The sequence below is a fragment of the Telmatherina bonti genome, assembly GCF_933228915.1.
Source record: "Telmatherina bonti genome assembly, chromosome: 16".
NCBI classification, from domain to species: Eukaryota; Metazoa; Chordata; class Actinopteri; order Atheriniformes; family Telmatherinidae; genus Telmatherina; species Telmatherina bonti.
In genome coordinates this window covers 19100036-19172124 of record NC_136614.1, presented here as the reverse complement: position 1 = coordinate 19172124, position 72089 = coordinate 19100036, and the positions used below count along the sequence as shown (strand labels likewise).

The 72089-nt window shown below is 39.8% G+C and overlaps 2 protein-coding genes across 3 annotated transcripts; both read left to right on the top strand.

The window, feature by feature from the left end:
• The first annotated feature begins 33907 nt into the window (after positions 1–33907).
• Positions 33908–36489, top strand: LOC306767805 (enhancer of rudimentary homolog). Its single transcript, XM_079255930.1, has 4 exons — positions 33908–34037; positions 34507–34594; positions 35604–35724; positions 35803–36489. Exons 1-4 carry the CDS (start codon positions 34035–34037, stop codon positions 35903–35905), a joined length of 315 nt encoding a protein of 104 aa, XP_079112056.1. The 5' UTR covers positions 33908–34034; the 3' UTR covers positions 35906–36489.
• A 527-nt stretch (positions 36490–37016) lies between these two features.
• Positions 37017–51159, top strand: smek1 (SMEK homolog 1, suppressor of mek1 (Dictyostelium)). 2 transcript variants are annotated; one of them, XM_079256034.1, is made up of 15 exons: positions 37017–38118; positions 38302–38357; positions 38450–38548; positions 38679–39296; positions 40243–40320; positions 40426–40542; positions 43550–43666; positions 43751–43882; positions 44273–44375; positions 44507–44665; positions 45188–45357; positions 46292–46431; positions 48792–48982; positions 49166–49377; positions 49983–51159. In XM_079256034.1, the coding sequence occupies exons 1-15, from the start codon at positions 37977–37979 to the stop codon at positions 50106–50108; spliced, it is 2460 nt and encodes an 819-aa protein (XP_079112160.1). In that variant the 5' UTR covers positions 37017–37976; the 3' UTR covers positions 50109–51159. The 2 variants fall into 2 exon arrangements, with proteins under 2 accessions (XP_079112160.1, XP_079112159.1); XM_079256033.1 differs by having other exon boundaries at positions 46289–46431.
• The last annotated feature ends 20930 nt before the right edge of the window (positions 51160–72089 follow it).

The window sequence follows — 72089 nt, the reverse complement described above, 5'->3', positions numbered from 1 at the left end:
AGACCTCTGACCTTTTGGCCTCAAGTTTATTCAACTTATACCAAAACAGTGGGCAGGAAAGAGCTTTAGTAAAGCTTCTGCAACATCAGTACTTCGTTCCCAGACTGCAGGTTTACTTGTGGTTCCTAGAGTCTCAAAGAGCCGAGCAGGCCCCTCTCTTATGGTATAAGCTCCCAGTTAGTGTTAGGGAAGCAGACACTCTCCCCACCTTTAAGACAAGGCTGAAGACTTATCTTTTTGATAAGTCCTATAGTTAGAGATTGTTAGCATCCCTTAGTTATGCTGCTATAGGTTTATCTCTCTCTCTCTCTTACTCCTTAAGCTAAATTTGATAATCAATGTCTAATAAACTGGTAGGCTTATCGGGATAAATAAAATGCTTACCATTTACAACATGCCCATTTTTTAAAACACTAAGAGAAAAATACATCAGTGCTGTTGTAACATTACAAAAATTAATTGTATTTTCCCTAGGACAGCCTTTTCTTGTTAGCATTAGCAAATTCCAAAAAACTGCAGCCAAGAATTACGCTAACTAATGTGGATAATACTCAGTCATCAACTCAACTTGTGGACAAATCAGAGAGATCTGAATTAATGATTGTACAAAGCAAAATGTCAGCACAAATTACAAAAGTGACAATGACAAACAATGTTATAATGGTTAGTGTTAAGGATTTACTCAATGGACACCACACAAAGCCTAATTGTGGACCAAGCAGTGAATATTTGAAAACAATAGAGGATCACAATAACAGGCTAGCATTGTCGTCTTGGCCTGAAAGGAACATTATGATTCAAGACAAACCCAGACAACATTAAGATATTTACTCAAGCATTGTTCCATCCTAATAAAATAACATAACAATCATGTAGTAAGCAAGATCTGCAAGTCTTATGCATTACTGAAAATCTCTTCAGCTACAGTTCAGCTATGTTATCAAAACTATCCTGAGGCAGCATGTTATAAAGTTTTAACATTCACACACTTTGTCAGACATCGAGCCAGACTCTCTTTGTGTCAAAGCATGTAATTAGATAAAACACGTTTTCACAGCCAACCTCTTAAAGATCAAGATTCAAGTAGACACATGCACATAATAGGCTGTGACATACAGTCCATTAGTTAAAATAAACCCACACATGCTTCACTTAAAATCTGAAGAAGGTACATTAAATGTGCTTGGGTGGTATGTATAAAGGGTGTGCCAGGTATATTCTACTTTAAGTTCAAGTCTAGAGTGGTATTAAAGTCAGTCTCTCAGATCCTCTTTACGCCAGACACACATGCTATAATCTTATAAAAAAAAAAAAAACTGGTGATATGTATCATGGTTTTACAGTAAATGACACTGAATATAAATGTTAAGATACTGTATATGCATGTATCATCAAATTACCTAGATGTGGACTGATTTACGAGGGACTGACCTGAAGTGTATTTTAGGGACAGCTGAAGTGGCATTTCCTCTGTAAATGTGTTGTTGCTGTCTCAAACTATCAAAAGCCCAAATGGTGCGTTAAAGCATGGTACAGGATGCAAACAAAGAATCTTTTTAAAAGAGAATAACCCAAACAGGATGAGAACTGTGGAAGAACTAAAATTGGGCTGAATATACAGAATAGGAAGAAACTGATGACAAAAAAATAGCATGTCTAAAGATGTTCTGCTAATAGTCCAAACACTAAAATAATCCAATGCTACTCAAAGGCAATTTAGGAATGGGATGGCTGACTTCTTTTCTAAATGGTAATTTTAGGATACTTCATTTTGATTGTGTGTTTTCCTGATGTGTGCATATTCAAATGTCCACCTGCTGCAGACTTGAGTCAAGGTTTTTTCATGTGTTATCTCTGTCTGTATTTGACTCTTTGGTAAGGAAGCCAGGTTCTATTTAATATTTACAACAATTCCTGACCCGCAATGGTCTTTATTTACCAATTTATTCATTTATTATTTCATCCGTTATGCCAGAATCTTTCATACGCTAATCTGAAGTGTGCAGGGAACCATTTTACCTCTAGATGTTGAATGCATGCACCGGGTCGTTTTGTCACAGCCACAGTGCATAACTATAAACATAATACTTTCCCACTGTATCATTAGAAAAGGCAGAAATCTGATGCTAGACAGGCAATCAAGCTACTGAGACCTACAGATAAATAAGATATAGGATTATAAATGTGTGTGTGTGTGTGTGTGTGTGTTTAAAATAGGCAATTCTATTAGCAGCTTGTCCAACAGTAACACAGTCAGCACAAAGCAGGTCCCTGCATGTCCAACTGTTGCTCCAGTCTGGAAACATGGGCTGGATGTGAAGATACAAGAGCAAGCACAAACGTGCATGTACACACACCTGAACCCAACAGGAAACACATGGTGATATCCATCAGACTTTTGTGTTTCGATATGCTTGCACAAAGACACACACACACATACAATGATGGACAATTTGAAAACTATAACAGGAAGCAGCAGTCAGAGCAGAACAAGCTTATCCATGAAAGCAACAGGGCAGAACTTCTTTTTTTCTTTAAAGAAGAATCCGCAGACATAATCAGAACCTACCCAAGCAAAATGACCACATTTGACCACAATCGCATGTGTATGTGTCTGAAACCTTTTTCACTTTGTGCTACAGGATAACAATATGAACCAGCATGATGCTAAAACACAGTGTGACCTTTTCTACACACTGACATTTCTATCCGAGTCAGCACACAGCGCGACTGCCACCCAGCTTTGCATGTGAAAGGGCATGCTTTGCATGCTGGTCTAGACCAGCAGCATTGTTTGCATCTTCACTCACGATAGGTAGAGCGAAAATTACAGGTATTATGTTCTCTCAATGAGACAGTGGTACCCATCATTAAATACTTTTGGATGAGAAGGTGGTGCTAAAACTTCACACGTTTATCTAGAGGCCAATTAAGTTTCCTGTAAAGTCTGAGCACAATGAGACAGTTTTGTGCAGAAGTGTGCGATGTGTTCGTATCTACAAAGAAGCTAAATTTAAAGCTTCTTGTTAGCACAGCTTACTTCCTTTTCCCCTCTGACAAAAAAAGGAAGGTCACTCAGCTGTGGAGCTGAAGCCCCTGCTCTCTAATAGAAACAGATGTACATGCCGATGGAAGCAGGAAGCCCCTCATGGCATTGCTACTTTTCGAGCCAGCATTTATATTTTTATACACTTTACTCCTTTAACGCTCCCTCAGCATAAAGCTACACATCAAATCTTCAATCTTTGCACCAAAAAAATTAAAAGTCCTCAAAGTGTTGAGTAAGTGAAGTTGATCTGTTCCACCTTCTCTTTTTCCCACCCCCTCTCTTCCCATCCTTCTATGCTTCCCTCTTGTCTTGTCGATTCCTCCACGCTTCAGCTCTTGCATGTGACCTCCCAGCAGGAGAAGCTGCCAGCAGCAGGTGAAAGATCATGACCCTCCTACAACACAAAGACCCTGTACCCTCCTCCTCAGCTTAGGCTTAAAGTAGACATAAAAAATGCAACTCGCAGCTCTTACGACAGCAGAAAATACTTATATATGTTAGCAAAGACACTGTAGGTTGAAAACAAGAGTCTCATACGGATACAATAATTATTTGTAAATGATGCATTTATCACCTTTAAAATAAACTTTGGTTACTTTACTTTAGTATTAGTACCCCCGCTCAAAAAACAAAAAGAAAAAAAAAAAAACTTCCATAACAACTCTTCTCTTCCAAAGCACTCCACATATGTGCCAACCCTCCTATGGAAGCACAGTTGGGTCTCTTCCGCCTGCAATGCGCTTGAACTCCACATGCTATCTGGAACTCCTTCAGCCAGAACAGAGATAAAAGTGTTGGTGGACACCAGGAAGGTGGGTACTGTGCATTATTATTATCATAACCATGCACACACATCCAAACTTAACCATTCTTCCTACAAACAGTTGCCAGAAAGCACACTGCTACCAATCATTTACACACACCACCTGGACCCGCAGTAAAAATATGGCAGGTTGTGATTTAAGTATCTTCAAGAGAAAGAAACCTGATCCAGCAAGGAACTAAATGCATCCCGTGGAGCCTTTCAGTCTGAAAGTTGTTCAGCAAAAACATCCATCCGCAAACACAGAGGAGGCTATGTGACAGGTGCGGCTTAACAGAAATTTGACAATCACAAATTTGGCTTTGTTTCTGTGCGACAAAGATGAGTACAGTCTATCTACAAAACGAGGCACAATCTCCTATCTATAGTTAAAGCCTTTAGAATATTTACAGACTGAAATAAAGGTTTAGAATAAAACCAGGTATGGCTAAGATGTGTTTATGAAAGAGCCGGTACAATGTTTCTGTCCATCCCCATTTCTTCTTCTTATTTAGTGAAATTGCAAAATATAACAAAAATCCATTCAGCAGGTGTTACAATTTGATTTTTCAACATGACCAATGTTCCATACTTGGGAGCTGTGCTTTAAAAAAAGTCCCTACACCCACATGCTGTTTAATTCCTGGGGCATAATGTCATCAAAAACCAAGCGGAAGACAGTAAATCACCAAATCCAAACTACTGACAGGACATGGGAGGAGTGGGTCTGTTCTGGGTTCATCATTACACAGTGGCACTCAGAAGGCCGAAGGTGGTAAGGTCATCTAATCTCATGTTACATTCTCACAGGATTTAGAATAAAACAGCACCTGCCATCCCCATTCTTGATTATGATGAACATTTACAGCTCAGTTTAATGTTCAAGCATGACTCAATTATTTCTTCAAGTCCATATTAACTTCATTACACACATTTTTCCATGTAAATTAACTGCAGAAAACTGGATGAAATGCAACTTCATCACTGGCTTTTTGGTCAGCTTTGAGGTAAAAGGTAAGCCTGAGCAGTGTTTCATATTGCACTGATAGGTTAAATGTGGCTTAAAAAAAGACCTGATGTCAAACAGTTCATGCTTTATGCCATGAATATGTTGCAATATGAAATATATGTCACAGAACTTACACACACACACTTATCTTAAAAAACCAACAAAAAAAAAACCATAATTATGATTTCAGCATGCATTATGTAAATAGCACACAAAACTGCACTACAGTAAATAGTGAGGTTCAGAAATAAAATGTAGCTTTTACTAATAAACCTGGGCATAAAAACATTTTCTGAAGATTTTTTTCAGCAATATTCAGTGTGGTAATGTTGTTTTTCGTACACTTTGTAATATCAGCTAAATCTAGTGCTCCCAGTCGGTAACGTCAATTGCACGGAAAGGAGTGTAAAGGAAGCAGTGCTATTCAAGTTGTACTTACTGTATAGAATTTGCAGATTTTTTTTAACAGTTGAAAAACAAAGCCTTGCGGGAACCTTGTTAAGAGGTGGTATCAGCTTTTCTAATCTTGTATGAATCTAAGATGAACCAGCAGACTAACTGGAAGGACTTAGAGTCCAGACCTCTGGCAAGCCATAATTTTATTATTATTTTTTGGCAGTGACTGTGTGCATTATTGTTAAATTAGTAACATTTACTGTAAAATAATCCAACAGTAAAGAATCCGTTCAGAAATTCCTGGATCCAGGTGGTGATCTGGAGAACCCCAAACCCCATCACTTGTTCTTTATTCTATTTCTGAAATTTATCCATAAAATTTTGATTTATGTTGCTAACAAACAAACCAATCAACACAGCCAAATCCATAAATAATCGTTTCCTCTTTTTTAAAAAAAAAGTATTAGACATTCTTCACTCAGGCCAAAGATGAAAACAGCTGTCTAGACTGTTATCAGCCTCTACAATCTGGCATGCAATGGGACTGTCTTTGACAAAAATCAATTTAGACCATCATGACAGCAGTATTATTGTAGAAAAGTTTACTGAAATGTAGCAATCAGACTTTGGTGCTACATATGCCAGATGTCTTCTTATCCACTTCTTAGCAAATATCCACCCACCCTTTAATTAAGTACCTAACAGCAGCAGCATGGCAAGAGGTCTTTGTCAATCACACATGCACAATTTTACATGTGACTTTAGGTGACATTCAGCTGTAATCATCACTAGGAAATATTAAGTTATGCAGTGTGAAAGTCATCTCTATGTGCCAAAAACACTGCGGTTCTACTTCCAGCATCAATGTGCTGTTATCTCATAATTAAGATGAAGTCCATCCAGATTTTTTTAAACAAAGAACACTGAAGTACTTATGTGACAACACTTTCACTTTCTCTGTGGAAGCTTATGGCCTCTTTGTATGATTTACTTATATGATTTTATATGATAGTGACTTATGATTTTTTTTAAAGGGTCACAATTAATGATGTCTCGTCAACGGTCCACATCACAGTAGGACTTATATGTCCTCTCTGTCCATCATTTAACACTACACCATCTCATAATCAGCAAAAAGATCACTGCCCCATTGGCCCCCATTCAGTCTGCCCCACCATCAATCTCTCCATTATCTTTGAACAGCAAGCGTCTGTCAGCTGTTATCCCGGACTCTACCTGCCTGCACACCTGTTTTGGGGGATCAGATAACAGGACCTGTGTGTTACTACTTTGCCTTTCGGCAACTTTATAACCCACTCCACTCGGAAGACTCCTGCTAAATAAGTGCAATTTAACCCTTTTCACTCACAGCTTTTCTTTGAGGGCGTCTTTGCAAAGAGCACATGGCCGCATCTTCGGCTCCTTGCAGCCGCTACAGTTACGTCGCCCTTCATGAAAAGCGGCCAAAAGTCCTCCTTTAGCTGAACTTCACCGGGACTGCTGCGGCTCAGCTGGGAGCTCTGACAACTCCGCGACCTCCTTCCCGCGGCACGACACCGGTAAATTGACGTGACGCTCTTTTGCATGACGTCACGTCATAGCTCACCTGGTTGGACGTTGCGCACTTTGCTTCACAAGGTGCTGTGATTGCTGGTAAAGACGAAAATGAAACTTTTAAATGAGTGTTTGCGCAGGTATATGCGGCTTGAGCACTTCGCAAACTTCTGGCCAGCATTAGGCCCATTTGTATTGGTTAACAGTACAATAAGACTTTAATAAAAGCTTTAAAGTAAACTGTTTGTCTCTGTTAAGACGCGAGCGTCTGTTGTCAGGGGCAACAACAACACGAGCAGTTAAGAATGTATGTATGAATGTCCCTGAAAAATATTGGTATAAAACAGGTACGAAACCACAAAGTAACACAAGTTTGTGTGATTAAATCTAGTAAATATGCTTGAGTAAAATATAATTTGCATTTTCGTTCCCAGCACGTCCACAAACACACCTAAAGATATTAAGACGTCATTCTATGAACAGAATGGGATTCCTCTGCCAAAAATACTCTTAGTCAATAAAGAATCTTAAAATGAGTGTTGTGCAGCTGTGTGGTGTGTTCAGGTCTACATTTTGAACCTACACTATGCTGGTTTGCCTTGACAGACTTATATATATATATAAAATCTCTGTTATACAGCCAAACTGCAGTTAGCTGTGGTTGAAAAACTTGTTTGAAATTTACCAGCTACTTGCAGGATTTACAGACAACAGAGTGAAGTCCCACTAAGTTTGACCTCATGTGTTGGAATGGGATTCTAGAGCAAGTGTTTGTCTCATATCTCCAGAATGTAGGGTTCAACTCCATCCTCCAGGATGCCTACGTTTTCCCCTGCAAAGCAGGATCATCACAGACTAACTTCAGAATTTGGGAGTAGAGGATGGAATGACCTGTGAGTCCAGACCTCAACCTCACTCAACACTTGAGGGATCAAGTTGTGTGTTGTATGGGATAGGAACAACACAACAACACTAGTTGACCACAAACAAGTTGTGGTTGAGGAACAGGATGCAATCCTGCAGCAATATGTGCCCACAGGCTGATGACTAACTTACAGGCGAGATGCCAAGCTGTTGTGTCTGTGAGTGGATCTCCCACAAGTTCAATATAACGGTGAGTAATCAGACTTTCCAGTGACTTACAATCAATACTAATTCTGTATCAGAGTAAACGAATAAAGATGTTTATCTTAAAGTTGTACATATGAAAGCTGAAAGTGACCTAGAAAAAAAAATCACACAGCAAAGTGACTTAGATTACAAATATATCAGCTATAGCCTTCAAAACACAGATAATTTGAAATGAAACTATTTAATGATCCATGTAATGGTTGTTTTTATTAAGCAGAAATACCATTCATCTCACATTTAGCTTGTTTTATTAAGTCACTGTTAATATATTTTTATTTTGGATAATGGGGAAGACAACACAGCATATCATTTTACTCTCAAGAGCACTTCTTGCAGAGTAAATTTTGTGCTATCTCAGTTTCTGTAGCAGAGTTGCCATTGCTTCAAATGCCTCAAATGCCTTTCTTGACACTTTTTTGCTTGATGTTTATGCCAGTCCTGTAAGGTCCTACTGAATAAAGAGGAAACCAAAAAAAAAAACAAGCTCTATTCTTCCCTTTGTAGTTTATTATTTAGGCAAGGCAGGGCAGGTTTATTTGTAGCTATAGCACGTTTTATAAAAAACAATGTGCTTCACATAAGATATTGTAAACATTAAAGCTAGCTGCAGAGGGGATTAAAATAAATGTTTCCAAGAAAATTTAAGAAATTAAATGAAGAGAGAGAAAAACATGTATCGAATAAATGTTACCGTTTGAGGAGGAAAGAGTTATTTTGATATAAAGCGGAAAATAAAAAAGTTTTTAACCTTGATTTACAGAGTTAAGAGCCTGGGTGTGTTTCTACAGAAGCTGAAATGATACTGGGTCATGGTGAGGGAGCATGTGAGTGGATATACCTCAATTCAGATGTTCCCACACTCTTCTAATCATATGGATCATATTTTTACTGAAAAACAATCAAATAAAATGAATGTTAGTTAGAGCTTGCAGCTTGTACTAATTGGTAAATCAGGAATCAGGAATAAAATCAAATTTATTCATCAGGATCACTTTATTAAGAAAACATTTTTCTCTGTTTTTTCTAAGTCTTAAACTTCCTATCATCTGTTGAGTAACAGCTTCCGTGCTGATGAGCTCATAGCCTGAATGATTATCCCACAGGGGATGGGCTCAGCTTTAGAGCCCATCCCCTCCATATATTATCGTCTTTCTCACAGCGAGATGACTTCATTGTCAACCGAAACCACTCAAATCCTGAGAGTGATAAGGATATCCCCTCAGGTAGCTGCTGACAAGGCAAACAACAGCAACACTGTTTAATAACGTTGCTGTTCTCTTAACCTGTCAACACGCATTTTTAAGAAAGAAGTTATAGTTAGCTAATCGCTGCTTTTCTTTACTCATGTAGAGACATGCCCGGCCATTTTCTCTTAAATGGAAGACCCATAGTGCAGTTGTAAGCTCTTATACGTGGTCATAAACTCTAGTTTCAGGCAACCTGGAAACTATTTGGTGTCAGGTAAAACATGATCCCTCAGTATATTTGGTGCGATTCAGTGAACCCTGACACCTCTCTTGAGCACCTTGGTTTAATTAAATCTACTATTGTGGCATCTCTGTAAAGAACTTCTGATGAAATGAGTTAGTTTTTGTCAGCGAGCGCAGATGTATCATGTTACAAAGCAACACAAGGAAACGATATGCTGCTCTAAACAGACATTTATCTCAAAATTACTTAAACTGTGGGACACACAAAATGACTTCCTGCCTTCCAGATAAAGATTTCCTGCATTTAACAATGTCTGATTGCGTGCATGCATGAGTCGCTGCGTCCTTTTTCTGCTTTTACATCATTTCCAACACCCGGTCCTCCATTCGGGGGCCTACTTTCTGCTTTTTTAGGAGTTTGCTGAACATCGTGCTGCTTGTTGATTGCAAAATGGCTTTACATCGCAGTAGTTTTGCATGATCGTAGCTGACAGACTGACAGTTATCACATACGCTCTTGCTCTCATCTCAGCAGAGGAAGTAGTTAAAAGTAGTTTGGACATGTAATCTTATATAATTGTAAATGTGTTGCTAATATGACATATGATGTTACAGCTATGTTGCCTACATCCCCCGCCAGATCATCATGACTGTGTTGGACTGCTGCTAAGGAGTGAATGTTTATGTCTCACACAGGAAACAAAAGGGACATAAATAAATCCATACTGTTCATACTGCTGTTTTTCCTAGTTGCACAATTTTATAGTTTCAGCTAGTGTGGGACTTGACTGGCTTGTGCAACACTGCATGTGGCGATGTGGTGGAGGGAAAACGTATCTGTGGTAGACTGTGGAGGAGACGTGGTGGGGACTGCTGCTGATCTGAGTCATGCTATTGGAGATAAATGATGTCTGGCGTTCATAGTGTCAAAGGGCAATATGACAGATGAGATGCCAAAAATAGGCTCAGGGATTCTTCTCTACCACAAACAAAGGCTGTAATTGAAAGAAAGATGAGGGTAGCCACAGCATTTTAGTTTGAACTGAGTCTGTCCCTCCTAGTTAAGATTCTGATGACACATGTGTACAATATAGAATCTGAAAAAACCTTTCATCAAGACATGCAGACACAATAATACAAGAAAAGGGGAACTGTGCCTCCGAATGGATGTGCTGAGCTCATGATTGTCTATCTTAAATATACTTCCTGTTTGACAAGCTCTTACAAACATTTTTGACAACATTTTAGGATAGATTATTAGTTTTACAATTCCTAGAGAGTTTGTCCCCAGGGCTAAGCTATACATGCTGTTTTGCCTCCCATGCTTGCATGTGCAAGCCATAGCTGCATGCAGACATTCACACGAGGGAAAGCTTATCTCCACCATCAGCTGGGAAATTTTAGTTGCCTCACTTCACTACTTTGAGTTCAGAGCATTGACTAGGAGACAGAGAAAGAGCCTTTGTGATGTGTGAGCCAGAGAAAGCCACAGAGTTTGTCAGTATTAATGGATATATGCTCAAGAAGAAAGCAGGAAATGCTGCAGGAAATGCCTGAGAGGGTGTGTAATGCCATCTCAGATCACTACTCCTGTGGCACCCACATTAGAGATGCTAATGTAGTGGTGAAGTAGGTGAAGCTAATGTGCTTTTAGCATTTGAAGGGGATATTAAATGTAGACAGAAATGTGAGATGCTTTAGAAAAAAAAAAGATTTCTTCTATGTTATATCATCATTTTGTTCAAGATTTTCAGACAGTGAATTGTTGCTGGTAGAGAAGGAAAAACTGCATCATATTCAGCAATAAACAAAGTCTTCAATAGCAGAAGATTTATTTTTTTCAATGTATTAATTGGTGTAACATCTAAAACATATTTGTGAATGCAATTGTAAGGGTCTAATTGAATAATCCTTTAACAGCCTATACTGTTTCATAGAGCAAAGTTGTGAATAAAAGTGACTAGTCTTTTTATTGAAAATCAGTAGATGTAAAGCTGCCTGAGTCATCTCTACCCCATGGTTTAGTAATCTAATGTCAAAAGTAAATATTTATCTCATTACTTCTTAAACCTTTTCACTTAAAACAACATTGATTCTTGTTTTTGTCCAATAACAACAACAACAACAACAACAAAAAGGAAAGATAAGATGAAACTAAATATATTTTTTTTTAACTTTTTTCTCAGTGGAACTTTTAAGGAGATAAGTAAATACAGGCGGTGATTTAATTTGGGATGTTTTTCCGATGCAAAAATGATATTCTTTTCTTATACTTCCTTCTAATTGTCTCCACTGAATTTCTGTTAAAAGAAAACCATGGATGGTTTAATTGGAACTTGAAAATTTATTCAAGATTAATAACAAAAGACAACAATGTAAACAGTCTGCAGTAAATAACATTTTGATTTTATCAGCTGAGATCAAATCTTGACAGTATCTGTGCGTTACCATTGACAACACAGTATTAATATTTCATATCTGGTTTTGTACTTATATTAAGACACTGATATTTTCCCCCTTCATTTAAAATTAAAGTAAGAGGAAATGATGCAATATCAAAAGAGGCATTTAAGGGGTAAACACCCACACACTGTATACTCTAAGATGGCGATTGTATAAGAGTTACTGATGTATCAAGAGATTTCTGTATCTCCCAGATGTCTGGACACAGCCTTGTGTATTCACACTCAATGAAGCAGAGAAAGCAAGAGACAGATTATCTAATCAGCACAGGAAAAACACTGCTGTGGGTCTGTCATCACCACCTTCAGCTTTTATAAAATTTTAAACACTCAGTCAACACATTTGTTTTCATTTCAGTTTACCAACTAACAGCTCTTTCTAACACATTAATTGTGAAAGCCTCTGAACAGTGAGACTGGGTGTCCCAGAAAGTCGTTGAGAGATGCCAGCATATCAAATTCACTTCATGATAAAAAAAAAAAATGGGTGTCACAGTGTTATCAGATAATGCTCACAACACTTTTAGATATGTCTACAGCCAGTTTCCCTCCCCCTGTGAGCCTGTAGTTTCCATTACATTAGAGATTAGAAAGGCGTTCCACACAGGTGTTGTGTAATCTGCACTGGAACATGAGCGGTGAAAAGACTCCTGATTTTTGGTGTTATGCAAAATGTTGTTAGATTAGGAGGTACACAGACACACAATCTGTTCGTTTCTGACCTTTAGAAGAGAACTTCACAAATTGCTGTTGGTTCACAGGAGGAAACTAGATCATGTGCACACAGTGTTCCTCCTTTTCTTCTATTTTTAACAGTTTTGGTTTCATCATTACCTGGTGTCAAGTTGTCCAGAGATGATGAAGTCATCTGGATACAGTGACCAGTTGCACAGAAAGGAGGATCTTGGAAGCTTGATAACTATCAATATAGAAAGAGAATCCTCCTTCATCTGTCCTACTTACTACATGTAATGTGGTTTTGTGTTTTATCAAATGTCCTTTATTTGTTTGCTTTTTGGAATTTACCCTTTTTTTTTTTTTTTAAACTGCAAGCTTATTTTCTGTTTGGACACCTATTTTTGTCCTACATCATGTCTTCCTTGGAAAAGCATGTCATTTATCACCTGATATTGACATTCTTCAAACCAGGAACAATTCTCAGATGTGTTTTTATGATAGCTAAAAAAGTCAAAAGTCTTAATGTTCTCTTTTTCCCACAGATTCCACCTTCATATGGCCTTCATCTTTCTTCATCTTTTGCTCTCCTGCTGTCTTTCCAATGCTGGCTGTGTTGCACATAAGTCAGAGGAGATCACCTCTATCCACCCACTTAACCTCAAAGCATAAACACACACACACACACACACACACACACACACACACACACACACACACACACACACACACACACACATACACATACCAAAATCTTCTGAGCAGCAGGAAGAAGAATGTCAGGTGGAGGGGAGGGTATGTCTGTTTTCTCCATCAGCCTCAACCTTTGGAGAGCGATCCTGGAAAGTGGAGGTCAACAAACCTCCCCAGTCTTTGGCTCACTTCAGACAAAGTTTGGTATCAGCTGCCACAAAGAGAGCAGTGTTTATCCCATCGTTACAGAGGGAAAATGAGCGTAGACTTGAAAGCTTTTCATGTGAAGATTTGGTGATTGAGTGAAGTTCTTTTTGGACTCAGTGTACAAACTTTGGAGGGACAAAATGCTGTGAACCTACAGTGTTTGATAGAAATGCCACTGACGATTTGAGAACTGTAACAAAGCTAAAGCAGGAAAAGATTTTAGGATCAATTCATCACAATAACAGAATTCCTTTCTGACATCGGAGAAGTCTCAATGGTTAAAACTGTATTTGTTTTACTTCTGCTTGATTTTAGACTCTTGGATTTAAGATATTTACTTCCACCCTGTTAAAACTGAAAAGAGTAAAAAAGAAGGCATGTAACTCTGGCAGTATTTGAAACATTTAGTCACATCCATTCTATAATAAGTTATCCTGCAGAAATTAATGTCCTGATAGCCACCAGTGTAACACATGCAAATAAATATTTTCAAAATAAGTATTTTTAAACATGTAAATAAAAAAATCCAAAACATGTACATCTCTATTTTGTAAATACTATGTTGCAGGCTGATAACCCAGCAGAAAAGTTCTGGTACCCTGGTGCTGCCAGGAGATATATGCATTATTAATAGCAAGGCATTTGGGTCAAAACGTCCTTGTTTCATATGTCTACTAATGACATCATCGTTAGATGTATGCAATGAAATCTCCGTTAACTTTGTTTTGTTGAAGCAATTCAGACTGTATATAAACAAATTTAAGAAATAAAACAAGTACAGTTGTTACAATGCCTTGTAACCTGTCTATAGAGATAGCATTAAAAACTACTGTATTCACCCTCATTACAAAGTAGAAACACATTTATGATCTTGATGTGAGCAAAAGATCCTGACAAAACAAGATTTTCCCCAATTTAGCAATCTAACTCTCACTTATATTGATGGTTTTACCTGATTTATGAAGCTTTGCAACCTAATTCATCAACTTAAATGTATAAACTACATCTTAAAAACAATAAAATTAGAAGACTACATATTATTTTATTAAAGATGTATTTTAGCATACAATCTTTCAGAAGATTTACTGCTTAGTGTATAATCCAAGACACAACTTGGAAACTTGATCTTTAGTTTCAGTAAACCAGTTCCACAGTTGTGAATCATGGCAAAAACTCCCACTCCCCTTTTACTGCATTTGGAGTGGACCTGCTTACAGGCTCCCTAGATAACAATTCTTGCTGGAAAATAGTAAAAGAAGCATGGATGTCACCAGTAGGCTTCAGTCCATCTGCCTCCCTGCTTTAAACATAGCGGACAGATGGAACTAGGCTTTGCTAAAGTTAGCAGCACAATTAGTTCACACACTAATTAGCTGTGAGGAGCAGAGGCACACCAGATTTCCCCAGCGTCTGAAACCATTTCCCAGCCCCAAATGAGTAAATGAGGCCCGGTAGAGACAGCAGAATATAATGTATCTTAAAAATTACATATATAGAAAAATGCAGCTCTTGTTCAACTGAAGCATTTATTAGAATAAACCATCGGATGTGGTTTAGTTATGAAAAAGTGAATGGAATTATGCAAGTAACCAGTAGGGGAATAGTAGGGGCCAAACCGACTGGAGGTCAGGTCACAGGATCAGCAGCAGTAAAAATGATGGAAAACTTTGAAGATTATGCAATGTGCTTGGTTTAGGGGCCTTAAATAACAATTTTGATACTGTTGCTGTCATTTTTTTTTTTCTGCCATGGTGTCAAAGTTTGTCTGAAAACAAGCATCGTGCACATGCAAGCATCTTAAAAATAAGCTCAGAATGGAGCTGGTTGGCTCCATTCTGAGCTTATGTCCCATGGATGCAAAAGTAAAAGGCAAGAATATTCTTGACCTGAAGACTCATTCCCTCAGACAGTGATGACAGCAAGTCATACTGGATTGTACCTCAAAAGTACTGCCGTCTGGCACCATAATTTAGCAATAATGGTCTTTATAAGGTACAAACTGCAAGGGTACAAAATATTATCCACTGCTGAGGGTACAAGAGCAGTAGCTTTGAAGATACCACCCAGCGACAATCCTTTGTTCCCCTTAAGTTACAATTAGGCGCTTTATTTTCTGAGTGTGTGGAGAGCAACCGGCGGAAAAGTGAGGAGGAGTACATCCCTAAATCAGGTTTGAGACACAGTTAAGAAATGAAGGCTCATGCAAATGTCAGTCAGTCCAAGAATGGGTGTTCCTTTATGCATACGTAATTGGATGAAGAGGGTTACAACACATGTTCAAAACTGTGCTTCCTGTTTCCTTTTTAATGGTAAATGTCCAAATGATGATGAAGAGACTGTTCAATTCATGTTTGATTGGTTGGAACCATTCCTGGGTTATCTTTATCCAAATAAACTTGTTTTCTAATCCATATATGTTGGTTTGACTTATATGCAACCTGTCAAAATCAGGTTGCATATTAGTGGGGGGTGGGGGGCTCAAGATGAGTTATCTCCAACAAAATATAGTGGAATAGTTTTTTTTTAAAAATTTTTATGTATCTTAGCAAAAAGTCTTTCCAGGATGGGATAACTTTTGACTGTGGTAGGAAATAATACACACCTGATAAAAACTCAGAACATTTATCAATTAGCAAATACAATATATAGTGCTTACAGTATTATACAGACATATGATCTATTTTTCCAATTCACAGAAATGTGATTCAGGTATCCTGTTGCCCTCTTTCTGTAACTCTGCTGGGATTAAATGTGGTTTTACTTTTTGGGCCACCAGATCCTGAGAAAGCCACATTCCCATATGTTTGTGTGTGCTTATACTCTAACCCAAATGGAGCACTTTACTGGAAAGAATGATGTCCGATGAGTGCTCTTACAGTATGTGGCTGTATGTGTGAGCACATGTGAGTGAGTATATACTGAGGTGAAACTGCAAGCCCAAGAATGCCGAGGGAATATCAAACAATTAAAGCTGTGTTAAGGGAGTGCAGATCTGGCAAGAGGCTCAACTCAGGTGCAGCAGAGACCCAACAATGGAGCGCTCTGGGCCGGCTGAGAGCAGATCAGTGTCAGATGTATCACTTATCACGAACATACCCAAACACTTCACTCGACAAACACTCTGGACACATTAGGCATACATAATGGGCACGAGTCATGAGAAGGTCAATGTGATGCATTCCACCCTGCAGTTGGACTGGGATACTCCTGCATATCTTCCAAGGTCTTCGATCAGGATCATCACTCCTTGCTCTGATTTCCTCTAATGTGGTCCACTGATCGGGTCACACAGTGAGAAACAGATTGCATTGTAATACGTCCCACTGACACAACCAACACCATACTACTGAAATGAGTCACTTTAGTTTCTTTCAGCAGCTGCCAAGTAGAACATACTATAAATCACAGATTTTCCACAATCTGGATTTTTGCTGGTGGCAAATATTTAAAGTTTCTTGACTCTGACAATTTGTAAGAATCTGGTTTCAGATGAAAACAGAAAAGAATTCAGATTGTTATTTCTCTTTCAGCAGTGAGGAAATGATCTGGCATCAAATGAAAGCAGGGGAGGTCTGATCGGAACATTCACTGTACAAGCACTTGTACTCCCCTGGAGGGATGGGATTGGGAATCCCACCCATTTACCAGAAAAGGCAACGTCTCAAAGAAACTGATCCAGATAGGAAAGAACCAGGTGGAGCTCCACACTATTTTTCTTGCACTTTTGTTTAAAAAAAGAACACATTAATACAATGGGCCAATCTTAAAAGGCATTACATCTTTCTAAACAAGGGATTTATGCCGTTAATGCAAAAACATTTGGTTCCTCACATGAAAAAGAAAACGATGTGAAATGTAAAAAATGACTGTTTTTATCAAAAGGAGATGTTTTGTACTGAACCACTGAATTACAGCTGGTCAGTCTAAACATAATGAGCTTTTCAGGATGGATCTTAAAGATGCAGCATGTATAAATACATATGAATATATATGTAATCATATGTCAGTCGTTTTGGATAAAAGCGTCTGCTAAATGACTGTAGAATAGAATGTAAAGTCCAGGATTAATTACAGATTAATTTGATACGTCATCAAAAACTTTTTCTGTTGGTATCTAATTATCATTCATTCATTCATTTTCCGAACCGCTTATTCCAATTCAGGGTCGTGGGGAAGCTGGAGCCTATCCCAGCTGGCTTTGGGCGACAGGCAGGGTACACCCTGGACAGCTCGCCAGTCCATCGCAGGGCCACACACAGAGAGACGAACAACCACACTCACGCTCACACTCACTCCTAGGGGCAATTTAGAGTGACCAAGTAACCTATCATGCATGTCTTTGGATGGTGGGAGGAAGCCAGAGTACCCAGAGAGAACCCACGCATACACGGGGAGAACATGCAAACTCCACACAGAAAGGCCACTGACCAAACCAGCCAAGGATCAAACCAGCGACCTTCTTGCTGTGAGGCCACAGTGCTAACCACTGCGCCACCATGCAGCCGGTATCTAATTACTTAACTAAAATAACTTTTGCTTTTATTTCCTTAGAATGACCCATTTATGTCTGTTTGCTGTGGGTCCACATACATCCAGCTGCCATATTTGTGCCACCACAGCGTATATGAATGGACAAACAATCTGCACATGAACAGAAAACCCTTTCAGCTTTCAAGCTGCAGTGCAGGCTTTGTTTGATAGCTGCTAGATCACTGTATGGGATAAGTGATGCTTTTAAAGGCAAATAGAAGAGTACAAGACACATGTCGACAACTGAGAAGTAATTACCTGTAGTGTCATCACTGGATCCACTTGCATAAACATCTTTGAAATTTTGCCTCTTTCCAGACTTTTCTCACTCCCTTTCCTGAACCTCATGACTTGTTCCATTAAGGTCAGGGAAGAGTTTTGGCAAAGATGATACGAGGTCATTTTGTTTATTGTGTGATCATGCCCAGAAAAAAACACTAACATCACCTTTCATCATTACTCTACTCTGCTATGTGTTTACAATGAAAATAGTTGTTTGCAATCTTAGGGTTTACAATAATGTGTAGTGGTGACAGAAGCTATTATGTAAAGTATTCGACAGAAGGTGACAGGTAAGTAAAATATACTAATAATATAAATGAGTAAAATATACAATTCAAGTGGACATTGTTAAATTTATATGGCAAAATTCTGTGCATCTGAAAGGAATATTAAATACATAAAGTGCATCATTCTGGATAAGAATTTCTTGTATTTCGATGTTTGAACAACTGACGGCTTCAGCCACCTCGCAAATCCATAAACACACACATTATTATGCAAACTGTCAATCTTAAGCGCATATCCCTATGAAATTGACCCCTTTCAACCGCATGCCAGCCCAAGTTATTCCACCCACAACCATCACAACCCACAGACTCTATCCATAACTTCATGTGTCAAGTATCAACAACAACCCCCCCCCCAACAACTCCAAATGGAGAACTATAAATCTCTGGCTCATATACGCCCAGGAGAGTCCAGAAATAGTTCTGTGGGTAAAAACACAGCAGCAAGTCCCTGGTCTCCAAAGACCGTTCTTTAACTCTCCCATTTTTTTATTTTTTTTTCATGGTTGTATTTCAAGCTTAAATCATAGAAGAAAAACACTGTCATGTCTTTTTTTCCTGGGAAAGATCAGTGATGGTTATCTTAAAACATTTTTACAAAACCAACCACATGTCTTAGACAAAACTGCCTGCAACAAAGAAAGCAAGTGATAAGGATAAGGGCAAGGGAGGTTGGGACAAAAGTTATTTTCATATGGCTAAAGGGATTGCTTTTATGCGCCTGCATGATGTACAAGATAACTGAGTCACTAAGAGTGAGGGAGCATGTTCCACAGGTCAGATGCCTGATCTCTGTACTGTCCCAGCTTGGCAAGCCTTGAGCATTTGATGCTGAAGTAAACAAAACCGGCCTCTAGGAGTTAGCGAGTTATCATATGACTATTATAATCCACACCACACTAAAAACACCATTCATGCATATCTCTGATCTGTTCATCTCAAGCACTTTCCTGCCAATCACTTCTCTGTGGCACTAATCAGGTACGTCTAGCATGAACCACATACTAATTCCAAACCATGCAGATTAATTCATTTATTCTCTATATCATAAAAGGGATTCAAGTGCAGCCATAAAGTTGAAAGGGTCAGGCAGTTGTTGCAAGTGTGTTTCAGTTAAGCCCCCGTGAGTGAATTTATTTTCCAAGATCTCAACAATACCCCCTTTCTCCTTTCTCCCTTCTCCCTCACGCTTGATTGGCTGCTCTGAATGAGACCCACCGTGAAATGATCCATAGGCCTGAAGTCCCATGCAGCATTCATATACCTATATATAGAACCACACTTGCATCCACTTCATGGGACTTTAAGGTTTACACATGCTGAAGGTGATGAAACATATGAGCAACCTCAAATAGTTCAAATGGTTATAAATGATGTATGCACATTCACTCAGATAAGCAAATAAAGCATGCATACGCAGAACGACAGAGTATATGACATTTTATCCAAAGCTGAGAACTCTTCCACAAGAGTTTGACAGCGAAGAAGAGTTAAGAGTCGTTAGGCTGCCCTCATGTGGAATTATTGAAGAAATGCAAAAGCTTCCTCCTGAAACTGGGCTTCACACATGGAAATTTCGTTTTCAGACTAGTAGTATGATTCTGAATTCAATTTAAGTTTTACATTGCAACATATCATGTAAAGTGTCTCTCAGTTTAAACAAAAAGTAATATACATCCTTATCTTAAAGAGCAACTCTTAAGGGTTGTAGAGAAAGCTGGAGTCTACCCCAGCAATCATCTGGTTAGAGGTAGGGTACAACCTGGACATGTTGCCAGTCCACCACAGGGCCAAAATAAGCAACTCCTCTCCAGTATTTATTCCTAAACTAAAATTTATTGTAGGCCATGTATGCTCTGTATTTTGTTTGATTTAATGATGGAAGTGTGTCCTGGAAGGAAGGGCCAGTTTATTGAAATTGCTTCAACTAGTAACAGTCTTAAGAATTGAATTTGTCCAAAAGAAAACTGCAACACAAAATACTACAGAAAATATTAATGTAAAAATGACTTCATGCTTGTGGTGCACACTGTATATCTGCAGCTCACAGTTATGAATTATCGCTCAGTATCTTTTAAAGTTTACTTTTTTTTTTTTTGATTCAAATGATTTGAGTAAAATATCATTTTTCCATCTGAATGAACTAAATTAATTTCCTTGTTACCCATCAAAGCAATCAGGTTAGATCAGCTTAGTGTATGAATTTTAGCATACCTCGTCTTTTTGTACATAACAATGCAAAACAAAAAGTGTCCCAAAACTGTATAAATAGCACCAAACATATGACTTACTCTTAATGTGTGGTAGCCAACACAAAGGACAAGTGTTTGTAGTTTAGAAAACATGAAGTTCAAACAAGATAACAGAAATTTCCATCCCCGAAGTTGGATATCAATAAATATTTTGTATATTTATATTAAAACAAACAGATGATTCGAAGTCTTTTGCCATTAATCAGTATATCATGTATGAATGTAAGAAAACACTGAGGTTGTCTGTACTGGATGGCAAGTGGAGAGGATAAAACCTTTGCAGTAGCTGAAGCTGCTTTAATTGCTGATAAGCAGAATTTAGGGTTCAGTCTAAATGAGCAACAACCACAAAGACAGAGAGGGTAAATTTAGCTGCAGTGAAGTGGGCTGACCCACTGTGGTGTGGAAGGGGTCCATGCCTCACACACATTTGAGATTATCTTCACTCTCTGAGTTGAAACATCCTGGATGCTCACAGTAAACAACATCAGTAACAAGTAAGCTTTTATGGATTCATTTTGGGTTTAAGTATTTAATTATAGCAATGCTAAACAGCTAATGTCTTTACCTGTATGATAAAACATTTATAAATATGCATTAAAATCATTGCTACTGTCTTTTTTCTTGCTACAACCACTTCTACTACAATACTATTAAATTCCACACTTCATTTTAACTTAATGTTTTTCCCATAGTTTCAGCGTTCTGGTATAGTATAATAGGTGTTTGCCTTATTGTACCACATCACTGCTATCAAAATCCAATCATTTTTCCAGTATTTTCTTCGCATTCACAATGTTTTTGTTATAGTTGTACACTTGCAACAAATGCTAGATAACAAACCAAAATATCAACTTTCTTTTCACTATTGTAGAATGAAAAAAAAAATCTATTCAGTTGCTTGTTTTTCTGCTTTTTTGTTGTCTTATAAAATTATATAGAAGGGTGAGGTTTACATTTTTAGGATATGTTGTGCATCATGCTCTTTTCTTTGAGATTGTGTTTTGTGTTTTAGACTGAATGTGTCACAAATAAATTATTTCTTACTGTTCTTCTGATACAACTAATGTTTACAGATCTGAATTTTGCAGCACTCAGAGAAAGGAGAGCCCTCCCTTGACGTTGGCCTCTTCAGAGCAAGTTGTCTGGTTTTGATAAGAGATTTTAGGGTGGTGAGGTCACCATGTAGTTTCCTTATCTTTACAGCCATTTAAAGGGTAGTCTACTTTGCTGGATCTTTGCTTGAACACACGTGGGTTTTTATCACTTCTGTGTGTTCTTTTTTTTTTTTTTTTTTTTTTTTTTCAATTTTGCAGATTCATTTTAAAATGGGGAAACAGGGGGAAATGAATGGATTCAATTTCTTTTAAGGAGCAGATGAGACAGAAGATCATCATTATAGAGCAGGTTACATGAAATACATAATGTGTAGATCTAAACTTATAAGCTTACATTCCTGTGAGAATGAAAGCACTTTAAATTGAAAAAAGTATTACTACGAGCAGGTTCATTTTTATTAAACTGCTTTAACTAAACCTTCATTTTGTGATCCTGTGTTTCATGCATTTCTTCCAGGTCATGATTAATTACAGAGCAAAAATAGCTCTTATCATGATTTCAGCCATCTTTCTTACTTTAAAATGTTTTTTTTCACACATTTACATAGATTAAATGCAGCACTGACTTAGTTTGGTGATATATTCTTTAATAGTATCACCATCAGAGGTTGGCAGTTCATAATTATCTCTAAAGAAATGGCTTCATGGCATTGTACACAGTCATTTGAAATGTTCATAAAATTTCCTGATGCAGAACAGCAGAAATTTAAATGCATTATTACATTTTATGCTGTTTTTCTCCAAAGCGCTCTAAACATCTTAGAACAGTCGGTCTGGCTGTAATTCCCTCACAGTTCACGCAGGTTCAGCACACGCAGGTTACAGTAGGCCTATATTTTGCGTGTGAGTGTCAAAGCCACTCACAGATGACAAGGACAGGGTTAATCTGTCTACTCAGACAGCCGAAGCAGAGAACGGGTTCAGGAGGAGGGAAGAGCCGCGTAATCTGATGTCCCGCCTGCTGCTCATCTGAGTATGGTCTGCAGTAGAGGGAGTGTGGCCTGGGATAGATGCCCAAACTGGATTACAGGACAGCACATGTTAGTAAAAGGGCACCTGAACACGAGTACAAATACACACACACACACACACACACACACACACACACACACACACATACACACCTATGTAGATACACTGCACACGCAGGTGCACAGGCCAAGAAGATTAGTCAGAAGTGCATCTTCACCCCATGCAGAGAGATTAAACTCCTCACTTGCAAAGGAAGACAAAAGGAGTTGGAGCAAAGCAGCAACTTTGACTTTTTTTTCTCCATTTCTTGTATCTAAAAATCGATTCCTTAAAACTCCCAGTTAAATGACTCCCTATACTTTCAGATATCTGTTATACTGACGTGGGACTACAGTATCTGGTGGTTGGAATTCCCTACATCAGGAAGATGGAGACAGATTCACAGCCAGAACCAGACAATGATGCCCAGTCACCAGACAACGACATGGGTTTGGACGCGTCAGGATTTGAGGTGACTGCAGACCGTCTGGAACAGCTGATGAAAAGCATGGAGGTGTTGCTGTCAGACGTGGAGCAGCTCCGGAGCCACTGCAGCCACCAGGCCAGCGAGCTGATGCGTGCGGCGGTGGACCTGAGGCAGCAGCAGGAGGAGCTGAAAGAGAGTTACGCTGAGCTGTCCAGAGAAATGCAGGAGATAGTGGATTCAGTGGAGGACCTGTTCAGCACCAAGAGCGCCTTTGAAGCCAAAGAGAAGCAAGCACAGAAACTGAACCGGCAGCTCTGAGAGACAGAAAAGGACGGGGAGACTTTGTTTATAATTGTGGAGGAAAAAACACTGTGTGGGGTGGCGGTTTTGGCTTTGGGTGTGTGAGATACAATTTGGATGGGATGGGATTTTGGAGATGTTGTGGTTTGAAGCTTTAGTGAGATCTGTGAATGGTATTTGTTTTGAAGATTGCTATTTTTAGGCTTGTGTCTGACAGCCACTTTTACTGGGAAAAAAAGCATTGTACCTTTGATTGTGTATCACTAAATATGACAATAAATTCAGTTGGGGAAAAAAACAAAAAATTGTGAATTTAAGCAACTAACAGATCAGTGTGCTGCTGTGTTGTCATGTCTTTTGTCTTGCTTAGTCACCATCATGTGATTACTAAACAAAAATCCTGCTGGGTCCTTGCCATTACTTTGTCTGCCACGCAGGCATGTGCATTAAAACTAACGTATCATAACCTCTGTCATTAACCTGAGTCCTTGGAAATACCTAAATTCTGGCACACGTTGCATGCTCTTCTTTCATACTCTGCTTGCATCCAGGCATGCTTCACCGTGGTTTCTATCTAAAATTAAACTGACAAGAGCGTAAAGGTAGTGTTTACCTCCCACCAGTTCCACTGCTGTGACTTATTGGTCTGTATTTAGTGGTTACGGGATGTGCTAAACGAACAATCAATGGTCTGTAGACTGTAAAAAGGACAAAAAAATGAAAGAAAAACAAGCAATGAGATGCTTAAGACTTTTATGTCTCATTTAAGCAAATCTCCTAAATGCTTGCTATTATTTCCAAATTGCAATTAGTTGTTCAGGGTTAGGGTTGAGGGTTTAAATATGAAATCATTTTGCTTAGATATGAAGTCTATCTCTTCATCCACATTCACGTGAACACATGAATAAATTATATATAGAGAGAGAGATAGAGAGAAAGAGAGAGAGAGTGAGAGAGACATAAGTATAACTTTAAAAAAAAGGCAACACAAACTCTCTACTTGTGGTTGAAATCTGACACTTGATGGGCTGTGGTTTTGGTGAGTGGAGAGGGCGAGAAGATAGAAAGCTGGGTGTCAGTGCCTACCTTCTCCTCGGAGGTGCACATCCCTCTGTGCTACTGATCTACCGGTTGGAAATTCTCTGGGAGAAGGTAGGTCAACAAGATGAGTTTGTTTAATTGTTGTGACGATCGCATGTTTTCTTTCACTTCTTCTTGCATATTTATTGCATTTGTTAAACTTTAGGAAAGAAATCACTGTACTACTTACATTTATATTCTAACTATATGTAATATTTATGTATGTGTTTACTAGAAGTTTTTGCACTGAAAGTCAAGATATTGAGTAGCTTTCAGCATTGGTTGTTCCACGGTGGCTTTAACATGAACATCCTGCAAGTCCTGAGCCTCCTACACCTGCTGGCTGTTCCTGCTTTTACAGTGAGTAAAATATTCATACTGACTTTAGTATTGATAAAGACTTTGCACTAATTTAATGTCTGCCAGTTTAGATGGGAACTGCAAAGACGTGCACTGCAAAACCTTCCAACATTGATTTTGAACAATTTAGAAACAACTTTCTTTGACTCAAATTGTACTACATTATTTATAACAGGTCTGCAGCTCCTTGCTCTATTCTTTTTAATTATAATAAAATACTGTCTATTTTCTTAGCAGGATTGTAATTCCATCAGGGGTTGTTTACATAATGTGTAAGCATTATAATTTTTTTTTTTCCAAATGAGGAGAACGTGCATGCACCAAGGATATCTGCTGTTTTTGCAGCTGCAACAGATACTTTAAGTAAAACTTCCTGAACTTGATCAAACTGACCAGTTCTTACCCTAGTGACCAAAAAAAAAAATTGGAGGGAAAGCATATGTGGTCACAGCTGTCATTGAGAGTTTACCAGGATGTTTTCCAACCATGATCTATTTGTAGTAGCAGATCACCCAAAATTTAATGTTGCAGGTTGTTCTTCAATCAACTTGTGTTCTTTTGTTTGTTTGTTTGTTAATGTGTTCTTGGTTTTTCTTTTTATGAGGCACGAAGAACAGAAAGAAAAAAACAATTACCATACACCCAACTGTGAAAATTATCATTCACGCCTGTAATTATAGTTAGAATAACACAAATGTCTGTAGATTGTAAAAAAAAAAAAAAAGGAAACACACACACACACAGAGGCTTTGAGATAACATGCAACCTAAAAACCTCAACTCAACAGCCGGTACAGACTTGTTGATCTAACAAAGCAAACCAAATTCCAAACTCAACAAGACAAAAATAAAATCAATAAAAAAAGAAAAGAAAAGAGATACAAGCTGCAGCAAAATCATAAACAGTTCTGATGGAGTCTGAGTATATTCTCAAATGGCCAAAATGCTGAGTTGTTTAGTCTACAATCAGATGCTATAAACTCTTTTTGCATCCCAAAGTTAGTTGTAGTTTACAAATATATATGACATACGGGATCATTTTATTTGCTAATTTACTCAAACGATTTACAGTGTCCCTGCTCCCACTGATGCTGTTCATATGTCAGAGTCAGTAAATAAACATGTTATGCAACATAAAGAGGTTTGTGGCCATAAGTTCCAGCTTCAATTTTAAAGTGCCTCGCATGCTCTCAGTGTGTCGCAGGATTTGGTGGTGGTGGTAAGATGTGGTGCATGACAGCACTTTGTGTCCCAGCGGAGGAGTTTCACTTTTTGTATAGTGCTTTTTTCTTTTACCCTTTTCTTTTCTTTTAGCTAACACAGCCAGTCAATGACTACTGGGGAGAGTTTGGGGCCTTTGGGCCCTGCAGCCGCTCTTGTGGTACAGGAGTGGCAATGAGAACCAGAACATGCATTACTTCAAGGTAGGTCATAAAAAAATATAGAATGAGAATAACATCTTCTATGAAAGTCTTAACATGATAAACTCTATAATGTTTTTAATTTCTGAATCTTTTTTTTCTGCAGGACGGATGGAGGACACAACTGTATAGGATCCTCCAAGTCCTTCCGCACCTGCAATACACATGTAAACATCCTCCATCATTCATATAGTTATATCCACACAACAACAATGTGTCATATATTGGTTATACAGTATGTTGCTTTTTCTGATACGTCAGGCATGCCCAGTTGGATCGAAGGACTTTAGGGAGGAGCAGTGCTCCGAATTTGACAGAATGGACTTTCAAGGAAAACGCCACACATGGGTGCCGTACTATGGAGGTACAAGAGACTTTTTTTTTTTTTTTTTTTTTTTTTTACCGAATTTCTTGATGCATTCAGAAGTATCAGGGCTTTTCTAACTTTAACAAGTTATCAGTCTTGTAAATGTTCTGTTATGAAGGGATGTGGTTTTCTTTTTTTTCTTTGCTTCACCATGCGCACTGCACGGACTGTTAACGACAATGCCATGCCCTTTTTACATGTGACAAGCTATGGAAATGATGAAAAAAATCTGATCTAGGTTTGCAATTGCTATATCTTCAATACTGTAGCATCCAACACATGTGAGCTGAACTGTGTACCAAGGGGACAAAACTTTTTCTACCGACACAGACCAGCAGTGACGGATGGGACTCCATGCTACGTGGGACGCACTGATATCTGTGTGGATGGTCTTTGCAGGGTGAGACTGGAAATTTAGATCCTGCCTAACTGCCTGACAACAGAACATATATCTATGTATTTATATTTATATTTATATGCATATATATATATATATATATATATATATATATATATATATATATATATATATATATATATATATATATATATATATGTCAGTGCCTCCATGGCTGTAGATGTTTAAGACTTTTAATGATACCAATGTTGTTTTTTTTATGATTTTATAGCATATTTATTCATCTCTTTTCAGCTTTTGACCCATGCAGAGTTTATGGGCCTAGATAATGACACAAACGTTGCTCACTCCGCTGGTTCTGTAGCTGTTGCCCCTCATCCGAGAGAGACATTCACATACATCTACAGGGCTGGTGTCTTCAGCGAGTGCTCTGCCACCTGCAATGGAGGCATGCAGTTTCGCACTGTGGAGTGTTTGGTTCAGGATCCAACCAGCCCTCATGTGGTGGATGAGTCTCACTGCATCACCCAGCGACTGCAGAGGCCACCGAGTCAGCAGGCGTGCAACATGCATCCATGTACTCCAAAGTACAGTGTCTCCAGCTTCAGTGTGGTTCGTATCCTACAGAGACTGTTAAAAAACAAATTAGGAAAATGGAATTCAGCTATGCTTCTTTTCTTTCTAAGTACTGTTAAATCAAAGCCAAGACATTTAAAACATTGTACCATTTGCTGTAGCTTTGATATATCAAAACCATGAGGATGAAATATCACTGGATTGTTGTTACATTTGATTGTCAGTGTTCTGTGACCTGTGGGGAAGGACAGCAGACAAGAGAGGTGGTTTGTATTGGACCAACTGGGGAACATCTTCCTGACCGGGCATGTAGAGGACTGGCACGGCCTCCTTCTGTCCAGGCCTGCCGCAGACCTGCATGTCACACTCAGATTTCCTGGCATGTGACAGAGTACGGACTGGTGAGGAACTGGTGTCTTTTGGCCTACAATAACACTGCTTAGCTTTCTAGTATCTCTACATTTCTGTTCCGTTTGTGTCCTTAGTGCTCTAGAAGCTGTGGTGGTGGTGTGAGGGAGAGGATGGTCAGTTGTTTTGATACAGATCTGAACCCGTATCCTGATGATCGGTGTGGATTAGCTATCAAACCTACTTCTGTGGAAACATGCAACATACAACCCTGCCATAGAGCACAAAGTGAGTTAAACTGGTGATCATCTCTGTTGGGATTTATTACTGCTTTTTTTTTTCTTCTCTTCTTTACTTTAACTTCCTTTCTTATCAGTGGTTCCAAGTGTTCAGGACCCAGGAGCAGGTGGAAGCCCCATAAGAGGATTTGTACCTCATGGTCCAGGAGAAACCTTAGGTATGTTATCTAAGAACGGTTTGTGAAAATGATATTTTCCTTATTTTTGCTTTGTTGTACTTATGCTTGAGCGTGCAGTGATTATGTGTTCAGTCAATACAAATATGTACGGTAAAGAAAAACATGCAAAAAATGTAAATAATTAATGTGTAGTCAGTTAATTGTAGACAATCACCACCTATATTATTCAACATGTAATCTGCTGCATTGAGGACCAAATAACTGCTGGCGTTGTTATAGTTGTTGTCACTCACAAATGGTTTTTGGATTAATTTATTTTCAAGGCATACAGAAAATTCTCCAGCACAGTATGCATAATTGCTGCTGTCTAGACCATAATTGCACCATGTTTTCATTCCGTTCATGTTTTTATCTCACAAACACAAAGCCAGTATTACATCTTTACTATGTTGTTGCTAAAGTTCCTATATTGGAGAAGATACCATGAAAAAAAAACTAAAACACTAAAGAATTATATTAATACTAAAAAACAGGACCACATATACACATCTACAGTTGATGGTAAAAGTTTCCATTTTTATCTTGTTCTGGTCAACATTGAGACAAGTCTACAACATGTGCAGAAATCATATCTATTAATTTTTTCCTGCTTAAGCTTCAAGGCCAGACCCAAACAGCGTACATAGCCTGTACCCTCCAGAGATGAGCCCACGATGTGTGCAGTCAACTCACGGCTGCTGTCCTGATGGCCAAACCCCTGCAACTGGACCTGGAAACCGGGGCTGCTTACCTCATGACTGTGTTCGCAGCAGGTTACACACTTCCTGGATCCATAAAACTAAAATATAACATGAAATAAACTGCTGACATTAAAATATTTTACACTGTAAAAGATACCTCTTCTTCCTAGGTATGGCTGCTGTTTGGACGGTGTTACACTTGCTCAAGGATTTGGAAGAGCGGGATGTCCAGAGTACCAAACAACTGGGGTAGCAATCTTACTAGCTTCGTTGTCTCAAGCTTTGTAAAATATCAATTTAACAGTGCAACAGAAACCTCATGTACAAATCTGGACTTATTCAACTTGAAAATGTGGGCATTCCCCAGAAGAGTGGATCATTTTTGCCGTTAAACTTAAGCTATGTAGCTTCCTGCTTTACCTTTGTTATCAAATTAAATGACAGGACATTTTATTCTGAGTTGGGCCCCTTTTCAACATTATTGCAAGAATCAGTTTTTCTATAAAAAAAAATCTAGAATGTTGTATACATGTATTCAGAGTATTTTATCATGAAAACACAAATTACTCTACAAATACTACCCTAAGGTTAGGGTTAGGGGTTACAGTGCATACACTGTTAATACATATTTAAATGACTAGATAGAAGTGAGTTTACTTTCCCTTTGTCTCACATGGCAGTTCTCCTTAAACCTCTGATTTCTACCAGCTGGTGATAAGTTTGTACAGCAGAGCATTAAGGAACTTTAAAAGACAGGACTTAATCATTGCAGAAATGTTCAAATATAACTTCTCTGTTCGGGATGTTTAGGACTTGCACAATTCATATGCAAACATTAAATTCACTGTGTTTTCGTGATCAAACCTCACCCAGTTCTATAATTTGTCTTTTTCAGGTAACAGCCCACAGAGGGTTTATTGGTGTGGATAATGACAGCAACTCTGTTCACTCTGTTGCACCCCTTGCACCTCCTCCAAGAGAGACATACATCTACAGGACTGGTGTCTTCAGCGAGTGTTCTGCCACCTGCAATGGAGGCATGCAGTATCGTACTGTGGAGTGCTTTGCTCGGGGTCCGACAAACCCCCGTGTGGTGGATGAGTCTCACTGCATTGCTCAGCGCCTGCAGAGGCCACCAAGTCAGCAGACCTGCAATACACATCCATGTACTCGAGAGTACAGTGTCTCCAGCTTCAGTGTGGTTTGTATCTTCTAGCTGGAAACTTCTATGCTTTAGCTATGAATCGTAAAAGTATTTGGAGAGCACAGATCCCCACCAAGCAGTTCATTTCCACCCTTAGTGTGAAGAATCCTTTGAAATATTCCTGTTTCCACAATCCTTCTCGGTCAGGGGTGTCCAAAGTTGGTCCTTGAGGGCTGCTGTCCCACAGGTTCTCCGTGTATCCCTGTTCCAGCACACCTGGCTTCCATTAAATGGATCCAACAACCAATGAAGTTCTGCACAATGAGTAATTAGTTAGAGTCAGATGTGTTGGAACAGGGATATTTGGAAAACCTGTAACATTGTGGCCCTTGAGGACTGGCGCTTGGCGTGCCTGTTATAGGTCAATCTCAAAATTTAACAGAATCTAAGACCTATCTATCTATCTATCTATCTATCTATTTATCTATCATCTTTTTTTCCTTTAAAGCCTTCGGATTTCAATAGGATATCCTAATCAATGTTCAACAACATCAAATTGTTTTTGCATTTGATTGTCAGTGTTCTGTGACCTGTGGGGAAGGACAGCAGACAAGAGAGGTGGTTTGTATTGGACCAACTGGGGAACATCTTCCTGACCGGGCATGTAGAGGACTGGCACGGCCTCCTTCTGTCCAGGCCTGCCGCAGACCTGCATGTCACACTCAGATTTCCTGGCATGTGACAGAGTACGGACTGGTGAGGAACTGGTGTCTTTTGGCCTACAATAACACTGCTTAGCTTTCTAGTATCTCTACATTTCTGTTCCGTTTGTCTCCTTAGTGCTCTAGAAGCTGTGGTGGTGGTGTGAGGGAGAGGATGGTCAGTTGTTTTGATACAGATCTGAACCCGTATCCTGATGATCGGTGTGGATTAGCTATCAAACCCACTTCCGTGGAGACATGCAACATACAACCCTGCCATAGAGCACAAAGTGAGTTGAATTGGTGACTATCACTGTTGGTGTTATTAATGTTGTTGCTCATTTTCCCCTTTACATTAAATTTCTCTTTTATTAGTGGTTCCGAGTGTTCCGGACCCAGGAGCAGGTGGAAGCCCCATAAGAGGATTTGTACCTCATGCTCCAGGTGGAACCCCGGGTATCTTTAGAGAGAATAGTTTCTGGAAGTGATGTTTTGCTACTTTTTGCATTGTCATTCATAATATTACTGTAATAAAGTCCTCCAGAGTGTCCCACTCTATCACAATTACCATGTAACCGTTTCATATGCAGAAGCAAAAGAAAAAAAAATGTCTCTAAAAATATTAAATAACAAGTCTAAAAGGATGTTGTCGTCACTGTCTAGACCCTGATTTCACTGTATTCTCATTAATTTTCTAGATAGTAGCCATGACCTCTACCCTCCTGTAGTGGGTCCTCGCTGTGCACAGTCTCGATTTGGGTGCTGTCCTGATGGTCATAGCCTTGCAACAGGACCGAGGAACCATGGCTGCTCACAAGATGACTGTGTTCGCAGCAGGTGGTAGTCTTCGTGGATCCCATTGTTTAAATCTATAGATGGCAATAATCAAGATAATAAGAGGTTCATTGTCTGATTGGTTTCTAATACCAAAAATGTTCTTAGGTTTGGCTGCTGTTTGGATGGAGTGACACCAGCTCAGGGAGCTGGAAGGGCTGGATGTCCTGAGTATCAGACAACAGAAGTAAGAAGCAAATCTGCTTTTCACCTGAATTCACTGAACTAATTGAAGTAACTGAATATCTCATATTAATGGCTGATTGTACACATTAATGGTAAGCTACTTAATGACATGCATCTCAGCCAGTTTCATGATCCTAATAGAGGTGTGAAAAACAGAAAAAAATGACTTAATGGTGCACCATAGCACCTTCTGTGTCATCCTTGCCTCAGTTCTAAAGGTGTAAAAGTTAAAGCTACGTTTAAAAAAAGTGTATCAAAACTCTCAGGCTAAGCTGCACAATTTATTTTTTACTTCAATTTGTTCCTTGCAAATTGTTTGACATAGCCTTTTTGTCTACTTGATATTGTGAATCTTTCTACTTTTACTAAACTTACATGAACATTTACTTGTCCACTTTTTTCTCTTTAAAGCAGCAACACCCATTGCTCCCTACAGATCAATCCACCGGCAATGTGTGCTCCCTGCCTCGCGAAGAGGGTCCTTGTGATACTTGGACGGTGCGATTCACTTATGACTCTCGCAACAGCAAATGCACAGAGTTCTGGTATGGAGGCTGTCATGGCAATGCCAATAACTTTATGACCTTGGAAGCTTGTCAAAGAGAGTGTGGGGATGTGAGGAGGAACCCTACATCCACATCTCGTGGGGTGAACCAAAGGAGAAGTTCACTCGGAAGCAGTGCAAGAGCAAGAGCTCTGCGCTCACGTCTCCAGCAAGCGAGTTAGCTGACAAACCACCTTGATTAAGCAAATTATGTGATACTTGGATATTGAAATAAAAAATAAAAAAAACACTAACTCTACATTTAGATGGACATGTTTGCCAATCTGTACAGCTCAAAATGGGAAATGTATTCTAGAAAAAATGATACTCCATCATTGCACTTGAGCTTTACCAACTTTTCCAGCCATGCCAGGGCGCCCAGAAGCTTCAGGCAGCTTGTCATGGCCCAACATCTTAATATGATATTCGATATTTGTTTTTTCCCAGTAATTTTACATCTGTCTGTAGGAAATTGTGTTGACATTCTTTAATTCCAAATAAAAACTTGACTCTAACAAAAATAATTTTCTTGAAAGTATTTTGGAATAAATCTTTTGGTTCTAGTTCTCCAATCTTTTTTTCTTTTAAAATCATTGTACATCTTTGTTGTGCTCGTTATTGTCATATGTGAATCTTGCTTCATAGTCCATAGTTCAGGATTGAAACGAAATAATTTGTGATTATTATTAGATAAAGAACCTAAAAAATAAAGGTTCTGTTTTGGCTACCTTGCAACTATTTTGTTGTCATTTATGTGTATCTGTCTCCTGTCCCAGTGCTTTAAAGGCTTTGTTTAATTAACCGTAATATGCATTTATTCAGTGTTTTTGTGTTTAAAACAAAACTATAAAGCGCGATCCAAGGACTTTTCATTTCAACTGTATTTGAAAGAAAAATATTGTACTCACTCATCAACATTTGATTCATAACTTTAAGAGTGCACTACTTTGTAGACGTTGCTTTGGTTAACAAAATACATTCATATTTTTAACCAATAAAGTTGTAATCAGTATTTTTTATTCATTCCTTCTCAACACCGCTTAATCCAATTAGGAAAGAAACTGGAGCCTATCAGAATAGTTCTTTTTAAAATTTACAGAAAACACTATCTCCATGGTGCACATGTTGGTTCTACAATTAAAAAGGAACGAATATATATAATTTTAGTTTTATGTATTTATTTATTTTGAAGGCGCTTCCTTTTACAACCGGAAATCCTCTGTCGTCACTTCCTTGAATGAATTTCTAGAACCAGCTAAATTCTGCACGTAGAATTAAGTAAAAGGAAGCATTTTATAGTGTTCTTTCACCGTAAATAGAGTTGGTCTGCGGTGAGCACAAACATGGTAAGTGGGCTGTAACCAAACTTTAAAAAGATAATAATTCCGAAAAAGCTCAAACCTGTCCTAGCTAAGCTAACAAGCTGCGATGCTAACAGTAGGTACTCGTCAAGCGTGTATGTTTTATGTCCCATTCCTTACGTAGCCATTCATTGAATTTTATAATCGGTCTGTTCTTAAACCTCATCTATGTGTCAAACACTAGATGACATTGATGAAACCGTGTTAGCTAGAATCCGAGTCCAATTCAGTATTTGCATCGTGGAAACGATACTGCTGATAGATTGTGGTTTGTTGCTATCTGACCAGCGCTTTTCTATGATAATAATGACAGAACTAGTTTCCAAAATACTTACGTACATACATGCAAGCATGTGTATGCATATATGAAAAACGAAAAGGTATGGATATCTTGGTGTGCTGCTACAACCTTAACTGTATTGATTGATTTTAATGATCATATTTTATGTTACAGTCGCACACCATTTTGCTTGTTCAGCCAACCAAGAGACCGGAGGGCCGCACATATGCTGACTATGAGTCAGTCAACGAGTGCATGGAAGGTAAGTCTTGAACAAACTTTTTCATATCAGTAAATTATGATGCTGTTTTAGTCTCACCTCTTGTAACCATAGGTTGTTGATATGACTGTCAGCTGTCGGAACATGGTTTTACCTTAGTGGTCATGGTGTGTAGTTGATCATGCATTAATGATAAACCGTTCTTATCTAAATATTAGAGTAAAAATTATTTAAGTAACAAATTTCCCCCTAAATACTATGAACCATTGATTTATCCATTCATTCATTCATTCATTAGAATTCATTTCATACACTGAAAACTGCAGTTAATATCAAGTCTTCAGATTTGTATGGGTGTTTGGGTGGAGACGGCTTCTTGTAGCCTACCTTTGCTTAATCATTAGCTGGCTGAGTGATGATGATAAGTGTGGGACTTTTATCTAAATATATATATATATATATATATATATATATATATATATATATATATATATATAATATAATGTACACATATGTGTACGTATGTGGAAGTATGTTTTATTTAAAAAAAGTAATCATAATCTTTTAATTGAAGTTTATTGTGGAGAGGCAGTGATTCGTGACTGGAAAAACCAGATTGTGATTACAGGTGGGTAAAATGGGGTTCCTCTGCAGGGTGGCCAGACTCTCCCTTAGAGATAGAGGGAGAAGCTTGGTCATCCAAGAGGGACACAGAGTAGAGCTGCTTGTCTGCATTGAGAGGAGCCAGTTGAGGTGGCTCGAGCATCTGGTTAGGATGCCTCCCTGGAGAGGTGTTCCAGGCACGTCCCTACGGGAGGAGACCCCGGGGAATCCTGGACACACTGGAGGAATTATGTCTTTCGGCTGGCCTGGTTATGCCTCGGCATCCCCCCTGAAGAGTTGGCTAATGTGACTGGGGAGAGGGAAGTCTGGGTTTCCCTGCTTATGCTGCTGCCCCAGCGACTTGTCTGGATAAGTGGCAGAAAATAGATGGATGGATGTTTGGAAACTGTTTTGCTGCCTGTAAGCATGTCCTTCACTTCTCTTCTAGGTGTTTGCAAAATGTACGAAGAACATCTCAAGAGGATGAATCCAAACAGTCCCTCCATTACTTATGACATCAGTCAGTTGTTTGACTTCATTGATGACTTGGCGGATCTGAGCTGTCTTGTGTAAGTAACTGGTGGAATAATGCCTTGCATTGACTGTGCTGTTCACTTCCTCTAAAAATAATTTTACTTTTATTGCAGTTACAGAGCTGATACTCAAACTTACCAACCGTATAACAAAGACTGGATTAAGGAGAAGATATATGTCCTGCTGCGACGTCAAGCACAGCAAGCAGCAAAGTAAAAACATTGACATGATGTCCTGCTACAAACACGTGAAAGGAGTTAAAGCTTCTCTGTGATTGCACAGCAGCGTACAGTTCTGTGTATAAGGACAACAATGTAAATTTAACAAGAGAGGGTTTTTTTTGTTATCGTTATTCAAAAATTTAGAAAGAGAAGTTTTTGGAACTGGGATGAGGTGAAAAGATTTGGGCTTTATATACCGAAATTGCTTTTCAGGATTAGTGCTTGACAACTTTTTCTCATTTGTACATTTAGAATTGATACATGAATAATGGGACTATTAACTGCAAGCACTAAATTACTGATTGCCAGAGATTCTCACTTTTACAAATATCCCATGTTTATGTCAAGAGTTTTGTTTCTGGATATCACGTGGGTTGTGAATGCAGCTGATATGTTTCTAATTGAAGTAAATGTGGTGTATTTAAAACATTTTGAAAAGTTACATTTTCACATTTCCTCTTTTTTTTTTTTTGCCATATAGACCTTATGTCATGATGTAAAATGCTGTTTTTTGTAAACTTTGTTTTGCATAGCATATAATTTTTAATCCTCTTTCTGTTGTCTTTGATTTCAACAAAAATAAATGATTGCTTTCTGATTTTTCTCCACTCTTATTTGTACAACTGTCAGTAAAATATATTTTGTTTTCAGGTTACTCTTAAGAGTGAGCCGTATTTAAAGTATGTGCATGTGGCCAATGTTGCTCCAAATTCAGTGACCTATCACATTTGTTATTGGTTAGATTTTCAGCTCATACTAATGCATATATTAATTTTGCGTCAGTGATAATTCAGAACGCGTCATCAAGTGATTTCGTTACAAGCTTTCTATTATAGAGCTGGAAATACGGAACTGTTCAAACCTCATCTGGCAGGAATCTTTCTAAATTAAGCGTTTCAAGTTTCAGGGTTTTTTCTCTTTCTTTTGAACTATGCACAAAAACATTGATACCATGTCAAGTAGCTACAGTTTTAGTCATATATTTAGTTGCTGTATTTTATGTAAGCGCAGCATCTGTGTGTCGTTTGCCTTGTACTGTCTCTTTAAAAGTGGCGGGCTGCCCTGTTGTTGCCGTGCTGGAAACCCCGTATTGACTGTGAAGGGACCCAAGATGGCTGAATACTCACGGGGGGCACTTAGCAATTATCTAAGCAAGACGTCTGAAATGAATGGCAAATAGCATTGTAATGTAAAGCGCATCCTAGATGCAACTATACTACTCCAGTTTATTAGTTTGCATATGTTTCTGTAATACCTGAAAATGAGTAAGGAGAGAGTGGTCTCTCCGCGGCCCCGAGCCAGAACATGGCGGAACACTTGGGGAAGAAGTAGCAGCTAACGCTAGTTAGCTGGCACATTATTTAAGAAAAGTAAATACGCTGGTTTAGCTATAAAAACGGTTTTTTGTGTTCCGCAAGTCTGAAATAACATTAGCGGTGCACAGTCTAATCTAATTTGTTTCAATAAGCTGTTTTTACATTGATTATGTGGAGCGTAAGCAGTTAGCGTAGCTGCTAGCTCGTTAGGTTTGATAGCTAACGCTACCTGCAAGCGTACAGACTGTACTAATAAGCAGATAGTCTGATTTGTGAGCCACCGATCCAACCAGTGGAGTTCATTCTAAACACTCGTCTCTCAGCTATATACGTGAACTTTTGTCATGCCCTTGGTCCGCTTTTTGTCTATTAATGCAATCGTCAGTGTCCGCGATGTTAATTAGACTGTCGTTAGCGCTTTCCAGTGGTTTGTGTACCGTCTCTGTGCTGCGCTCAGCCCAAATCCCAGGCTAGATAAGTATTCAGGCAGCTCGTCTAAACTAATCACATGTATAGTTTTTAAAAGCAGGATCTGCAAGGGACACGTAGAGCATATTCCTTAAAGTGTTGCACTTAGAGACAGCTTGAAATAACCAATATCCTGGTTGACCTTTCTGAAAAACATATATATCGATACTCCATTAAAGAAAACCACAGGTGTTTAAAGTAAAGTGAAGTTGTGGCGTTACTAGGTGAAGCAGTAAGAGCCCAACAAGGCCCAGGAATACCAGTTACAGTCAAGTTGCCAGGATGACGGACACACGTCGAAGAGTCAAAGTCTACACGCTCAATGAGGACAGACAGTGGGATGACCGTGGGACAGGGCACGTCTCATCGGGCTATGTGGAGAGATTGAAAGGCACTTCATTACTGGTCCGAGCTGAGAGTGATGGTAAGTGGAAAATCGAGAAACCCACGAATATCGTTTGCCATTATGAAGATGAGTTGTATTGTTGACTGAAACTAAAACAGCCATCAAATACAGTTGTGATGCACCTAGTTGTTTATTGAAAATGCACAGTAACATTCCCTTTGGCGTCCTTACATATTCTCACTATTTCTTTTATTCTGACAGGTTCGTTACTTTTGGAGTCTAAAATCAATCCAAACACAGCCTACCAGAAACAACAGGTCAGTATTGGGTGCAGTTTACTGGAGTAGAAAATAACTTTTCTGTCTCTTGTGTATTTATTGTAAATTTGTTTTATTTTTCTTTTGCAAAGGATACTTTGATAGTTTGGTCAGAGGCTGAAAACTATGACCTGGCACTCAGCTTCCAGGAGAAGGCTGGATGTGATGAAATCTGGGAGAAAATATGCCAGGTAACCATACTAGTTATCATCTGAATGTTTGTCTATGTCTTTTGTTTATTAAGTTAATCCCTGCTGTATTCTTAGTAGTATGTTCTATAACCAGCTATATCCTTCACCATATATTTGTCTCATTGTTAAGGTTCAGGGAAAGGACCCTTCAGTGGAGATCACACAGGATGTGGTGGATGAGTCTGAAGAGGAGCGCTTTGATGACATGTCATCGCCAGGTCTGGAATTGCCCCCTTGTGAACTGAATCGCTTGGAGGACCTTGCTGAACTGGTGGCATCTTCGCTCCCATCACCGTTGCGTCGTGAGAAACTGGCACTGGCTGTGGAGAATGAAGGCTACATTCGGAAGCTTCTGGAACTGTTCCGTATGTGTGAGGATTTGGACAACAGAGAAGGATTGCACCATCTATATGAAATAATTAAAGGCATCTTCCTGCTGAATCGCACTGCACTCTTTGAGGTTATGTTCTCGGATGAGTGCATCATGGATGTCATCGGTTGTCTGGAGTTTGACCCATCACTGCCACAGCCACGGCAGCACCGTGAATTTCTCACTAAGACAGCCCACTTTAAGGAGGTTATTCCCATCTCTGATCCTGAACTGCGTCAGAAAATCCACCAGACATATCGTGTGCAGTATATTCAGGACATGGTGCTCCCCACACCCTCCGTTTTTGAGGAAAACATGCTGTCCACCCTGCACTCCTTCATCTTCTTTAACAAGGTGGAGATTGTGGGCATGCTACAGGTGAGGCACATTTGCTGTAAAGATTTTGTTAGTGATGGATTCTTATTAGTTTTCCTAAAATGTGCATCAAAATGTTTTCAATGAAAAATGCAGGCTTAAAGCAGATGATGCAAGTCTATATCAATACAAACTCTTTTTAAAATAGACAAACATGTTATAAGATTAAAATCCACTACAGTGAAGCTTGCATATAAAATGGTTTTTAATTAAATAGATATCAGGCATTTTAGGATTGTTCAGAAGTTACATATTTGTTTTACTGTCCTTTTGTCCAGTCTGAGATTGATTGTTAGTCTTTTATGGTCATGTGACCTTTGTGTTTTTGTACTATGTCAATTCAGCAGTGTTTGTGTATGGCTGTCTCCATAGAGACAGAGAAGTGTTGTGTAAATCAGTAATGCTGTGCTGGAGGAAAACTGAAACGGGCATGCTTTGACACTCGACTGAGTTTAAACACCAATGAAACAAATCCCTTTTTCCTCTTAAAGTACAACAGTCTTGTTGAGGTTTAAAAGAAAAAGTAGTAGTTAAATGGAGTTTTCATTTATTCTTTCTATTTGTGTACATCATTTTGTGACACTAGGATTTGGATGGTTATGTCTTATTTATAATGCACGGTGATTAGCCATTAAATATTTGTAAAAATGACAGATCCATGGCTGATCTTTCTGAGGGTGAACTTCAAATATTTTGGAAAAAAATGTTCTTTTTTCAATAGATGAACTTTAAATGGATTAAGTTTGTGAATCATATATTGATGTTTTTTGTTGAAGTGTGGGTTTTTTATTTTTTTATTTTTGTTTCAGTGGTATCAGATTTATTCTATTTTTTATGACCAACTGTCTTATTAGACATTTGTCAGATTCAAAGGTGAGAGGACCGCTTGTACCTCATGTTAGTCATTTATTTCTTACCCCTTTATTGTCTCTCCACTTTTTACTCTCAGGACGATGAGAAGTTCCTCACTGACCTCTTTGCACAGCTAACGGACGAGGCTACCGATGATGACAAAAGACATGAACTGGTATTACTGGTTTTTGTTTTTTCATGCTGCTGTTTGATATTTTATTTATCCTGTGCCTTTAGTTAATCAATACACTGTTTTTTTTTCTTCCAAAATTCCTTACAGGTAAACTTCCTGAAGGAGTTCTGCGCATTCTCACAAACATTACAACCTCAAAACAGAGATGCTTTCTTCAAGACATTGTCAAACATGGGCATTCTACCTGCACTAGAGGTCATACTGGTAAGCAAATTGTGATTAGTTAAAACTGAAGTTCTTATTGGCTCAGGAATGTTTGGCTTTGAACAGGAAAAGTCCTTTCAGATAGGTATCAGTAGCTCAGACACAGGTGCTACTTTTGCCTTAGGTCTATAGAACAGTACCTTCATAATAAACTCAAAGTTGAAATCGTGGACATTATGTTATATTTTCAGTTGCTGCACAAACCCCATAAAGAACTTCTGGAAAAGAATCAGACTCCCATTTGACTCTGTTAGCATGAATAATTAATATGTTGTGATAACAGATAAAATTCTATTATTTGTATTATGATGGTTTACACTTAAAATGCTTCATAATTTCAAATAAACCTTGACGCATTTGGTTTTTATGAACAACCAACAAGGTTTTATATACTTGTGCAGCAGTAAGACGATATAAAGTTAGTTTGTGCTGTTAAACGTAAGACGTAGAGTTTTGAAATAAATTGATCGTATAAATTGTCCAAATACACACAACAGTGAAGTTTGACCATGATGTTGCTGCTGTGGAATATTTTATTTGGTCAAGCAAGACACCATATGGTTACAAGGTGCAGTTTTTGCTGACAAGGTTAATTCCAGCTCAGATATCCTCCCAAATATAATAAAATTAGTGTGACAAACGATCCCTGGTTCATGATCTGTCTTGATGATCCGATCTTTGACAAACAATCGTTGTCTTATGTTTGCACTGACATTGTGGGAAGGAATTAGAAATGTAATTTTATTGTTTTCTTTAGTGAAGTATTGAATGAAAATATGAAACAGAATTTTTATCATTTTAGGACAAGCGATTTATATTCTAAAGAACACAGTTCAATGTCACATTGTTGCATTGCCAATTTTACACCAGTATCTGAGAAGGTGAATTAAACACGGGAGTGGGATGTTTCCCTGTTTGCGGGGGCGTTGCCCTTCACAGACATCCTGTTTATGTACATTTCACACATAACAGCATAATGGAAAAGAGGTGTAACAGTTTAGCCGATCGGGTTGTGTGAAAACAAAGAATAGGTAGTCTGCAGTTTGTGTAGTGTGCACTGGTGAGTTCACAACCTGAATAAAGGGGATCATTTTGGAATCATTCACTGCTGATTTTCATTCAAAGGTGTTATTTATTTCTGGCAGGCATCCAGATAACCTAACAGATATGTCATTATGAACACAAAGATATATTTAATTTACTCCCCAGTTTCAGAGATGAAGAAACAAGTCTGGTAACTCTCAATAACGCTAGTAATGTATTTGTAAGTCAGCTATTGTTAAAGGTGTCTTTGATGATGAATTTGCCAAGGCTCTTTTTTATTTACAGTCATGCAGAATGACATTAATATGATGGTTTTTATTGAATCTAAGTTTTTATTAAAACTAGACTGGTTAGAGCTAATTACTCTATGCAATGTCATATAAAAAAAAAAAAGATGAACTTGTTACATTTTGATGTATATCAGCTGAAATGATCCGACAATGTGTGAAAGTACTTCTGGTGCACTTTTGGGTCAGTAATTGTTGCTTCTTGTATAAATTTAGGTCCGTATAATGATATTCCTTGTTGGGCAGGTCAGTTTAAAAATGAGATGGACATGAAAGATACACCCACCTTTTATAGCAACGTAACATCACTGTTGACAAGCTTTGTACATAAAGGCGTTTACCTGAGTGGAAGTTTGACTGTGAGATGCTGGTATTGTCATTTCTCTGAAAATTGGAAAGCTCTCATGGATGTGGTGATAATCTTTCCTATCTGTAGACCCTAATGCACAAAGTTACACAAGTCTTGACTGACTGGTTGGACTTGTTTTGTTGTTTGGAGGTTGCAAATATGAGGTCAATGTGAAGGTAACTGATAGTTGATATTAGTTGTATTACCCCAATGTTCCAGTTTGGCATTCAGATTTTTCACACTGAGTATATTTAGGTTTGTGCTTTCCAGTAAATTGACTAAATCAGAATTATGCCCTGATTTCCTTTTCCAAAACACTCGATGCATGTTTTTTAATTTCCTTAGCTATTCCTCAGGGCTCCAGACTAACGTTTTGCATTTGCAGTTTTTAATTTGGGTGCACCCCAAGTTTTATAGCGTCATGCTCAGCAACTTCTTTTATTTATTATTTTTTGTCTATCATAACGCAAAGACATGGTGTTATGATCAAAACATTGATGGTATGTCACACTTCTGACAGAGACAGCACATTGGAAAACATGTCAACCAGCTGAAAAGTTCAGTTTTTTTTATATGAATGTGAAAACATTTGTGATCCAGCTCTGAGCAGCTGGAGTATTTCTCCTGCTCTGATGTTGCTAGACAACGCAGTGTCTATCACAGGAACGTAATGTCCTTCGCTGGAACACTCACAACTAAATTAGCAGAATCTACTGTTGTAGCCATTTCTGAGTCATATTCATGGATCCAGTTTTCTTTGTGGGTTTTATTAATATCAACACGTTATCTATATTCTAGAGCTGCGTAGCCTTGGATTCCTTAATTTTTTTATATAACCTGTTAGCCACTGCTGAACCTCTGCAGAGGACCTGATCCTAATCATGCAGGTGATGTGACAGACCTAGGGCTGCTGCAGTCAAAACATATTCACCCCTGATCAAGCTTTTCTGCGTCATTTTGCTCAGACACAGTGAAAAACCTTTAAAATAGTGAGGAAAATGAATAACAACCACATAATCAAATTCTACTGTATTGAATGTTTTACAGTTGATTCCTATTTCTGTGATTCTCATCTATGTTCTTCGCTGTACGGGATGTCTAATGTGCAATACACGCAACATGCTGTACAGCTGTCGATCATTACTTAGAATTTGTACAATATAATTTGGTGTAGACTGTGCACATTAAATCATGAAGAGTAATTCACTTATGCAGTATCCATACTGATAGCATGCAGGTCAGTAGATTTGTGAATGGTGTTGGATATATTCCTTTGTATATCCTTGAACAGAAGTTTGTGCTGTTTTAACTCATTTTTGTCAAACAGGGAATGGACGATGTTCAAGTGCGTGGGGCAGCCACAGATATCTTTTCTTATCTGGTGGAGTACAACCCCTCCATGGTACGAGAGTTTGTCATGCAAGAATCTCAGCAGAATGATGATGTAAGTGTGCATGGGAACGTCCTAAAATTGTATCACGTTCTCTAAGTGGTGGGTATAACTAATGATTTTTTTTTGGCCTTACAGGACATCCTTCTCATCAATCTCATCATAGAACACATGATCTGTGATACAGACCCAGAGCTTGGTGGAGCTGTGCAGCTGATGGGCCTGCTACGGACTCTGGTGGATCCAGAGAACATGTTGGCAACTGCAAATGTGAGTTCACACACTGCTTCAAAATAAATTAGATAGGTTTCCTCATAAGGTCGAATGTAAACTTAATTCAGGATTATCAGAAAGGTGTTGAGCAGAAACGGCAGTTACAGGTCTGTGTGAATTCATTAAGGATATAAAGGAGAAGAATACAAATAAGTCTTCATTGAGTAGTGGTATCTACATGTTCACGCCACACAACACCTTGTAAAGAAAAAGATTTTTGTATTCCAGCAGATATTGGTGCAGACATATTGGCCTTTTGAGGAGATAAACCGGCTCCCTTACAATAAAATTACAATCATTGCTGCAGATTTAACTTGGTGAATTGAGACACTTTGACTTTTTCTTGTAATAGTGCATAACACTTAATTTTTTTTTTCTTCCTTTCAGAAAACTGAAAAGACTGAGTTCCTGAGCTTTTTTTACAAGCATTGTATGCATGTCCTTTCAGCTCCACTACTAGCCAACACCACAGAAGAAAAACCCAGCAAAGGTACTGACTACTTTCCTGCTAAGTTTTATTTATTTTTTTATTTTTATTTTTTTAAATGGGGCATTTTTTAAATGTTTTCAATGTTTTATTTAAAAAAAAAAAATCCTTATTACTTTTCCTCGTTCTTGCAGATGATTTTCAAACATCCCAGTTGCTTGCCTTGATTTTGGAGTTGCTAACATTTTGTGTTGAGCACCACACATATCACATCAAAAACTACATCATCAACAAGGATATTCTCAGGAGGGTGCTCGTGCTCATGGCCTCTCAGCATGCTTTCCTGGCACTATGTAAGTCACATGTTTATCCTTAAACAGATTTTTTTACTGTCTTTACCTGCTACAAGTAGCACCATTTAGGGGCTTTAACATGGGATGCAGGGGATGCTGCACTCTGCCTCCAGACCTATAGAAAATGGGTTCCAAATGAAAGAGCCTACACTCTATGAACTACTGTCTGGGCTTGAGGATATTATAACTTGCCCTGTCTTAGCTGTTGCTCCTCTCTTACGCTTCAATCAAAGTAATGCCAGGACTCTTTTTTTCTGACAGATTGAGTCTCATTCTATTCCATTGTCTACAGCTGGAAAAATAAGTTTCTTCCTGTGTATCACTTTGATTACAGCAGAACTGGGACTGAATTTAGACATGATATGCACATATGTACATGCTTCTTTCCTTGTCTGCACCTCCAGCTGTGCAGTCAGCTCGGCACATACTGTTATCTTATATCAAAACGCCTTTAAAGTTTTATTTCCGACTTGAAGTAAGGAATTCAGAGTTCTGTATAGACTTGTATTTCTCTATACACAGGCGCCCTGCGCTTCATGCGGAGGATTGTTGGTCTTAAGGATGAATTCTACAATCGTTACATCATGAGAAACTTCCTCTTCGAACCCGTCGTCAAGGCCTTCCTCAATAACGGCTCGCGCTATAATCTCATGAACTCAGCTATAATTGAAATGTTTGAATATATTCGAGTGGTGAGTATTCCCAGAACTCATTGGCAAAGTTTTTTCCCATATGATGTGCTTTTTTTTTTCTTTCTGTTTTTGATTGTTGAAAATGTAGTTATTAAGCATACAATTTATCTAGGTGTGGGACTCAATAAAAAAGTAATCTAATTAAATTAGAGGCTTTATAATTAATTAATCTTCGGTAATCACATAATTGCATAAAAATAATTTCCCTCCAAAGCAACTTTTGTTTTTGTTTTTTTTTTTTAAATGGATTTTTAGTAAATAACTAATGTCTAAATAAAGCCTGAAAATGTGCTTTTAATTGCATCTTAATTTAAAACAGGAGGAAAATAAGCTTGGCCAAAACTGAACCTTGACCTGTAGTTGAAGTGTCAATTTGATATTTACTCTTCTCCTCATTGGGAAGACTAAGACTAGTTACGTGCTTTCACATCAGTTTCCAATAACACAAAAAAGTGTCTAGATTTATAGCTAGTTGTTTGTTTTAAGTGGCGTCGCTAGATGGGTCTGGAATCTCACTAAATATTTTGTCAAACCTGTACCAGGAAATGGTGCACTGACAAACGTTCCACATTGTTGGAATGCAACTTATTAAATGTGTTTAATGGTTTTGCAATGAATTGTAATTAACATGTTAAAGTTCCACTCCTAATTTTTTTTTTTTTGTTTGTTTTTTTGTTGGTATAGGTTTGAACCATTAATCAGCTTTTTATGATAGGATAAACCAGTCACTTTACTTGCTACAAACTTGTCAAACTTCTAGTGTTATCTGATCTTTTAAATGATTTATTTAAATAATTTTTTCTCACTACTTCATTTGTAAAGTCTTCTGTCATGTCCTATATTGTAAACTGCCTCTTATTTAATACTTTCCCTCCCCATTTCCTGTGTTTTGTTTTTTTCTTTTTTTGTTTTTGCCTCCCATTATCCCTAGGAGGATGTTAAATCTCTCACAGCTCATATAGTGGAGAACTACTGGAAGGCTCTAGAGGATGTGGACTACGTCCAGACATTTAAGGGCCTAAAGCTGCGGTATGAACAACAGCGAGAGAGACAAGACAACCCCAAACTGGATAGGTGAGACACCCAAGATGCAATGCTGATGTTAATGACAGTTCTTTAGTAATTACTGTGATATTCCAAGCAAAGCTTGTATTCGGCCTGAATGGACTTCTGCTCAGATGTTTTACATCCGCCACAACTGACCTTTTCTTTATGGCAATTTGTACATGGTGGCTATGTTTGGATGTCATTGATAATTTAATCACTTGTATAAAACAGTTGTGTCACTAAACCATGGCAAAATGGCCCCAAAAAGGGGTGATTGAAGACGTTCCACACCTCAGCACTTCCCAGTTAAACTGACAACAGTGACCTCCCAATGTTCATTTTAATTTTATATAGATCATTTTCATTTTAATCATTTACTATTATTATTGGCTTATTTAAAGTTTTCATGCTTTACATGTCCAGGCTTTACCTTTGCAATTTTAGGTATGTTTTTTGTTTATTTAATGCTTATTTACATGATATTACCAGCGAGCCTAACTAGAGGTCTTACAGTCTCATACATGTACCTCAACCTTGATTTGTCGTCTCCTCCTTCTTTCTTAGTTGGTTGCTCAGACAGTTCTCTCTTGTGTAATCTCACATGAGTCTTTGCCGCTTTGTTATAAAAACTGTATTCATGGCTGTAATTTCAGGACTCTAAGCTGTTTCATTGTAATAAGACATTTTGGTTGTGCTTCCCTACATAAATTATTCTGTCTCTTCTACTCTTCTACTCATCTCTTTGATAACTTGTGTTCACATTAAGCTTGTCTCTGAAATGAGCATAAGACTGTTGAGGTTTGTGTTATTCAGTGAGTTTCCTAATTAAGAATATTCTGACTAATGAAATTAGATTAAAATAAAAGACCTCTCTATAAATAACTCATTTAATTTTACTTTACTTACATCTATAGAGAAAAAAATATAACTTGGTTGCACACATTCTGAATTGTTGGCATGACGTACGAAGGCATCAACAATGTAGTAAACTGTGACAAATCTATAGTGTCAACATGTAAATACAATCAAATTAAATGATAATTCCTCCAAGTGTGTGCTTAACCATCACGTGGTCACCAGTTAATATTATATCATTCTACGTGTTTGTAACTTGTGGCCACAACTTAATAATGCATGACAGTCTTTTTTTTATTTTCAGTCAGTGTGGGCTCGGTAATTTTCTGCTTTAAGGCTGTGATGTTTGTAAGAGGTTTGTTCATTTTCTGTCCTCACATTGCAAATGCGCCTCTGAACCGGCCTGTTTTCTGCACAGCTACTGTGTTAGACACAACATCAACCAATAATGCAGAGTTGCACATTAAATTGTGCAGTTAATGTCACTACATATAGTGTGATATGATGTGAGCCAGGGAGGCTGAATCGGGAGGCACCGATGCTACCTGATGACCTGGAGGATTTGGATCATTAAAGACATTGCTACTGCTGCTACCGCTGATCTTTTCTTCTCTTGTTTTTCCCTTCAGATGATGTAGGGTTAGATTTACATTTTAACCAGCAGTCTGTGAATGCATCATCTTATTGATGGAAATCCAGCGGCAACGTTTGGTTTTCTCATGGGAGTAGCAATGCAGAAGCAGCTCGGAGATTAGAGAAGGAGAAGGACAGAGCTTGCTACTCTTGTAGCAGAAGTCTTCCTCCCCCTTTTAGTCTTATGGCTCGGGTGCAAACCTTCATTGCGCAGTATTTCACACCGCTGTCATTGTATGTTAGAATGTCCTCCCTTATAAGAGCTTTGTTTGTCGATAATAATTATAATAAATGTGATTTCCATAATCCCGTAGTAAATTTCAGGTCCTGTTATATTTTCTTTTGGATACTTCTGTTGGGCTTGGACTTTATTTTGACTATAATGTCAAAGTATTTCTGTTTTGGGAGCAGTTTTAATGTATTTCACTTTGTGACCTGTTCTGTGGTAACTATGAAAACAAGCCCTTCAGGTTCGCCAGCTCAACAAAAGGCGCAGACTAATTGCTCAGGTTGTGTAACGTGCTAATCTCACTGACAGTTGGTACGCTCGGTGAAATATGAAAGTGAAACTGCTGAGCACATCGCTCAAGATTACAAACGAATGTTGGAGCAGCAGCATTGCCAGTGTTTCCCAGCTGTTTCCCATTCTTTGCTCTTGGGAGTTCTTGGGAATCTTAAGTTCATGTAAAATTCAAGGTTTCTTTAAAAAAAAAAAAAAAAGTGCTCTATATTGTTTATTGCATATTTGTTTTGTTCCTCCTGTGTTTGGTTGTATAATTAGCCTGTAGTGCACATTAAGTTTGAATAACTCATTGAGAACTTGATATATTTAAAAAAGACTACATGTTTTTTTTGTTTTTGTTTGTTTAAATAACCAAGTTGTTCATTATCTTTGGCAGCATGCGCTCTATCCTCCGAAACCACCGCTTCCGCCGTGATGCCAGGACGCTTGAGGATGAAGAGGAGATGTGGTTCAATACAGATGAAGATGACCTTGAGGATGGTGAGGCAGTTGTTCCACCTTCAGATAAGATGAAAAGTGAGGAAGACCTCATGGAACCCATTAGCAAGTTCATGGAAAGAAAGAAATGTAAGTTTGACAGTGTTTCTTATTTTTGTGCCTCTCCTGGTTTCCTACATTGGGTTGTTACAGTATTTGAATACGTTGGTGGTGTACTCGATGGTTAAACATTAGAGAACAACATTACGTCATTGTAAAGATATTTTCTGGTGGGAATAATTAATTTTTGTCCATCTTTCCATCATTTTACAGTGAAAGACACTGATGATAAAGATGTTATGGGGAAGTCGAGCTTTTCAGGCAGACAGAATCCAAGTTTCAAGCTTTCCTTCTCTGGATCCACTAAAACCAGCCTGTCCAGTCCTCCTTCGTCCGCCTCACTGAATGCAGGTTCACCAGGATCACCAGGTTCTCCAGGCTCAGGGGCACGGGGTTCCCCGCCAAACACAACTGTAACCACAAAGGTACCTGTAAGCTTTCTTTTAAAGAGCTCCAGTAAAATCCAAAATAGTTTTGATAGACAGACTCACTTTAATAAAAACTGGTTTTAATAAATATCTGTTCTGTTGTGAACAACTCCAATGTTTGTTGTTGTTTTTTTTAATTGATTTATTTCAGCTTTTAGCAATGAAACTTCACACATATGCTGTTAATTTTCACACCAACCCCGTTCTGAATTGCATTTAGTTATCACTACAACCAGTATGCCCACTGGACTGTGCTTATGGCGTAAGGCTTTATTTAGATGCTCGATGAAGACAAAAACAATTGTTTAAGATCCCATACAAATGTTCAGTTTGAGTTTTGAGATATTACAATTCATTTAGTTCACAACAAGTAGCAGAGCGCTATCATGATATGTGTAAGACCAAACATCTTCCAATGACACACGATAGGTGGGAGAGTTAGGAAGAGACCCTTTGAAAAGCAGAAGCTCTAAAATAAACCTTAACTTCTGATGTACAACATCAGGACTGTGATATATTAAATCTTAAGTTAACAAAGCTTAAGAGGTTTTTTAAACTGAACATGATTGATGGATTTTTGTTGTTTCTCATGTCTACCTCAGGGAGGTTTAGTAGGACTGGTGGACTATCCTGATGATGACGAGGAGGAGGAGGAAGAGGAGGAGGAGGATGGGGAGAGTAAAGAGGACCCTCTGCCACCTACAAAGAAATCAAAACTGAGTTCGTAAAGAATGAATTTGCAGCTGTGCTCTGCTGAGACAGTTTTCAGAGCACAGACTGTACACGGGAATGATCAAACTTGTAAACAAATTGAATGAATGAAAGCCACCCCTCATTGTGAGCGGGTGGCCAATAGAGGAGAGGACTGCGCCTGAATATGAAGCCTCCTCAGACTCGCCCTATTCATACAAGTGCCAATCAGGAGACCAGGAATGAGAACAGTGTCTGAAAAATGGAGTAGATGAGAGAAACCTATGAAGAAGATCAAGATCTCTTCATAGATCTTTACTGGACTCAGACAGCACGACGCTGGTTGGAGTTTGCTCATTTGACAACTGGAGGAAAAGACCACATACTAATACACATGTACATGCAGACTGAAATCCCACAGAGCTCATTTGCTCGGACCATAACTCACTGCCCCTCCCCCTGCCCCCCACTCAGGGAAGTACGTCACAGCGGCCCAGGTGGGCCGGCCAATTCAGACCCAGAACCACCAATCACACCCCTTTCCCCTTTTGAGAGTTCACTTCCTCTCTTCCTTTTCTACCCCCCCTCCCCCTCTGCTCTTGTTTCTCTTTCACTGTCAGTTGCTTTTCGTCCCCTTTTAAGTTAGTATATAGGACCAGATGGGAGGCAGCATGTGACAAAGAGCTGTCCTTGTTGTCGTTTGATGATGTCATCATTGTGTTGTTCCTCAGAGGATGTCTTTCTCTGAAGAGAAAAAAGCCAGCAGTTTCTTCAATTTTTTTTCTCTTATTTGTCTCAATCTTTCACCTATTTTTTTTTTTTTTTTTCTTTTTGTAAATGACAACAAGAAGACCTGCCTTTAAATGTTCAGGACGTTTTCAGTCACACTTGAACAGGTTTTTAAAGACCTCAGTAGGTGAGCTAGTTTTACCCTTTTGCCCTTTGAAACTGCAGATTTTTTGGAGAATTTGTAATCCCATCTTGATTAAAGATTGAGTGGAATTCTAGATGTGATGAATTTTGTCATATCTTTTCTTTTTTTTCCCGCCCCTTTTACATGAGTGTACACTTAGTTGTTCAGAAAAATTTGGGACCATTAAAAATGATCTTTGCTGTAAGAAGTCCTTCTACCTTTGTCCTGATAACTCGGTGTTTCTCTGCTGCATTTAAATGTTCATTGATCAGTCATGGTTTCTTCATATCACAAAAACATGGCCGCATTGTGTCACACACAACCTACAAGCCAAGCTCTGTCGTTCCAGCAGATACATGGACAGGGAATTCAAAATCAATAACCAATCTCCAGTGTACTTGTTTAACTTATTCTGCAGCTATGACAGCACCGGTTTGTCTTATAAATTTGGTCAGCATGTATCTTTGTAAGCTACCAGCTGAGTGGTTTGACTTGTAAGATTTATTTCACACTTGCCTCATGGAAGTTATTCTGGGATAAGGAATTGCATGAGCATTCCTGCAAACAGATGTGGCGTCTAAAACTTTCCTGCTTGTTGACATCCTCATGAGCCACCAGGTGGTGATCTAGTTCCACAGGAAAATGTCTGTTGCACTGACTTATCCACCGCTCAGTGCAGCAGACTGCAGGTGAAATGATCTAAGAGTAAAGACGTGTGTGACATTGTGTATTTAAAAAAAGTTGTGTTAAAATATTTTTGTGTGCATTACACCCAGCTGTTTTTGGAAAACTTCTGCAGTGTAAATAACGTTACTTGTGACGTTCTAATGTTATATTTTTATAAATCTCAAGGAATTTATTTCTGTTCTGTCTAAAGGTAGAAAAAGTGGTGAGAAGATTAATCCTGGTTGTTTGGGACTCCATCCTTGTATTTTCCTCTAGAAACAAGACCGAAGTGACAGGTTTAATTTAAAGGTTAACTTTTTTTTGTTGAAAGTTTAGATGATTTAACTTAACATTTTGGTTTAATTTAATCTTTCTCAGTAAGAGAATATGTATGGTCAGCATACTTTCTTTGTCCTAGCTGGAAACCATGTTTTTCTGCTGGATCTTTTTTTTTTTTTTTTCTTTTTCCAGTTCAGTCAAAATTGTTTAAAAAAATGTCTCTACCTCCCTGCTTATGTGGTCAACTCAGTGGGAGTTAGAATACAACTCCAAAACAAACAGCATCAAGGCCACCAAGAAGTCACTCTGTTGTCCCTCCAAGTGCATTGTGGCCTTCAAACATTGTTTATTAATTAAAACCCAACAGAAGAGGATCACTGGGTGCCCAGTGTGCAACGAGAGCCATCACACAACGCCTATTAAGGCTCCCATTGACATGAAAGCTTTCTCCAGACAACAGCAGCTTTTGAAGAGCAGCCTTCCCTGCCAGCCTCTGTTTGCTCCTCAGCAGGAGTGTGGCAGAGTCTGTGTGTGTGTGTGTGTGTGTTGAGTGTGTTTGTTTGTGCCTTGTGTCTTTGCCACTGGAGAGGCCAGCTTGCTCCTGGTGCCAGGCACTGCTCCACCAGAATGTCTGCTCCACTTCCAGTGCCAAGTCACTCACCCAGCTCTGTCCGCCTGTATGTCTGCCAGGCTGAAGAGTCCCCATCAGGGACACTGCTGTCCAGTTTCCTGCTGGGTCAATGAAAAGCTTCTTTGACAGCTCTCTTGATCGAAGCACTTGGTCTGCTGGTTATGAACTTTATCTACACTGATCACATCAGTATAAATCTGTACAAATGCCAGCAATTACACCGCAGCAGGGGCTACAGTGTTGAGACTAAACTCAGTTTATTGCATGTTGTCATAAAACCTGACGATGTCTGCAGTCCAAAATCAGAAAACTTAACTGTACACTACTGTTACAGTACTGATCAGCAGCAACAACAGGCTATTTGCAGTTTATTCAGCCATTTGTTGTAGAATCTTGACACTCAATGCACAACTTGGTAAAATTGCAACATGAGATCCACAAGAACACCTGTCCTGGATCTTTTGTCCATATCAAACGGTGATCTTGCAGATAAAATTAGCTGACTTATCAGAAAATACAATTTACCTTCAGTTTTGAACCTGTAAAGGAGTTCCTGTTCATGTTGCCTGTTCAGTTATGTCTTTGGAAATGGAAATGGGACAACAGCAATCCCAACTGGAGGAGACTGCGACGGCACACTGGCCTGTCATAGGCCCGCTACCAATAACCTCAGAACAAAAAACACTAAGTTATGTAAACATTCATAGTCTTTACTGATCACCTGAATGCACTTTTCAAGTCTGATGATCTTAAGTTTATTATGTACAATGAAAACTGTTCCGCTTGTGCAGAAACAATTTTTTTTTTTTTCTATCAGCCCCACTAATAATTTCTTAAAACTCTTAAGGATAGGGAAAGACCTCGAACTTCCACTTTTGCATGTTACAAGTGCAAATAAGTCAGTGTTTCCTGGTGAAAACAGACTAGGTTTATCAGCTTAGAGTTTTCCTGATAACGGTTAAAAAATAAAACAAAACGACAACTGAAGATTCAATCTATAGACGGAGTTAAAGATCACACTTGTAGGGGAAGAAATCTGCAGAAACTTTATTATGTTTGCAGTTATTTGCGTTTGCATAACTTGTCTTTAAACTCAAGTTTATGAAGCAAACCTATCAGATTAAAGGAACACTAATGTGTCATTTTAATGCCATGTAATCCAGCTAACCCTATCAGGATATGAAATGGGAAATGTGGCACACATGCAGTTTTCGGAAACCTGGCTGAGGTTGTCAAAACAGCCACACAAAGTCCACCTTCATGTCTCCCTGCCAGGCCAGGCGTCGCGGCAGACAATGTCCTGTGTTACTGGGCACAAAGTGCTCTCTGTGTCCGCTGGAGCTCCCCCGCTTTCATGGCGGTGACTGGCCGTGTTCAGCACAGTACGTCCGCCACTGTGTGTGATTAATCACTGTGTTGGAGCTCTGCCTCCCCTAAGCGAAGAGAGGGCGGCAGGCCGACAGGGGACCCCGGGGCAGCAATGACGCCCTGGGTCAGCATCCGTCGGTAGCAAATGAAAGAGTGGAGAAAAGTCATCATCCGTCGCATCTGCTTCACATTAAGCCAGAGGTTGAGGTGCTGTCATGACCAGAAGTCCAGAAAACTTTCCATCAGGTTTTCCTTTTTGGAAACGGAATTGGTGGATGACAGATAGCTAGATTAAGTCAAAAGGTCTCCAGAATGACATAATGTGAACATAATTTCAACAAGAAAGAAATGCAATGAGACACGACCCCCAACAAAAAGAAGGTCAGGCCTGCAAATGATACCTGAAAGAATTTTGCAGCATCTACTTAAAATCAGGCTCCTCTCTGCAGTGTTTTTGACTCTGCAGTGCAGTGACTGGATTAAACTCCTAGAAATGTGGATTTTTTTTTTTTTATATACAGAAGCTTTTTCTTTTATTTTGGCTGGGACTTGTGGACCAGTGTGTTCACAGTATAAAGTAACAATGAGTTATGGACTTCTCCACTTGTTCATTTTTCTCACAAGCTGCCATATTGTGCATGTATTTAACACAGTTTAACAGAATTTCAGGCGCTTGAATATTGCAATATCTTGCAATAACACCTTATTTAATTTGCATTATATTACACAATTTAACGGACATTTCAATGTGTTTATCATTATTATCCTATTAATCCTTCCAAGAAGACCCTATAGCTGAACAAGGTTCCTGTTTGGGGATCCTGATCCTGAGGGTGGGAACTTCCCTTATTCCTTTGGGTCCATTTCATAACTTGCATTTACTGCACCTTAAGAGTTAAGCTCAGAGGAGATACAACTGCTACTAAATGTGCACCATGGAGCATCTGTAAGCCTGCACTTCCTTTGTTTCATGGTTTGCAGGCTGTGATCCTTTCATAAGTCCTGGTACTGTAAATCAAAGCTAAATAATTGGGTCTCCTCTGGAAGCTGTGGGAAGTGGAAGAATTTAGGACTGATCTACCATTGCTAAATGTTAAGTGGCTGGGATTGTGCCTTTGCATGGGGCACAGGAAACATGGATGTGAATCTGAGAGCTCTTGAACTGCAGGTTAAATGGAAAAGTCAGAATAATGAAGAGCACACCTTCCGCACCCAGGAGCATTTGTGTTTGCACTTGTTTGTGCACGTGAGGGAATATGTGTTGGATGTGAGGGCATGCTGTAGCTAAAGCCACACCATGAGCTGCTTACACACATGTACACACACACACACACACACACACACACACACACACACACACACACACACAGATCTATTCCTAGGAACAGCAGACTTTCCAGGAGTTTACATTTAACGGTGCCCCAGTAACGTGAACTCGCACATCGGAATCTAGCAGGTAAAATCCCCCCACGCATAAATTTCTGCCCCTATTAAAAGCACGTAAAACTCACACGGAATAAAATAAAACCAACTTCACCAGCCCTCTGGGCACTTATAACCGGAGGTGTTGCTGATAAACTTTACTGAGCAGCACAGCGCTGGGAAACACTGTGTCTTCTGTGAAGGAAAACACACACACACAGAGGCAGACATCCAACATGTAAAAATCTACCCGGGGCAACAAGGTGAATGACCCAAACCACGATGCCTAAGCTATTGAATTTACCTCACGTAATGTAGCATGAATGAAGCTCTTAAAGATATCAGTTTTCAGTATATAAACAAAGGAGGCTCAGACGCGTGGTTCAGTGAGAGTTGAACATGTGGGTCCAGTCACCCGTCAGGATGCTGTTGTGTACATTAAAGCCACCATTCAGCTTCAACATCTCAGACCTCTAGCTATATGTTAATATCTTGGCAAGCCTTTGGTTCTGGCCAGTAACGCAAAACTAACTAAACAGAACAGTAGCAATGTGAAAACGCTGTTTGACATTCACAATTTGTGTCCACTTTTGTGTCCAAGGGGTGAAAGCCTGTGTGTAATCAAAGATGTCACTTTTTTTTTTTTTTTTCCTTTTTTCTCCCCTTCTTCCATGCGGCCAGGTCTGATGGCTCCCGCTGCTGGACTGTCTGAGGCTTTGACGGCGGCTCTGTGTCGTGTGGCGTGGGTGTCCGCCCCGTGCCAGGCGGCGTGTGTGGTCAACGGGCAACTGAAGAGCCGTGGGGGGAGTGGGTGGGCTTCGGGTCGAGGCAGAAGCTCCTTTTGGATCAAGTCACGTTGTTATATGCTCCCTGTCTATTCTTCCCTTTCTATTCATCTTTATATTCCTGTCTCAATCCCTGGCTGACCTGGAACAACTCCTCTGTATATTACGCATGGCATGTGCCGCTGTTATGATTTTTTGCATAGACATATTATGAACCCACCCCTCACTGCCCCCTCTGCTCACACCTCATCTCTCTCTCTCTCTCTCTCTCTCTGTGGCCAGGGGGGGGGGGGGGGGGGGGGGCATATGGTTTTACTGGGCAAGAGATAAGAGAGACGTGTCAGGCTGTGGTACTGAACAAACACATCTTTCATTTTCTTGCTTTTTCCCTGCTGCCTCAGCTCCTCTTCCCCTACTCCTCGTGCCTCTCCTCTACACTCCTTTTCCTTCACTTCTCTCCTCCTGACCCCCCCTCCTCACCTCTTTCCTCCCCTGTGACAGCTGGGTACAATTAAGAGCAAAAAGCTCTTTGTCTTGTCGGGGAGAGAGATTTTGTTATATTTTCGGGTGATGGAAAGGGGAGCAGAGGGAGAGAATGGGCTTCAGATGCTCTCAAAGAGTGAAGACAAGGAGGGGGGGTGGAAGATGAGGGGCTGCAGGAGAAGAGACAGATCTCCTCATGCCGAATGAAAGGCCTTCTATCCTCTCTGGTAGGGCACATTAGAGACTTGCGCTCCCTCGCTTTATTGAGGGAAAAATGGTTTCCACCGAACTCTGCTTCCATTTATCTTTGGCGCACTCGCCCTCCACACTACACACTACACTACACTACACACACACACACACACACACATGCGCACACTTCCTCACACGTTGACATTTGTTCCGCACATGCACGCACATGCACACAAGCGTACGCATGCTGAAATTTGCTTTGATTCCTGATTGCTTCGGTTTCTGCGGTGGCTTGATCAGGTTACCGTTCGGACTGCGTGCCAAGCCGGTGTGTGTACGCCTGAGCTCTCTGCATGCGTCCGCGTGGAAGTGTGAAGACGGTTTCCCAGTCAGTGATGGGAATAGCACCGTTCCAGTAGCTATTATTAGCCCTCTGTTCCACAGGCCCTATTCTTCCCCCCCTGTCTCCTGTCTGACACCAGCATTTCATTATCATCTGGCTCCAGAGGAGGAACATCTATGCTATCACATCTAGGACAAGACTGCTCTCATTCCAGCGCAGCTTTTTGTAGGGTGTGCTACTCCTGTGTACATTGTGTTAATTAGTCAGTGTGTCAAAGAGAGGGGGTGTAATAGTTCCCAGAATTAGGTGACATACTTACTTCGCCTTTCATTTATGTCCTCAAACGCTCACACCAGCACGTCGCTGACAGATGCACCCTTGACCGCTGAGCATTTCAAGGACACAGTCCTGACTGTGATCCGCGCTTATCACACTTCAGTCATTTCAGCACAGCCACCACTCCCACATATGCAGATAAATGCATAAACATACTCTCTGGGTACGCCAGGTCCACACACACACACACACACACACACACACACACACACACACACAGAGATAACTTCCAGCCTCAAAAAGTGTCTTCCATTTCAGTAAAGTGCAGCAGTGCCGTCCTATCGATGAGGTCAATCTGGACCATGACCTTTCAAACCGTTTGTAGTTAGAGAGGACTGGTGGCCTTTTAAATCACCAGTGTGTGTTTATGTTTTGAATGTGTGCACGTTTACCTCTGTGCATGGATGTTTTGATTGCATGGGAGTCGTGCAGCTGGGAAGAAAAATAAACCGGCAGTGAAAAGCGTCTGCCGCGGGCTGAAATCATGCTGCGGCTTCTCTTTTCTCTTGTGTTTAATTTCTGACCCGAGACCAGTAAGATGTTAGTTTAGCAGCGTTGAAGACGTGTCTCTTGAGCTCCGGAGCCAAGCCCGTACAAGAGGGCCGCGGTTTTAGGGTACATCTGTGATGAGTCCTTTGTGGTTTTGAACTCCAACTTTGGATCAGTGTGAGTTCAGAAGTTCAGCCTGTGGAGCGTAGGTAAGAAGGCCATGAAACCGGCCACTGTCCTGGATGTGGTAAATGTCTGTAAACATACTTTTTTTTTGGCATTTTATGATAGATGATACATATTCAAACATACCTGGAGTGAACATTTGGAGTTGTTGTGTTGAGACACAATATTCACACATATTCTCTCATGCAGAGGATGTAAACAATCGGCCATAATTTCCCATTGTCACTTCATCAGGCTTCCTTTTTTTTTTTTTTTTTCCCAAGTGTGAACTGTTAGCAGGAATAACAAGAAGAAGGAATCATTGGGGAACCATATTTTTTTTTCTTCCTGTGACAGTACCAAGCATTTATTGTTCCAGCAAAGGCAGAGGAGGTGGTGATGGTGGTGGCGTTGGGGTTCAGTTAAATCCTGGACCCGCTGCTCACGAGGTGCTGCAGCCTTAGGATCTGATGCTGGCTAATGGGCTGAAAACGTTCACTGTAAATGTCACTGACTGGCTGGGTGGTCATGTTTGTCAGGCCACGGGTATAAACTGTACTGGTGCTAAAAAGTTTTGGGACATGTCCAACCATCTTTTAACTGTTCTTAAAGCTCCTCCTGGAAGGAAGTTAAAAGATTGCTTGGAACATTTGGAGATTTTTCTCTAATCTTATTGCACCCTGTGGCTCTGGTAGTTGCTGATTTGAGGGAACAGCCCAGAACAGCCAGGTGCCATTTGCTAAGCAAACAAACCTTTAAGCTCAACTAAGCAGCATTTAAAGGAGATTTTATCTTTTATTAAGAGCTTTTTAAATAGATCTTTAAGTCTGTATGTCCAGCATTTAGAGTCACTTAATCCTTTTCAAGGTCTCAGGGGGCTTGTGTCTAACCCATAGACTGTATATAAAGAGATGGACTGAGCCTCTGTGACGTCACCCATAGGTTTCTAAAGAGCTGAATTGAAGCTCGGTGGGCGGTTCCTACTGTCGCCATGTTGGCAGCGTCATGTGCGTCGTCTCGCCCGGAAAATACAAATATGGGCAAAGAGGTGGAGCTGAGAGGGCAGCCGTGAGCGTCATGGCGGATGATTGACATTGAGCGAACTCCGAGCTTTCTGTAGCTAAAAGTTAACCGAGCTAACCCCGAGAGAATGGGAGCAACCCAGCTAACGGAGATAAGCGGGCTAAAGCTAAGTCACATTGTTAACCGGCTAAAAACCGCGATTGTTTTATGTTCTTCTTACTTGAAGCCAGAGATTGGTACCTGTCAATCAAAAGGACACGTCCCTAAATTTGCCAAACTTCGAGATTAAATTACTTTAAAACGGACGAGTTAGAAAAAAATTCACTCCCCCCACAGTTGTCATGAAGGTAAACCTGACATATTAAACCGAAAATGGATTTTTGAACCAGGCTGTAAACATGTTTATTTCTGCTGTGAAGTTGGTCTTTTTAACATGGGAGTCTATGGGGATTTGCTCTGTTTTGCAGCCTGCCCCTAGTGGATGAAGGGGGAACTGCAGTTTTATGCACTTCTGCATAGGCTTCACTTTTAACCGCTGGAAGTTGCCGCTTGGTCTAACCCAGCTGTCAGATACACCCTGTACTGGTCACCACACCAGTACAAAGTCAACCCAAAGACACTTAAAGCCATGGTTGTTGCAGCATCCTCACCTAACATTCTTCTCGTTGGACTGTGGGAGAAAACCAAAGCAGTGGGAGGGAGAACACGACTCCAGCAGCGATTTAGACTGGGAGCTGTGGTTTAAATCACAGTGCTGCTAACCACCACATCGCCCTGTTGGATCTACTCTTTAAAATGTCAGACCTGATGCAACACATGAATGTTTTTACCTATGTAGCTTGAGGTTTACTTTATGTTTCACCAAGGAAAACTGATTTATTTGTTTTCTTTGCACAATCAAAAACACAACATCTTAAGTGTTTTTCTTTTATTTACAGTTTTGTAGAGGCTAAGCAATTAATAATACAACTTTATGCGATGGAAGACCAACATATAACAACAAACCTTTTCATTTCTTACCTATTGTCAAAAAAAAACACAGCACTTTGGTTAAACTGTTTAATAATTTCCTTAGATTGACAAATTCTTTTTCATTAAATGGCTTCTATAAATTCATATTTTATAAATTGGACTTATGTAGGTTTGTTTTAATTGGATAACACGGTTTGGCTGGAATTGATGCCTTTAAAGTGCCTTGAGATGACTTTGAGGTGATGCTGAACAAATAAAGCTGAATCTAATTTTAATGAATTGGATTAAGAGTTTAAACTGAATCCCTTGGGCTCAAAAAATTATACAGTGGCAGGTTCTTCAAGTAAGTTTTCATCCATTAACATCTTTCGTTTTATAGATATCTGTAAATGTTAACAGGTTCACTGCAGATAAAAGACCTAAATACTTACTGTGTAGTCAAAAATGGAAGCCAAAGTAGACATGATGTATAAATTAAGTTAAACATTAAGCCAAGAGATGCTGAACCAAACAAGGACTAAAACACAAATAAATCTGGACTTTAAAAGAAAGTATAAGTATTAAAAAAAACCCTCCAACATTACTAAGGGGCTTGTAGTTACATGGCTGTAGTTTTCGTCTTGGTGTGAAGCCTCTGAGTTCAGCATATCTCCAGACGCCCCAGTTTGATATGAGGTTATCGGGAAACAATTGCATGGTGAAGTTTGCGCTTTACTTTTCTTTCATCTTGTCTGTGTGGTCTGTTTTCCTAAATATTCTCATTGCTAATATATCAGCCTTATCTGTCATCTGTCCACAGGTCTCAATCCTATCAGTGCCCCTGCATGTTCTACCCAAATACCACAACCCAGAGCCTGTGCTGGGAAGTCAAAGTTCACCTGTTTGTGATTTGACCCCTGAGTGGCCTTTTCTGATGTGATCGACCACTGACACAAAAGAGTCCCAGTGGTCAGTAGTCACTGAGGTTATGGGCCATCCGTTAGCCTCTGCAGGGCTGGATAGAGAAAAGGTTTCCGGGTCAGGGGGTCGTGGAGATGCCACATGCTCGGTCGTCTGTCAAATGGTTTAGTCATCTCAGATGACAGTGGAAAGCTTTGAGAACTGAGCCGAGGCCAGCCTTACAGCCCACCGCTTATAGATGGGCGCAATTCATTCAAGCTATCGGTCTGCCTGACGAGGTCGGCATGTGACTTGGTGGGCCGATCCAAAAGGATGCCATTCCGTCGTACAGCGGCGCACTAAAAGATGCGCAAGGTATCTTGGCTGAGTTCAAACATTTGAGACTGCACAACACGGCTATATATATTTCTGTTTTCCTGTCTCCACACAGACGCACACTTACACACAAACACACAAAGGCAGATGCATATAGAGTGGAGGTGACCCTGTCCAGACGGGATATAGGGCTCAGTTCCATGGCAAAGCGCCGGTGTTAGTGCTGAGGAGGTGAAACGTGATCCAGCTCACTGTCCTGGATCGATGGACTCGCCTCTTCTGCTGTCCCAGGAGTCTGCTCATTCTCCATCACTGTCACCACTCCCCGTCTCCATCCCTTCCTCCCCGTCCACTCTCTCCATCTCTTCTCATTTAACTCCCCATATTTTCCCTCTTTTTCAGTCTTTTAATCTACCGTTTCTTCCTCTCAGTGTTGCCAACGCTTCCGTCAACGGCACAAGCACTATCACAGCAATGCTAAGAAGGCTTCAAGCACAATTTAAGTTATAAATTAGGCTTTTTTCATGTAACATTTAATAACAAAGCTGAAATGATTTACATTAAAAATGCATGAATTTGAGCATCTTTTAGAGGTTCAGTTTCTTCCCCACATCTTGTCCCACCTCTTCTCAACCTCCTCTTGTCTTACCTTAGCTCTGCTTTTCATCTTATGCTACTTTGATATCAGTGTTGCTGCTTATTGATTTTCTACAGAAGTAACCGGTCTGGCTTTCTGCTGCAGAGGAGGGAGGTGGCAGGAAGGCTATATTTGTCTTAGGGCTTTAACCAATGTGTGCGCGAACATGTGTATGTGTGTGTGTACACATCCCAGGTACATAAAGACATATTTGAGGAGGATTGCTGCAAAATTCACTGCAAATGTTTGTTTGCATGTGTCTGTGTATGTTGTGGTCATGTTTTGTTGTGCTTAAGCTATATCGATGGAGGGTAGGATTATGTTTAACGTGTGTGTTGACTTAGGAAAATTTGGGAATGTTTCAATTTTATGTTTGTCAGGATTTGGGTTTAGAATTTTTAGAAACCATTAGGAACCATTTAAAAGTTCAGACTTGATGTTGGGGATAATGATTGGAAATTGGTTGTATATTTGTGGGTGAAATAATTAATGCTGAAAACGACATGTTGATTTTTTAACTCAAAAAGCTAAACACATATTTTTTTGGGTTGGTTTCTGATTACGGAAGTATGTAAACAAACGTATACCCCCCCTACACACACACATCAGAATTTTTTAAATAGTTTAATTAAATCTAAATGATTTAAAACATGTAATATTTTTCTCAGTTCATCCCAGAACCAACTACTTTGCAATAATATCATTACTTTTACGTAACAAAATAGCAAAGTGCATCAGTCTTGAAAACTCACAAAAGTAATTCCAACATGAATTAAAGTCTTTTGTCAGTTGATATCAAAATAAACCCTTCATGGGAAGAGTTACCTGTTATATTTGTAAATAAATTAAATTTTGTGATTTTCACTTATATTCCTCCATGATGCCAATATTGTCACAGAACTGTGAATGCAGATGTGCTCATTTTCTACAACAGTTAAAAAGCTTGTGCCACAATCACTGATAAATCTCTGTAGATGTGTTACAGATGAATCCTCACAATATTTTTTATAGTGATATTACTGTAATATCAGTGCTCTGGAATTATGGGCTGCATGCTTTTTTAAATCGCATGTCATGGCCTGTGGGTTTACGTTGGTGCTTTTTCAGTCTTGTCATTTCGAGTTTCCCTTTCCAGGTTTAGTCTGTAGCTCCTCCCCCTTTTGTTTTATTTCCTGTTCATTAGCTCACCTGGTTTTGATTGTTAACCCCCTCCACCCGTTACTCATTAGTTGTCTGCCATTTATATACCCCTTGGTACATTCCGTCTGTTTCCTGCCTGTTTATTCTGCAGCTGGGTCCTCGCATCTGCTGCTACGCAACACTACGTCCCCGGTAGGATCATTGCTAGATTTACAGCACATCAGACTCTGCAACAAGTGTGAGAATTTAGAAATTTGCTAAGCTGTGAGAACCACATGGTTGTTGGCTTGTGACAGAAATGTGTGTTGGCTTGTTACGATCTGCAACAAGGTTTCTAAATTCTACTCGATATTCCAGAATTTGAGAAATTCCTCTTTAGTATTGTTGTTACCAACAGGGATGATAGCCAGAACAAATGGGAAAATTGGGATTATTCCTTAAATTTAAGTCTAGGTTATACTAGATTGGTTTTAGGGATGGACAAAAGGCACTTTAAATAGAAACGTGTGTGTGTGTGTGTGTGTGTGTGTGTGTGTGTGTGTGTGTGTGTGTGGCGATGTGCGCAACCACATTTCCTTCATTATCACTCGGGGAACACTTTGCCCGGAGCAGCCATGACTGTGACCCCTTCGTTTCAAATCCAAAATGAGAAAAAAGGAGAATTCCAGCCAGGAGGATTTTCCTGTAAATGTTCCCCTCTGGGTGAGAGTCATCAATCCGCTTCTGGCAGCGTTCTACCCGGAAACAAGGATCACATCCAGTCAAAACAGGCTAGTGTTTGGTTTCCACCACAGAACACGGCTGGACACCAGTGGCAAGACCCTTACTGTGTGTGTGTGTGTGTGTGTGTGTGTGTGTGAGGGAAGAAGTGAAAACCTCTGGTCTTCTTAGAGTAAGGGGAACACAGGTGAACGGCAAACCCCATGTATCTAATTTGTTAATTTGCCCAGAAGCGAAGAAAACCTTGACAGCTTCGCCTTCTAAGTGGACTGAACTTTCATCTCTCAACACCATAATTGCGTTCCAGTGCCAGTTGCCGAGCTGCACGAACACCAGGAGGACGCTTGGTCTTCTCAACACATGTTGCTGTGCTTTGTAATGAGTTGAAAACTCCCATCTGTAGCTTGCTCTCTGTTCTCCTTTCTTCTCTGGGTCAGAGAATATAAGCCATTAATCATCACCTGGGTGTGTGACAGCCGGTGTTTGATTGGAGGTTTGATCCTGACTCCCTGACAGCTTTCTCTCTCTGGCCGCTGTTGCTAGAGGGGTAAAGGTGGGGTGGTGGGTTTGTGTTGGGTGGTGGTGGTGGTGGTGGTGGGGGGGGGGGTTGAACACACATCACAGGAAGCATAATTGGCCATGAGTGAATGCTTACTGGATCGGCAGCGAGCTCCCGGACTGAGCGGTGTGTGTCAACCGCCATGGACCCCCTCCAAGCAGCCTGGGATATTTTTAATTTACCTCCTACATCAGGCTAGAGGAATGTCTCCCTCCCCACCTATAGATGCCATACCCCACCCTCTTTACCCGCTCTCCCTTTCATTCACTCCTGCTCTGCTTCCCATTATCTTTATTTGAAATGCAGATCTATATTGACTCATCAGAAACACATGTTCGCGGCAGACATGCATATGTGAGGCTTGTGCATGAGCAGACATGTGCATGCACGCACACACGCAGGTAATCCTGTGCACACAAATTCACTTTCAGTCTGTGGGTTCACTGTGAAATGCAAGGTACACTCCGGAAATAGCTGAAAATAGAGGCGGGATGGGTTTTATTTTATGCAGCGCTGCCAGCTCAGGGTTCAGACGTTCTCCACAGGCAAACCTTTCTGATTGGTCTAGATTGGAAGCAAGGAGTGGTCAGAGTCAGAAGTACAAGAGATCAACTCTGTGACTAATATACAACCCGGTGGGCTCTGGTTAGCATCCTGCTGAAGAGCCCCTGCTGCTACTTCTGTCTTCAGTTTGACAAAGCAACTGGATATTATAATGGGCCTCTTAGGTTGTGTTTTTTTTTTTTTTTTAAATGTTTTCTCGGAGTCTTTAAAAGGTGATGGTTAATGTCGAAGCTTTGTAATTCTGCTTGTTGAAATAAATGTTCCTATAACAGGAAGCACAGTTTATGCCCATGACAAACAAGGCTACAATAAACCGACTTGTCGTACTCGTATGTCTGTTTGAAATTGTTGTTTAGTTGTTTTAAATTTGTGTGAGACCGAACATAAAGAAACATGACAATGTGTGTTAATTTGACACTATGCTGACAGGATGGTATTGCACAAGGCAGACTGTGATCATTTTGAGGATTAAGACGTGAGGAAATGCTTGCATTTCTATAGAATCCTTCCAGCAAGGTTACGTGGAGGTGAGCCTAAGCAGGGTTCACTGCTAAAGTTGACATCTTTATGTGTGTGTGTGTGTGTGTGTGTGTGTGCGCCCTGGCTCTGTCTTTATGAACGTCCACCTGAGGAGAGGCTGTTTCCGCTGTCACGGTAAATTCCTGTGCAGCTCTCACACTGTCAGCACCAGCAGCGGGGCTATCTTAGGGGTGGTCGCAGCCAAGAGGCCCCCTTTTTCATGGCTCTTCAGGTTGCCCCCTGCCATGCCTGCCTAAAATAAAGAGCTTCTGTGTCTTTGTGCGGTGGACATGTCAGTGATAAACTTCAGCCAAGTCACGTGTGTTTCAGGTCATCATATGCATTTTATAAGATGTGATTGTGGAGGTGTTTTTTATTTGTGAAAAATCAGACTCTTCCTCTTCAGTGAAATCCTTTTTAATTGCTAGATTTTAAATTATTTGTTATGATTAATAATTCATATCTTATTGTCCAAAATATCATTGATATGAGTAGTATAAATATAAATAGGACTAGTTTGTGGCACTTGCATGACATTTGACTTGCATTCATAAAGATGATTGAATCTTAATTTGCTAGTTAGACATGAATTTTAAACACATTTCGTCTATTATGGTTGCTTCATGTAACTTCTGTTGATGTTTAGAACAAAGTCACTCAGTCCTTTCTATACTAAGCTTACAAGATAAATCCCCAAAAGGAGCTCAAATCCTCCAAGTCTGTTTACAGAAAGAGTAAGACTGTTGTGGAAGCTTCTGTATGTTAGGTGTCTCTGTGATATGCATAATTTTTGCTAGACATGTAAAAACCTGAGTTTAGGGTTTTTCTGTGAGCAAATCTTTCACCTTTAGGTAGTCAGAAATCTTAACTCATTATGTCCCATTGTCTGTCTATAAACTGGTTTGCCAACATATTGATTTATTAACTATTTGTTTTTTATTAAGGCTTTACCTTGATTTCTCTTAATTATGCCATCTGATCATTTCTTCTTTATGAACCCTTCTTTAATAATTGTATGACAGATCTAGGTAGGATTGTGCCCACCTAATGTTCCTTTTAATATAGCTAGATCACTGGTATTTATTCATTCTATGTGACCTACTTCGTGGATGCCATGCTCAGAGTTTTAGATCAAAATGCCAGTAAATAATCATTCTTTCAACGATGTCACATCCGTCTGACCAGAGAAATTTTTCACGCACTCTGAGGGACATTTCTGATGCACTAAGATCACGTTAAAAAAAAATCATTTTGCAGTCAGTAGAGTCCATTTTTCTCATTGTCTCAGTTTTATTTATCAACATTATGCAATATTTTTCTTGTTTTGAAAAGGGTGAGTTGCTGCGAGTGTGCCACCAAGGTGCCCTTGAACAAAACACTTAACCACCAGCTGTTCAGAGTTGCTCAGTGGCCAATAAATTAAGACTGCTTGTATGGGCCGGGTCCCAGTTGTCAGTGTATGTAGAACTGAATGTGTACCAGACCTCCGATACATAAATACAGGACAATCCTGATTGTCATGTCATTTCAGCTCCATGCTCTTCATACACAGACCTTCATTTAAACTGTGTGTTCCAGTTTCGAGGCATTGTGTATGACATTAGGGAGTGATGCTGATCTCCAGTCAATTAGGATTGAAGCACATAATTGGCAGTCTCATTTAGTCACTTCCTTCATTATCCTAATCATTACTTGCATATGTATGTGATAAGGGTATTATTGTTTTTGTTAACTGGACTGTTGGGGAGAGGGGGAGGTGTAGGGATGCGGAGGTGGGTGCTGCTGACAGTAATGTGTTAAAGCCAATTTTTCCACCTACATTTGTAACAAAGAGTCAACTGGGGGAGGAGTTTGTGTAAATGAATTTCCCATCGCTGTTTTCTTTGTCTTTAAATCTGTTTTATATGTATTGCGCTTTCTCTCATCCTCCCACCCTTTCAGCTCCCCTCTATCGCCTCCTCACTTCCTCCCTCTTTTTCCTTGGTTTACCCCCCCTCTCACTCTTTGTCCCATACATCAGCGCGTGCTATAGGAGCATGACGTCACTCAGGCGGTTGCACTCATTATTGTAATAGCCTTGCATGCTCTGCCTGGGGAGGGGGGGGGTTTGATGGATCTTGCTGCTGTAGTCTGCATAGGTATTGGATCATCTCTCTTTGTCTGTCTTTATGTGTCCCAACCTCAATCCTCTTTATATGTTTTCCTCCCAACTTACCATTCTTTGCTGCCTTGTTGTCTTTTGTTTGTCTTTGCATTTACCGCCACACTTCTTTATTTAGCTGCCATCATCTCATTCTCTTTTTCTTCTTGATCCCTCGACCTTGGTCTCTTAATCCTATACGCCTTTGCACTGAGCTCTCTCCCATCTCTCTGTGTCTGACTGCATTTAGTAGAGTTTGAGTGATGGCGCTGCTCTTTTCAATATAGTGCACTAATACAGATGACCCTGCGGTCGGCTATGCAGGATGTCTTCCGCCTCTACGACCCCTCTGGGAGGTCTCAGCACCACCCTGTTAGGGTGAGTGTTTGTGTGCATACGTATATGGGCCTTTATGAGTGTGTGTTTCACTGGTAATGTAATGTAAATATCAATCACAGCAGAGGAGAAAATGGAAGATCAAAGTTGACCGGATGTGGGAGGATGGACAGCTGAGTCTAAGTGTGTCCGACCTGCAGTATTAGTGACAACCTTTAAGTGTTTCAAGACAGAAGAAAAATCCCACGAGGTCTTATTTCCCGAAATGTGTTCTTAATAGAAGCGACTGATGTGAGCATCAGAGCATCTGCTGTGTGTGCTGCTGCTCTTCTAATGACATCAAGACCAAACCTTAATTCTCACTAACTGAAAAGAAAAATGTGAGCTGTGCCCTCATTTTTTAACTGGGCAATGAGAAATGATGGGTGGTGACAATAAACCCTTCACCAAAATATGCAGCTCCTCTCCCCTTCTCCTCTTGTCTCCAGGCCCCTCACAGCTGCCTGTACCACAAGGTTCTGGCTTGAGAACCTTTTGGGGGCTCCGTTCAGCAGCCCTCCCCAAGCTGTCACCCCAGGCTGCCTCGTCTCAGGCCCCTCTGCTGTGCCTCTGACCAGCAGCCACAGGAAAGCATAGAGAAACTGTAGAAGTCCTTTCAATGATGTGGCCTGCAGAACAGTCTTGATATGAAGTGAAAGTGACAACAGCAAATTACCGCCAACGAAGGCCACGGAGGCCTGAGGGAAGCTATCACACAGCAGACCGCACAATGACTAATACAAAGCTACTGTCCTGCTGCATTAGCTGTGTCTAATTTTTATTCTGTTTGCTCTCTCTCTCTCTCTCTTTTTCTCCCTTTGCTGTTGTCATAGTGGATGAAGCTGGTAGACGTTAGGTTGCTGTGCACATGTGGACAAAGTGTTTATTATTGATCTTGTGAGAATTACTTCAGCTCTTCCCAAAGAAATTCTGGCAAAGTTTTCACTTTGCTTATTCAGAGATGTTAGTTGTTTGAATATGATTTGATTTCATCAATAACAGTTTTTGCAGCTTTTTATTTTTCTCTTGCAAAGGCAAAAACGCGGTTACTAACTAACCAGGAATAAACCTGACCAAATCGGGTCCTCCACAACATATTGATCTTCTGTTTCTTCTGGCAGGTTGCCATGTATGATGCCAGTTGCTTGCAATCTTGGCAGCTTGGCAGAGGTGCCGACCAGCTCTGGGTGGTCGCTGTGATAGTCTATAAAGGTTATGTAATTCGTGCTGATGAAGTTGTGATTGGAGACTGATAAGAACATGTGATCCCCGCAGGGGAATTAATACACGCCTCACTTCATCCTTAATCCTACTTCCACTCAACATAAAGCAAATTACTACTAACAATCTGCAGGCAGGCAGGCAATCGTGGCCGCCTAGGCTTCTGGTGCAACAGGGACAATGCCATTGTTCTGTAACTCCTTCCCTCCCTTACTCCCCCAACAAATTATAAGTACCCCACTGGGTTTGAAGAGGCCTGTCGGCTTCAATTCCACAAAGTTTTACACATCTAAACGTCTTCTCAGAGGGCTGTGAAAAGAAAAATGTTTCTCCTTTTTTGTCTTTACGCTTTTGTCCTCGCAGTCCTTGATTGTATTGTAATTGATGGTTCTTTGAGGTTCATATTCATCACTGATTTTCCCATGCTCCTCACGGGCTGTGTGCTGATCGGATGGACAGGGTGCTGGGAAGGTGCTGACACAAACGAATGCGAAGCTAACTTGACATTAGTGTAATAGGTAATACAAATTAAAAATCTGGGAATAAACAAAAAAACTGCAGAGCAAGAATAGAAATAGTGAGGTTTTTAAAAAAAAAAAAAAAAAAAAGTGAATCGTTTTATAAAGTTTTAGCAAAATGTAACATGTCTTATTCTTATATTTGTGCATATAGGAAAGAAAATAAAATATGCATGTGGGCCTCTTTCTTTTTCCTGAAGGTCACTTCGGTATTCAGTGTATCTGAGCAGGTGTGTGTGCAGTGGGGGGGTGGAGGTTTGAAGCTGCAAAAGAGCAAAGTGGCATAAGAAAGAAATGAAGAGTAAGCATAAACAAAGGAGACTGAGTGCAGGAGCAGCTCCAGGGTCAGGGTGAATACATTTTCCATGCATCGGTTTTGAACTTGAATTGCATTTCACCTCATAAAGAATGTAAACTTCTGGAAACGTGAAAGGCATAAATGACCTTAGAGGAGTGTAATTGTGATGCTGTCGGCATCTGAAAAAGAACAAACTGCCTCACATGAACCCTCCAGTCTGCCATTAGTATCAGTGTTGACTTGCCCTTAACCGTCACTCACATCAGCTCCATCATCGCTTTAAAAATGGATGCTGAGTGAGAAGTTGCGATCAAGAAAGATAATCTTAACACTTTAGCACAGCCTTGAATAAAATGTGAACTGGTGTGTCTGGGTCACCTTGTTTTTTCCTTGACTATTGCTTTGCGCATGAGAAAATTGTCCTCATGTGAACCTACATACCATTTGTGAAAGGTTGCAGATTTGAATGAATTTGCCTCGCAGTTGACAATTTGCATTTCTATTCAGCTAAAGATGTTTTTAGCATTTTTCATTGATTACCATATCTCAGAGCCATTTTCACTGAGATTAATTAAAGCCATTTATCTGTTAAAGGTCCCCGCTGTGCCAAAGGACATCCCCATTTATCTTTATGATGATTACTGTTTGTGGCAGAAACTGGTTTTCACTGGGTCCCAGCTAAAACAGAAAAGAAGTCACCACTTCAAGAGACAAAGGAGCTCTGAAAGATCAAGCATGTGTTGGATGGATTTGTTGCAGACGTTGACATTCTGTACATCATCTCGATGAGTGCTCCATCCTCACCGATCCCTCTGTTGTTCACATCCATCGCCTCTCCCTCACTACCCCCCCTTCCTCCCTCTCTCTTCTTTCTCTTGCATAATAGCTGCCATGAGCGAGTAGCAGTGAGCTCACAGCTGCTTGCCCCGCCCACTCAGTGCAGACCAGGTTCAGCCGTTACTGAAAAACTACCAGTATTTCATCATCCTCTCTTTAATGACCCCAACTGCAGCTATACCCACCGGTGCCTCAGGGTGGCACCCCAGCCATGCAGTTTTCCCTCTTCCTCAACCCAGACACATTGTCCTCATTGACTCTGTGAGTGTGTGTCTGTGTCTAACGGCTGGCAGGAACGCCAACCGCCTGCAGTCTCTCTGTACAAGAGTCTGGCACTGACTAATACCAACACACACACACACACAAGGGAAGAAGAGAGAGAAAGAGAAAGGATAGTGGGAGAGAGAGAGAGGAGGGAAAGAGACTGCGGGAAATAAGGACAAAGAAAAGGGAGCGGTGGAGGGTTTAATGCAGAAAAGAGGAGGAGGAGGAAGTAATGTATAGAATGATGAAGTAAGTGAGAATGATGAAGAGGGACACAATGGGATGCTCTGGGACTTTGAGAGAATGAGAAAAGAGGAAGAAATAGACAAATGTACAAAAAACAGACAAGTGCCTTACAGACAGACAAATGAAGTGAGAGTACAATAGGATGGGAAGAAAGTCCAAGAGAGTGAAGATGAAGACAAAGCCGAGCCACTTATGGAATCTGAAATTTTTTAGCTTTTGTATTTGAATGTAAGCAGAAAATCATGAGAAGTGCAAAACACAATAGCCCCATTCTGACAACAGCTGGCCATGATGAGCAGGTATGGGTGTGTCAGCGTGTATGCTTTTTGTTTTTCTCTTTTTCTTTTTTCTGGTCTGATCATAAAAAAAACACACCTGCATGCAGAACCACTTGTCATAAAAATGTGTGCGTCTGGAAGAAGTGCCTTTGGTCTGGGCCGAGGTAGGATGGTGGCAGAGTGTGCTGTGAAGGGGTATAAGTGGACGTGAGGTGGAAGGAAAGGGGCTCTCAAGTCAGCACCTGTCGTGTGCTGGCCCCAAAGGAGTATTTTTGTGTGTGTGTGTTGAGGGAAGTAGGTGTGGAAGACTGGGAAGAAAAAGTGCTGGAATGCAGCTCAATCCCATGAGGTTAACCCCGACCCCTTCACACATCGACAGTGTCGCCCACTCTACCTCAAATAGAAGGATTCCTTATCTGTC

Excerpts from the sequence above, each read along its gene's own strand:
- smek1 (XM_079256033.1), top strand. The coding sequence starts at position 37,977 with ATGACGGACACACGTCGAAGAGTCAAAGTCTACACGCTCAATGAGGAC. Across the intron at positions 38,549-38,678 it reads TCTGGGAGAAAATATGCCAG|GTTCAGGGAAAGGACCCTTC; the intron begins GTAACCATACTA and ends CTCATTGTTAAG. Across the intron at positions 43,883-44,272 it reads ACATGTTGGCAACTGCAAAT|AAAACTGAAAAGACTGAGTT; the intron begins GTGAGTTCACAC and ends TCTTCCTTTCAG.
- LOC306767805 (XM_079255930.1), top strand. Across the intron at positions 34,595-35,603 it reads AGTCAACGAGTGCATGGAAG|GTGTTTGCAAAATGTACGAA; the intron begins GTAAGTCTTGAA and ends CTTCTCTTCTAG. Across the intron at positions 35,725-35,802 it reads GCGGATCTGAGCTGTCTTGT|TTACAGAGCTGATACTCAAA; the intron begins GTAAGTAACTGG and ends CTTTTATTGCAG.